At 38.0% G+C, this 72089-nt stretch overlaps 1 protein-coding gene across 1 annotated transcript; it reads right to left on the bottom strand.

Annotated features, from left to right (window-relative positions):
* Positions 1-19667: 19667 nt before the first annotated feature.
* Positions 19668-52118, bottom strand: LOC114645907 (alpha-1,3-mannosyl-glycoprotein 4-beta-N-acetylglucosaminyltransferase C-like). The gene is made up of 4 exons (XM_028793822.2): positions 52038-52118; positions 50376-50524; positions 31510-31624; positions 19668-21591 (listed from the first exon to the last, which is right to left on the bottom strand). The coding sequence occupies exons 2-4, from the start codon at positions 50508-50510 to the stop codon at positions 20960-20962; spliced, it is 882 nt and encodes a 293-aa protein (XP_028649655.1). The 5' UTR covers positions 50511-50524; positions 52038-52118; the 3' UTR covers positions 19668-20959.
* Between the last annotated feature and the right edge of the window lie 19971 nt (positions 52119-72089).

A 72089-nucleotide genomic window follows, 5' to 3' on the forward strand; every position in this document is an offset into this window, starting at 1 on the left:
TGTCCTCCTTCACATTGGCAATATATTTGGGTCAGTCCCAATTGGCCATTCAGTTTCTCTTTGTGAAGAATATGCAGACATAAAGAGAGTCATTGAGTTGTTGCAATATCACCAACATAATTGGGTCATCTGTGTTGACCTTAAAATGGTATGCTTCCTTCTTGGTCAGCAACGCGGATACACCAAGTCTCCCTGTTATCTATGCATGTGGGACAGCAGAGCTCGTGATAGGCATTGGGTGGAAAGGAATTGGCCTCCAAGATCAGCCCTAAAACCAGGTGATCCAAACATTCTACATGAGCCACTTGTTGATAGAAAGAATATTATATTCCCACCTCTGCACATGAAACTGGGTCTGATGAAGCAGTTCGCTAAAGCTTTGCCAACTGAAGGAGACTGTTTCAAGTACCTCATTTTGGCATTTCCTAGCCTGTCATTTGAAAAAATAAAGGCCGGTGTGTTTGATGGTCCACAGATTCAGCAGCTCATCAAAGATGAACATTTCATCAGGACAATGTCAGAAGTCGAAAAGAATGCTTGGTTATCACTCAAAACCATTGTCAAGGACTTTCCTGGAAAGACACGAGCAAATAATTACACAGAAATGGTCCAGAAACTCTTGGAGAGCTACAAAATGCTTGGTTGCAATATGAGCATTAAGGTGCATTTTCTGCCTAGCCATCTTTCTAACTTCCTGGAAAACCATGGTGCAGTCAGTGATGAGCAAGGTGAACGATTCCACCAAGATTTGAAGGTCATGGAAGGACGGTATCAGGGTAGATGGGATGTACATATGATGGCTGACTATTGTTGGAGCTTCCGGCGGGACAGTCCTAACACTGAACACTCCAGGAAAAGCTATAAGTGCAAATTTTTACCTTAACCGCTTACCTGATTCATTTTCAAATGTTTTACTGTAAGAAAAATGTCATAAAGTAACAATAAATCCTTTGTATGAACAAAGAAATTTAAATAAACAGTACATTCAAGTTATTATTTCATTATTTTTTCATTGTATGTAAAATTTGTATGTTTTTTGACAAAAATGGAGGGTACCCTGTATCGTAAAAACTGGATGTGATAGCAAAAAAACTGGGGTCATTTCTGGATTCACCACCCAAAAATTAGTAAAAAAACAAGTGTAAGATCTAACTCAACAAAAAATGTGTTCCCCAGTGAAAGACCGGCAGTTTGATGCTGTCCAAGTGCAGTAGTTAATGCTTTAGTTTTTGCTTCATTTATAGACCTGGATCTAGATATATATCCATGCATTATAAGCTGGCACTGAGTTTGCTGATTAAATATTAGGTATTAACAGCTGCATGTTTTGCTCTTAATAAATACACCAATGTTGTTTTACCTCTGTAATATTTAAATTTGCCAGCATTAAGTTTACAAATATTGACATTATTGTTGTTTGAGCCATTTGGCGGAGTTTTAAATTGAAAGCAATTATCATAAACTTTTTCTTTCTCAACCACTGTTAACAGACTAGTCTAGGTAGCAACTGGTGGGAAACAATACATGCGGTAAATGTAATTAAGGAAAATGAATACATTAACACTTTAAGTTTGACAGTCCTAACTTTAATAAACAATACTGTATATACCAGATGGTTGTAGGTTCAAATTCTAACTTTCCTTAAACATAGAAATACTATCAACGGTGATCTGAAAGTTCTTTAGAAATGCATACAATTTGCATATTTGTAATCATTCAGGAAGAATATTTTGGGTTCATCTGTATTTGCATTTATTTTCTTGATGGACCATTAGAGACTTACAGCTGGTAGCTTCAACATCCAAATGAGTGTGTTATTGACTTTTTAATGGTTTTGTAGCTCAAGACACACACAGTCAGAAAGACAAAGGAAAGAAGGTCATGAACAAGCAACACACAACACTGAGCCAACTCTCAGAATAGCTTTTCTGCAACAGTTCTGAAGACTTGATGCTAAGAGTTCATTCTGGTGACTTATCATGTGTTTAATAACATGCAGTGCCATTTTGAGGATCAGAACATATCCATTAAAAGCCTAGGTGCTATTTCTTAATAACTGGAAGGATTTCCTTGTCAGCAAACTGTCCTCTATTCAAATATGAATGGCCTTGGGCCACAAAGCTTGTTCTTCAAAACTCTATCCCTATTCTTTTAAGCATGCCCTTTGTTTTGTGATTTATTTATATTATATTTAACAAATCATTATTGCATATGTTTGTACAATCATTTACCCATGGTGATTTACAATATCATAACACATTACAGACATTGGCACCCAGTGAAATGGCAGTGGAGACCAAAGCTTACAGTCTAATAGTCTTGTTATTGTTCCATACTAACTATTGACTTAAAAAAACATTTCTGTCAGGTTTTGCAAATCATTTATTGTGGTCAGGCACATGGCGAATCGGGGCTTGGGGTACAGTGATTGTTACCTGAATTGACCCAGTGGAGGAACTTGTCAGTTGAATTACATAGCACAGCATAGTCACAGCCTCATACTAACAGTTGATCTGATAAGCAGTTCTGAGAAGCTCTAACAGATGATTTTTCCCAGGATTTCTGCATTCAAATATTCTTCTGTTACATTGCAATAAATATAAGACACCCACTTACCTCTATAAATTTATTTCGAAATACTTTTGTTATTTTTGCCTCTAACCATCAAATTAAAAGCCAGTTTATAAAGCAAACATTTTAACAATTAGCTCAATACTTTACTAAATTGATCTCTGTGTAGTTTACATGCTGTAATTCTCCAGTGTATGAGTTTGTTATTCTTTATCTGTCCTCAGTATTACATTAATTGGAAATGAAGATAGTGCAGCCTTTGATTTGCAATTTGCTGCTGATGTGTTTATTGGAAGTGATCTGTTTATTTGGAATCTACCCATCAGATTTTTTTTGCATAATAATTTTCTGTTAAGCACAGTTTTCTTGTCTTTTTGTTAGGTGCAAATTTCTAAAGTTTCCTCAAAATAAATAGTATTAGAATGCTTAACCAATTTTAGGTTTTCAAAAATTTTGTTTTTGGCTACAGTATGAAACTCAAGGTATATTTCCACTGCTAGCTGAAATTTATTTTTAATGTGTTCATAGTAAAATGAGGTTTTTGACTGTGGTACAATAAAAACAAACACAAAACACATACATAGAATGCAACATACTGTATACAGTATGAGCACCTCCAATTTTATTATAAAATTTCTCTTAGATATTTATTTTTGGTGTTTTGGAGCTTTCAGGTTTCCATTCATTTCCCCCCAAAACAAAATGTGACTCAGATATGTTTGCATTTCATTAAAAGAGCACAGTAATTAATAAGCTACTTTTTAGATAAACCTTGATTACTTTGTAGGATCCTAGCCCAGTGCATGATTATACAAAGGCAGAAAACAGTTGCTAATGATAGATAGATAGATAGATAGATAGATAGATAGATAGATAGATAGATAGATAGATAGATAGATAGATAGATAGATAGATAGATAGATAGATAGATAGATAGATAGATGTTCTTTGTTTGTCCCCAAGGAGAAATTAGAACTTTAGGATCAATGACATAATGATTTAAATGAACAATAATAAGTAGGTGAAACTGAAACAGGTCCAGAAGTGTGGAGGACAATAAGACTAACCATGATGAGCAAAGCAGCAAGACACAAGGGGTCAGTTTCAGTGGGCTCTGAGCTGGGACTGATCCCGTGCTGGTCTGATCTTAGTACATATTTCACAGGTGGCGCAGTGGTAGTGCTGCTGCTTTGCAGTAAGGAGACTGTGGAAGATTGTGGGTTCACTTCCCGGTTCCTCCCTGTGTGGATAGCGCTTTGAGTACTGAGAAAAGCGCTATATAAATGTAATGAATTATTATTATTATTATATTTTTGGTAAAAAGGCTAACTTTGGGGATTAGTGCTATTGCAATGTGCCCAAGAATTGTGGACATGCAGCGGACAAAGACCAAAACCAAGTGCATTTGCAGTGGACTTCTTGGAGTTGGAGAAAGGGAACAGAGTTGAGTACTAACTTAGACCATTTTCATGAGAAGGTTTAATGGACTTTGTTTGGTGTGTAATGTTACAAAATAAATACATGCATTAGACAGACTATTAAAAAAATGAAAAAAGCACAAATATGCCATTAAAATATTTTATATTTATATTTGGACTGAAGTTTAGTGTGATACTGAATTAAATAATAATTATCTCAATGCTACAGAAAATGTCAAGCGATGCATAGAAATATTTATACTTCATTGTATAAGAAATAGAAAAATACAGATCAAAATATATTTAACCATTATTCTTCAGCAAAAAAACACAGATTTGGTGTCTCTATTTAAGAAACCATTTAGCTGCCAGTTCAGAAAGTGCTCATTAAAAGATGCTGTCAGCTTCTTACATGCGGTATTCCTTCAGATTCTGGTGGTGGTATCTTTTCCAGTGTTCTCCAGATATAATATAAGATCTCTCATAATATGCATTATATAGTGCCTGTGCTCTACTGTGAGGTTTGTGCAATATGAATATTGAATGCTGTTTCACCTCTAACTAGGAATTTTATATACTTTGACAACTCTTGGGTCAATTCGGTTATTAGTAAAACCTGGGTGCATAATGAATAACACATATCAGCTCCTCTGCATTTCCTACTTGCCTGAAGAAGGTGCCTGAGTTGCCTCTAAAGCTTGCATATTGTAATCTTTTTAGTTAGCCAATAAAAGGTGTCATTTTGCTTGGCTTTTCTCTACTTAATTGAGAAAATGAATTATAGCATTACTAGATTACTAGAACACCACAGGCTCCTGAGTGTCACATGCATATATTTACTCTCTATGATCATCACATATACAGATTTCAGCTAGCAGTCACTTGTACATTAGATTAACTAGTGGTGAGATAATGAACAAGTAACCATGTACATATAATGCATGGACGAGTGTGAAGTCCTGCTGAAAAATGCTGGTACTATTGAGGGAGGGTGAGACGTTAGACATTTAATAGCAATAGCTGCAACACATCTACTTTTAGCTAGGAGTGAAATTTCCTGGGCATAATCTACAGGTCAGTTGGTGACAGAAAATGAAATCTGAAGTGATTCTGACTTTCCAGTCTGGAGCTTGGGGTGGGACGGATTATTTTGGCAGGGGTGATATCAACATCGTAAAATCCTGTTGCAGCTACAGCTGAGTAATATTGCCTAGTACTAATATAAATAAACATGACTGCTGTAAGCTGTCCTAATAATATGAGAGAATTAATCAAAAGCACTTACATATTTACTTTAAGAAAGATAAAATGATACGTCTTGGCTTGAGTGATGCAAGTAAATACAAAGAGGGTGGATGATGATTTATGGGGAGGTGAATTTGATACAACACCCACATTACTTTTTTCTTATATATTGCAAGGTGCACACTTAGGTCACAATGATGGTAGGTGTGTATCCACCCATGAGTTGCAGAGAGACAATTATGCTTCACATACAATTCTATGTTTAACTGTCATTGTTATTACTTTCTTTTTTTTCTTAAAAATTTTGTTAAAATCATATAACATTCTATACAAATAACTCAAGTTTTACAAAAAAAAAGGTTCAAAACAACCCCCACCCCTGAGAAAGAAAGCTAGGCCAGCAGTGTAAAACTTTAAGCTAGTAAAAATAAGTGAATAGATAAATTAATAAATGAATATAGAAAAATGGACTAAAAGAGGGGAGGGAACCTGCTACCTCCATTTAAATGTTTATTCTAATATGCTATTGATTAGATCCTGCCAGGTTTTGAAAAAGTTTTGTGCAGATCCTCTAAGTGTGAATTTGATTTTTTCCAGTTTCAAATAGTATATAACATCAGTTACCCACTGACTTAAAATAGGTGAGTTAGGATTCTTCCAGTTGAGCAAGATAAGTCTACGTGCCAATAGTATAGTAAAAGCAATTACAATTTGTTTGTCCTTCTTCACTTTGAGCCGAGCTGGAAGTACCCCAAACACAGCTGTTAATGGATTAGAAGGCTATCTGAAAGGCATTTAAAGATTTTGGTCCAAAATTATGTTAATTTGGTGCAGGCCCAAAACATGTGGCCCAGTGAGGCGGGAACTTGATTGCAGCGTTCGCAGGTTGGATCTTGCCCTGGAAACATTTTGGACAGTTTTAAACGAGACAGATGGGCTTGATATATCATTTTGAGTTGAATAATTCTATGCTTTGTGCATATGGAGCTTGAGTGAATTCTGTGCATTGCTACTTTCTACTCCTTTTCTGAGATGTTGAGTGAGAGATCTTTTTCCCACTGCACTCTTGGATGTTTGAAATGGAGGGACTGTAAAAAGGTTTTATATATTACGGAGATGCTGTCTGAGTCCTCAAGACTGATCAATATTTTTTTCGGCATAGAGGTAGATGGGAGATGAGGAAAATTGGGCAAGTTCTGTTTAACAAAGTTTCTAAATTGAAGGTAGTGAAAGAAATGTGTTCCTGGAAAGTTAAATTTAGAGTGTAATTGTTCATAAGATGCAAAGACGTTATCTATGTACAGATCTCTAAGTGATTTAATCCTGAATGTTTTCCAACATTAAAAACTGCATACGTTTGAGAGGGTGGACAAAGGTGGTTCTCATGCAGAGGTGCCACAGATAAAAGCTTCTCTATCTTAAAATACTTCCTACATTGGTTCCATATTCTGAGTGAGTGAAGCACAATTGGGTTGTTAGTATATTGGCAATAACTTGTGTTAATTGGGGTGCAAAGCAAGGAATATAAAGAAGTACTGCAGGATTTTATTTCTATTGTGGACCAAGCCTGTGTATATTCATCTATTTGTGTCCATGTCCATGTTTTTATAGTTTGTATATTTGCTATCCAGTAATAAAATTGAAAGTTAGGTAGAGTCATGCAGCCTTGCACCTTAGGTCTTTGTAGGGTTTCCCTTTGGATATGTGGATGTTTTGAATTCCAAATAATTGAGGTTATGGTTGAATCTAATTTCTTAAAAAAAGATCTATTAATGTATATTGGAATGTTTTGAAATAGAAAGAGAAGCTTAGGAAGGATATTCATCTTAACAATGTTAATTCTTCTAGCTAAAGTGTGGCGAAGCATTGAACATCTATGCAAGTCTTGCTTAATTTTTTTATACAGACGGCAAAATTTTGTTGATAAAGAGCTTTATGTTTACTTGTGATATTTATCCCTAGGTATTTAAACTGATCTGCACTGATAAAAGGGAAGGTGTCCAAACTAATATTGTATGCTTGAGAATTCACTGGGAAGAGCACACTTTTATTCAAATTGATTCTGAGACCAGAAATCTTTTGAAACTCTATTAGTGCTGTTAGGACCGCAGGCATAGTATTTTGTGGATATGATATATACAGTACCATGTCATCTGCATATAGAAAAACTTTCTGTTCCAGTCCTTCTCTGATAATCCCCTTTATCTTTTATACTGTATTTTGACAGCGAATTGCCAATGGCTCAATGGCGATTGCAAAAAGCAGTGGCGACAAGGGGCATCCTTGACTGGCACCATGTTCTAGTTTAAAGTATTCTGAACTAATGATGTTAATACATACTGTATATACTGAATCTTCTGGATTGGTATACAGTAGTTTAATCAATGCACAAATGTTCGGGCCAAACCCAAATTTCTCCAGTGTAGTGAAGAGGTAGTTCCATTTGACCATATCAAATGCTTATTCTGCATCCAACGATAATAATATCTCCGGGGTGTTTGACTTTGTGGGTAAATATATCACATTAAACTGGCATCGAAGATTGGAAGCTATGTGTTTTCCTTTAGTAAATCCAGTTTGGTCTTGTGATATTACCGAAGGCAGCACTTTCTCCAACCTTCTAGCTAGGACTTTGGAGAGTATTTTAACATCATTATTCAGAAGTGAAATTGGTCTATATGATTCACACTGTAATAAGTCCTTATTTTGTTAAGGAAAGAAAGTAATTAATGCTTGGTGAAAAGTTTGAAGTTTGAATGTTGGTAATAGAAGGGGAGGTAGCTGAGTTGAAAATTTCTTATAAAATTTGGCAGTGAAGTCATTGGGTCCTGTTGCTTTCCCACTCTGAAGTGAGCTTATAGCATCTAGTAATTTTGATAGTGCTAAAGGTTTATCGAATTCCTCTGCAATAAGAGTATCTATTTGTGGTATCTGTAATGCATCCAAAATGCATTAGATTGTGTCTTGTCTTCTTTAAACTCAGTAGAATATAAGGATTTATAATAGTGTCTAAATGTGTGCATTATATTTTTATGGTCAATGATTTTTTCTTCATTTGTGTTTGTGATTGCTGGGATTGCATTGAGAACTTCTTGCTTGTGGATTTGTTCAGCTAAGATCTTATTAGCTTTCTCTCCATGTTCATAATAATGATGTATTGATTTAAATAGGAGTTGTTCAGTTTCTTTAGTTGTTAAGAGGTCTGAATGCAGAGCCTGGCTTTTCCTATGAAGTGCCTCACTTCGACACCTGGCACGTTCTTGGTCTATTCTAGTAATTTCGCTGATTAGTTCTTACACATTCTTGGTTTCCAATTTATTTCTGTGGGAAAGATATGAGATAATCTGTCCTCTTAAGAAGGCCTATAGGGTTTCCCAGAGTATTCTGGCAGAAACCTCTAAGGATGTATTTGTCTTTAAAAAAATATTGATTTGCATGTATATAAATTCTGTACAGTTCTTGTCTGCTAATAAAAGTGGATTAAGACGCCATCTGCAAAATGAGTATGTAGAGTATAATGATTTTAGCTTCAAAATCAAAGGGGCATGGTCAGAAATAACAATAGCGTTGTACTTACAAGATTTAATCATAGGCAAGAAATTGTTATCTACAAAGAAATAATCAACTCTTGAGTAGCAATAATGCACTGGTGAGTAGAAGGAATATGCTTCTGAGTTTGGGTTTAGAAATCTCCAGGGGTCTGATAAGTTGTGGTCAGTTACAAACTGTGTAATTGTCTTTGCAGTGTTAGATGTCATTGCCCCTGTGGCCGGAGACCTATCTAGGTCTGGATTTAAAACACAATTAAAGTCCCCAACTATTATAATTTTATGAGTGTTCACATTGGGAATGGATGCAAATACATTTTGCATGCATTCCCTATCATCGACATTGGGTGCATAAATATTTATCAAAATCACTTTACAGTTATATAAATTACCTATGACAATCACTTATCTCCCTTCAGGATCCGACACTACTGATACTATAAATGAGACTGTTCTATGTATAAGAATTCCCACACCTCTAGTTTTCTTTGTAAAGCTGGAATGGAACATTTGTCAGGTCCAGTCTTTGTGCAGCCAAAACTGATCCTGTAAGTGGGAATCCTTTAAAAATACAATTTTAGCATTTAGACCTGTTAGGTGAGAAAATACTTTCTCTTTAATTCGTGATTCAGGCCTTTAACATTCCAACTCATAAAGTTAACTGTCTGATCTTGGAGACATTGCTTCTAAACTTTTGTTGTCATTTTGTAGTCTTAACTGAAAATAAGACAGCTTGACCTTATTTCCAATTTTCCCAGGAGTTATTGCCATGAAGCCTTTTGTTATGTTGGCACTTATAATTATGAGGATTAAAAGGATATATTAGAGATAGCTTGCTGTCTCTCTCTCCCCCCCTAGTCCCCTCACCCTCCCATTTTGCCTCCCAACTTGAGGCTGGACCACACTTCACAAAGTCCCAGTACTCTGACATACCTAGAGACAGAGCATGTCTAAAACAAAACAAGCCCCCCAGCAACGGCATATGAGGAATAAAATTGAGATATCTATTGCCAATACAGTCCAATTACTATTAGCATAAAATATAATCATCAACCATCTTGAGATAGTAAGATAATAAACCCAGGGAATGGTGTTAAAAAGTGGACCTGGATAATAGCAATAACAATAAACCACGGGTATTATGTTAAACAGTCTCCTTTAAAAAAAAAGGATTAATTTCTTCCACACATACATACATATGCGCATTTAATTGTAATTAAAGTTTAAACAAAAAGTGGCCGAGAAGGGAAAAGGATGTGTAATTACAGTACCAGTATCTTTGCAAGCGGATCAAACAGCCGGCGAAATCTTCTTTGCCATGCCATGACAGGATGCAACTCACGGATCATATTTCAAAAAAGTGTCGAGATCAGTTTTCTTAACTCTTTTTCTGCTTTGTCTGTAGAGTTAAAGATGTAATGTTTGTCTTGAATATCCACTTTCAGTTTGGCAGGGTACAAGAGACTGTATCTGATCTCAGCTTTTTGTAAGGTCTGTTTAATGTTGTAAAATGCGGCACGTTTAGCAGCTGTTAAGGGTGAGAAATCCGGTAACATACAAATATGGTTATTTTCAAATATAATCTCTTGTTTCTGTCTGAGAAGTGACATTACGTGCAATTTAAATTGTAACTTTTTGAAGCACACGATAAGACTTCTAGGTTTAGAGGAATTTGATCCCCGTGTGCGGTAAGCTGCTGCTATCTCGGTGTCTGATTTAAAGTCCTCTCCAATTATTTTATATACTAGTTCAGCTACAAATTTCACAGGGTTTGGACTTTCACGATTCTCTGGGAGACCTACAATTCTAATATTATTCCTTCTGCATCCGTCTTCCAGTGCAGCAAGTCTGTCTCAGAGTTTTTTGCATTCAGAATTTGCAGCCGTCGTTTTTTATGTCTGCAGTAGATATTAGATGTTTGTCTGTTTCAATATGAGCCATGAATATTTTCTTAACGTCTTCCAACTGAGCGCCAAGTGCTCTCAGTTTTTTCTCAAACTTAGACGCATTTTCCTGAATTTGTTCCTCAGTTTTTTCCAGCATACCTTTAAAGGCTGCCTCAAAGCGATTATATACACGTTTCTCTAGGTCTTTATTATCCTGCAGCTCCTGCCACAGCGTCTCGTTTGTCTTGAGCATAAGCATTTATTTATTTCTTTATATCTTTCTTGAGCTCCTTTATGTCTTTAGCGGTGGCCGTGGCCATTGCAGCGATCATTACCTTCAGTTCGGACAGATCGTTTCGGCTCTTTGTGCTCCGCAGCTGAAATGACAAGCCCTGTTACAGCTGATGCTCCCAGCTCACGAGGAGTAGATAAAAACGCGGAAGGCCAGGCCATTTCCAGTTTCAATGGATCTTCTGGAATCAACAAGCTATCTTGACCTGCATCACTTGAACACTCTCTCCCAGTTTCGCTCTCAACTGGAGACGATGCAGTGGACGGGGGTCCTGGGAAATCTGTGCTTTCGCCTGTCTGTCCCAGGTCAGTCCCTGTAAGGCCTTGAGTTTGGACTTGGACTTGATACCTGTCTAGGCTTGGGTGTAGCTTTGGGTTTCTTTTCACTTTCTTTCTGAGCTCCTTTCTTTCTGCTCATGTTTATATATAATTGCAAAAACTGTAACAGAACCTCCTCGAGTTGGGTAAATACAGGATACCTTGAGATAATAAAAAATAAGAGAAAAAATAACACCGCTGCTAAAGGCGTTCCACTTCGGATGTTCATCTCCTGTAACGGATGAGACCAACTGATCCGTCATTGTTATTACTTTCTATTTAATTTCCATAGATTTCAGGGCCTTTTCAGGCACTCAACATGAATAATATTTACAATAAATGACAGGGACACTCATTTGATTTTATGTAGCTTAACAATTGCAAATATTTTTATTACATTTACATGAGGACATACTTTTTCCTTGTGCTCTATCCCTTTAAATCAAGAGGAATATGCAGCTGTAGGTCGTTAAATGAGACAGGCAGAGATGTTACTTGCCAAAGTTCCATTGTTAATGGCCAATCAAACAGCCAGTTGAGTAAATTGAGGATAAACACAAAACAACAGCAAAAACAACAACAAGACTAGCTGCATAATAGTTCAATTGTGTATTGATCTGGTTCCGCTATTCACTTTCAACTCATTTTTCACTTAGACCAGGGGATTGCCTTCTCTGACCATACTAAGCAGTCTGGTCTTGATCCACCCCTAATATGGTATATCTCAGGTACACTGCAACTGACCTAAGGTGATTATCCTGAATCAGTGAGATCGGAGCGCCTGAGGAAGATAGGTGTTACAAAATGTGTTGTCTAAATATGACTTTATTAAATGCTAGAGCATTAACCAACAAGACATTGAAACATGGCTTAGCTCTGTAGGTGCGGCTGTTTTAATCGAACCTGCGCCTCCAAATTACAGCTTTGCTCATGTGGATCGCCAAGGTAAGAAAGGCGGCGGTTTACCAAACATTTACTTGAGCCGGTTAAAGTGTAAAGATGTCAGTTTTGGTAAATTCAAGTCCTTTGAGTATCTTGCATTTGTTATTCATGTTATTCATGGAGTTTCTCAGTTTCTAGTATTATCTGTGTATAGACCTCCTAAATACAATGCGTCTTTCTTTGAGGAATTCTCAGACTTGGTGTCAGTTGTAATTATGAACTATGACACGTTCCTAATAACTGGTGACTTTAACTTTCATATCGATAATCAGTGTGACCCTAAAGTAAAAGAATTCATGAACCTCCTGGACTCTTTTGATTTGAGCCAGCACATTAGTCAGCCTACACACAAAGCAGGTCATACGTTAGACTTAGTAATTACTAAAGGACTAAAAGATGATGTGAAGCAGATCATTGATATTGGTATATCAGACCATTTTCTCTTACAATTTAATATACAGATAATGATGGAAAATATTCACGAGAAGCATATTGTTAAAAACGCTTCTTTGATTCATTAGCATCTTCAAAATTTACAAACATTCTAAGCAACCAGTCTGTTTGTAGTGCTTACTACAATAGTGAGAATAATGTAAATAAAGGTGGAAAATTTTAATATTAAGGTGAGAGCTGCTGCTGACATAGTCGCACCTGAAAAATCTTCTAGCATTGTTATACCATGGAAGACCCAAAGTGTGTCTGATCTTAGAAGACAATCCGGGGAGCTGAGCGTAAATGGAGAAAACGAAACTGATTGTCCACTATGAAATATTGAATTTAAAAATAACAGAATAAAACAACATCGTCTGTCTTGAGAGGTGGTGTTATTTCTCTAGAATTATAAATAACAATGCTAGTAATCCCAGTCTTATTTTCTACAATTGATGGTCTACTAAACCCAGGTCACTCAATGGAATGCCTCCAAAAAACTTCCAGTGAAACTTGTGAGGCATTTGCTGTATTTTTTAATCAAAAAATTAATGATAGTAGAAATAATATAGTACATCTCCCCAGTACTGATCCTCTTAAACCCTGGTACTCCATTATAAACAAATTAAATTCTTTCACCAGGATAGATTTACCTGATTTATATAAAATAATTTCTCAACTGAGACCCTCCACCTGTGTCCATGACCCAATACCAACAAGTTTTTTCAAAGAAGTATCGGACATGACCTATTTTATTAATTTTAGACTTATTTCCAACCTGCCTTTTTAAGTAAAATTCTAGAGAAGGCAGTCATTATGCAGCTAAATGACCACCTCAATAAACATGCTATTCTTGATAAGTTTCAGTCGGGTTTCAGAACAAATCACAGCACAGAAACTGCACTCGTTAAAGTAGTAAATGACTTGCGGGTAAATGCAGAGGCCATTTATCCGTTTTCATCCTCTTAGATCTGAGTGCCGCATTTGATACCATTGATCACAATATTCTTAGAAATCGCCTTAGTCAATTAGGTGGGCTTCTCTGGAAGTGTCTTAAATTGGTTTGAATTCTACCTGGCAGGTAGAAAATTCTTTGTTAGTTGTGGTAATTATACTTCAAAGACAAAACGTGAGCTACCATAGCTATGCTGATGACACACAACTGTATTTATCAATAGCGCCTGACGACCCTGACTCTCTTGATTCACTGACACAATGTCTTACTTGTGTTTCTGAATGGATGAGTAGTAATTGGATAAGTAGTAGAAAACAGAAATTTTAGTGATTGGCAATAATGGATATAATGAGGTTATTGGAAATAAACTTGATGCATTAGGATTAAAAGTCAGGACGGAGATAAAGAATTTAGGGGTAACTATTGACTCTGACCTGAATTTTAAATCACATATTAATCAAATTACTAGGACAGCATTTTTTCACTTAAGAAATATAGCAAAAGTTAGACCTCTTATAACATTGCAAGCTGCTGAGAAATTAGTTCACACTTTTGTTTTCAGTCGACTAGATTACTGTAACGCACTCCTCTCAGGACTACCCAAAAAAGACATAAATCGATTGCAATTAGGGCAGAATGCAGCTGCCAGAACCTTAACTAGGAAAAGAAAATCCGAGCACATCTCTCCAGTTTTGATGTCACTACAATGGTTAGCTGTGTCATTTAGAATTCACTTTAAAATACTGCTTATGGTTTATAAAGCCTTAAATAATCTCGCTCCATTTTATATTTTGAAATGTCTTACACCTTACACTCCAAATCGTAACCTTAGATCTTCAAATGAGTGTCTGCTTAGAATTCCAAGAGCTAAACTTAAAAGGAGTGGTGAGGCGGCCTTCTGCTGTTATGCACCCAAAATCTGGAATAGCCTGCCAATAGGAATTTGCCAGGCTAATACAGTGGAGCACTTTAAAAAACTGCTGAAAACACATTACTTTAACATGGCATTCTCGTAGCTTCATCGTAATTTAATCCTGATGCTCTGTATATTCAATTAATTATCATTATTATACATGGTGGCTCCAAAATTCGTACTAACCCCTCCTTTCTCTTCTGTTCTTTTTCCAGTTTTCTGTGGTGGCGGTTTGCGCCACAACCACCTAATCAAAGCACCATGATGTCCCTACATTGATGGACTTCTGAAGGCCAGAAGTCCAAATGACCGTCATCATCAAGTTCTTCCAAGAGAACCCTGAATACAATGAGGACTGATTGAGGTCATTTATGTTAGGTAGAATGCCTAGAGGGGGCTAGGTGGTCTCATGGCCTTGGAACCCCTGCAGATTTTATTTTTTTCTTCAGCCATCTGGAGTTTTTTTTTTTGTTTTTTTCTGTCCTCCCTGGCCATCAGACCTTACTTTTATTCTATGTTAATTAGTCTTCCCTTATTTTAATTCTTATTTATTTTGTGTTTTTTTCTCTTTCTTCATCATGTAAATCACTTTGAGCTGCATTATTTGTATGAAAATGTGCTATATAAATAAATGTTGTTGTTGTTGTCGTCTAAGGTTTTTCAAGCTTATCTGAAGAAGCACAAGGAATTGGACAAGACTGAGGACCAGAAACCCAGTGGTCAGCCATGGAAGCTGAGGCAGTAAATGAAAGAGACAACAAACCGATGTCCCTTAGAAATCAGAAGATGTCCAACACTGTTATCAATCCTATTGTCTGCCCTGATTTCACAGAAATTACCGGAACCTAAGTACACCCCTCTATAGTTTGAACGCGTCTTGTTAGAAGTTGTCTTGATGGATGAGCTGCTGCTCAAAACCCATTTTTCTGAAGTGGAAACAAAGCCAAGAGCTTGACCTACGTACTAAATCCAAGACTTGAGTACTGAACAATGGTGGAAAGTTCTCTTGAGTGATGAGTCAAAAATTTACATTTTTATTTCAAACAGGAGACAGTTTGTACATAGAAGAAATAGAATGAACTAGATGGATGAGGGAATAAAGCCAACAGTAATCACAGCCAAGATTCCTTGCATGTCTGATTTGTATTCTTCCAATTGGAAGTGATCTGGTCAGAATTAATGGAATTCTCCATGTTGTGAAATATAAACAGATTCTCTTCTGTCATGCAATACCATCAGAGGTATCTGATCTCTCACAACTTCACCCTGCAAAAGGACAATGACCCCAAACACTGGGACAAGGTCATAAAGAACTATCTTCAATTAAAGAAGACCAAGGAGCTCTGCAATAATAATAATAATTCTTTGCATTTATATAGCGCTTTTTTCTCTACTCAAAGCGCTCAGCAATTGCAGGTTAAGGGCCATGCTCAAGGGCCCAACAGAGCAGAGTCCCTATTGGCATTTACGGGATTTGAACCAGCAACTTTCTGATTGCCAGTGCAGATCCCTAGCCTTAGAGCCACCACTCCACCTAGATGGTGTGGCCTGCACAGAACCCTGATCCCAACATCATCAAGGCTAAATGAGGCTACCTTATTACTTTTGAGAGCATCTTTGCTTTACAATATTTTTGTACATACGGCCACGACTTTACACAGTAATGTAAATAATTATATACAATAAAGAGTATATATAAAAGAACATATTCTGTATTTGTTATTATATATATGATAAGAATACATACAGTATTTGTTGCTATGACTGGTTATTTAAGTCTACTGTTGTGTACATAGTACAATCACATTCTTAATGTACTTTCATGTCTCTTCATAATAATAAAAATAATACAATACCAACAATATACACAAAAAATATTTTAAAACTACGGATGGACAAATGTATTTTTTTAATTTTCTGATTGTGGTGGTGGTCATAACAGCCATATAGATGCCTTTTAATGAGAACAGATTAGAAGTCACCTTTGGGCAAGATAAGAAAAATAACGAGCTGCTCTTATCACGGTGCTGCTCATTTTGTGCCACTAGGTCAGATAATATATAGTAGTAGTGGAAAATTGGATTTAACTTACTCTTGATCATCATTTCAAAGTGTATAACCAACATCTCAGATATTGATCATGTTTTGCTTCAACTATTGTTTGCCTGGATTAGACTGAGGAGTTGCCAAGAGGGTTGCTATGCAAAAACACATGCAATATTTATGACAGTAAGTCTTCTGCTGTAAGAGTTGCACTTTGCTTAACAGACTGCATCTCCTTGTTCATTCAACAAGATGCATTGCTGATGGAGTCATGCACATTCACAAAACTGTGCTAAAACATATTTGCCTATAAGAGCAGCAACTAAATGAAATGAGTAAAAAAAACAGGCTTATTGAGTTAAGAAGTTAGAGGGAGATACCTATTGCAGTCTGTATATCACTAAAATTACTGCAGCTAATAATAATAATGATAATAATTTCATACTGTTATTTACTTACAAAGGCCCAACACCCCTCTGAGGGCATGGGCCACCAGCAGCAGCTTGCTAAAGTCCTCTGTTCTAGTCCAGTCTTTCAAGTTGTCCCAGATGAAGCCCATTTTTATGGTGTCACCTTCAAGGTTGTTTTCTCAGGTGATCCTTGGCTGACCTCTCTTTCACTTTCCCTGAGGAAACTTTAGCACTTGACCTAAGCCATTTTATTTCCCTATAACTTCAACATTAATGTATCTCTCAGGATAAGTTTCCAGATTTTGTAGTCTATTGATAGTCTGTTGTAGAAAGTATCCTTGATTTCTTCATTGCTGTTGACATTTGGCACATATGACTGTATGACATTCATCTTGATATTTTCTTTTTGGTTCTAAAGAATGCTTATGCTGTGTGGGACCATAGGTCTCCCATCTTTAATGTCCTCTGTGCTGCTAATGATATCATAAGTGCCACCCTATGTGTGTGTAGAGAATTGTGTTGTTAATGCCCTGAATAAAGCAGTTCATCTGTCATTCCCTGTCGCTGCCCAAACTGTGTCCATCTTGTCTCTCTGATGTTGAGCAGGCCGAGCTTGTTGTTTTTCATTTTGTATTTTCTTTGCACTTTCATTCATGGTCTTTATATTCCAAGTTACACTGTTGATGGCCCTGAATGACAGAAGGTTGATCAGTTCTATGGTTCATTATCCTTCCACTTTCTCTCATGGTCTTTGTGATGAATGGTCTGCGGTGAAGGGTGAGTTTTTAACTAAATAATCACACTAAAAGTGCAGGCTCGAAATGGGGGTGGGTGTGTGTGCAAGAGGGTGCCACTCCAGGGTTGGTTGTGATAGCTTGGCCGATCATGCACACAAACGTGCAAAAGTGAGTGGAGTGAACAGGTGCCAGATTCATGCCTCGGAGTGTGTGAAGGTTTGCACCTGCTCCCAATCAGGCTAATTAGGCAAGATAAAAGGAGCCTGCATGGGACAAGAGGGAAAATGGAAAAAGAACAGAGAAGTAAAAGAAAAGAGAGCATAGGTTAAAGGATAGAGAGAAGAGCAGGAGCGAGGAAGAGAGGCAATACAGAATAGAAGGAAGCAGGAGGACAGGATAGTGGGCCCTGGGAGCATGTGGCTGGTGCTCAAGAGGGGGCTGAGGTTTGCTTCTGTAGAGCAGCCAGGGAGCAGGAACAACCACCAAGTACTTCAAGAGGTCTTCTCAGCAAGGCCCGGAACGGCAGCAGCAGTCGGAGGAAGTGGCACTTGAAGGCCTCTCCTGTGGAGGTCGATGGACTGGAAGCAGAGGCCCAAACAGATCGGGGTGGGGGGTTGTCTGCGCGTACTGGTTGACATCTCTCCATGCTGCAAGACAGGGTAAGCCAGGGAGATGTCTGTTTTAGAAGCATGCACCTGAGCTCGTGAGTTTTTACAGGACAGATTCCTGTCGATATTTAACCGCGATTCTATGGATTATTTATGGATTAATTTATTGGCTTGTTTTAATCTCCACAATCAGTAGCTTTTACTGGATTATTTATTTCTTTATTGAAGACTGAATCACTGCACTATTTTCACTCTGTTTTGAATTACTTTTAAATAAAAGCACTTGAACACTTATGCTCCTACCTGTTGCTGCATGTGTGTGTCCTCATGTGCCTGGTTCGTGATTATCGACGGTTCAGGTTCAAGAGGTTCCCAGACGGAATGGGGAGCGTGAAGCCGACTGGGACCATCACAGTATTCACATTCCATATTCAAAAGTTGATTGTCCTAGGTGATAGAAGGTTGATCGGTCCTGTGGTGAAAGTGCATGACTTTATATATTCTATGTGAAGGTTCTGCTTCTCCTTTGAATGTGGTCTTTATGCCTCTGTTGATGTTTCTATAGCACTGGTTTTTCTTTTTTCTGTTTGTTTTTATGAGATTTGATTACTAGATGGTTTGGGATTGTCCATGACATCATATTCTATGTTTACACTAAACTGTACATCTGTAAATTACAAATGCAAAATACTGTACCTTTTACAACTTATAGTTTTCATATTATACACTCTTTTATATTGCCCTCAAGAGGTAGTCATGAAGCATAATGCTACCACCATTAAACAATCCAAAGCTGAGCCATAGTAAGCCCTTGTTACTTGACATGGACATCCATCTTATTCTCAAATTTGAAGGCCATTTCAAGTGTATTTTATAATATCTTAATTTTTATAAACATGGACACACAAACACACAGGCACCATCTTAGAGTTCTTTAATTTGAGCATCATATACAATAAATATGTGTTTTAAAATAATCTATAAAAAATATATCTCCAAAATATATACAGTGTGAATGTGTTTGAAAAGCAATCATCATTGCTCAACCTGCAATAATAAAAGGCATCTTCCATTTTAGTGACACTTTACCATGATTCTTATGCAATTGTTTAAAATGACAGAACTCCAACTGACACAGTAAGTTGCTTAAAATATTTTCCCAACCCTCAACACCATAATACAAGTGGAAAATTCACTGTGCATACTAAAACAATGTACACAACAAAATGAACAAAGATAGATAGATAGATAGATAGATAGATAGATAGATAGATAGATAGATAGATAGATAGATAGATAGATAGATAGATAGATAGATAGATAGATACTTTATTAATATCAAGGGGAAATTCACATACTCCAGCAGCAGCTGAAAAGGCTGCCACTCTCGGCGGTGCCTGAGTCATATGATGACAAAGGCACAAGTTTCTCAGAAAACTGCCAGATAGTGCCAAATTATTGTAAAAGACAAATTATACTTAATTTTAAATAAATGACACACTGCCATTTTTCTATTATATTCATAGTTTCCATGGATCATTTACTTGCCCTTTTTTAGTCCTTTATACTCAGTCACATTGTTTTGGACTTGCTGGCAGGACCAATGAATAATTCAAAAGTTTAACAAAAACTGCATAAAATCATTTATTGCATACCAAAATACCACATTACAATGTTTTCCATTGCTTTCTTGAATGTCCTGAGTTAATTATGTACCATATCTGCTAAATGAGAGGGGTGTTTCAACTTTCAAATGACTCCACTTTACACCTTTTGTATTTTGTAATTTGGCAGCCCGATATAATTTCTTTATCAACTACATAAAATCTGAAAGTGTAAGATCTGCCCTTTAAAATGACACATAGGCCATAGGTCTTCCATAATGAATATGTATTCTTATTTGAAAACAGTAAAAGCAAAAAAAGAAAAATCTGTTTTTTGAGTTGCTTCAAAACAGTTAAAACCAGGCACATTTGTAGATATTTTATAACAGTTTTTTCTGGGTGTTCCTGACAAATTCGCTGACATTTTTATAGTGTTTTGAAGCTTATTCCAACACATATGGAAATAAGAATAACATTCAAAGTGCAATGTTCGGTAAAAATTTTATTGAATTGTGCAGCTTATTCTACTGTAACATACTGTAACATGTACAACATTACTGATTCTCTATCTGTAAAAAGTCTGATGGAGATATGTCTGATCTTTATTTTGAAGGGTAGAACATGAATACTGAGTGAAGGATGATAAGGTTCTAGCCAGTTAAATCAAAGTAGCAGAAAACAGACAAAAATGAGGCTGCATTTAAAGGGTTAAGGACTTTACTGCAATACTGTTGATATTGTAACAAAACAAATCATTCTCCAAAGTGCTTACCCAATTCTGGGTCACTGGGAGCCAAAGCTCATTCTTGGAGCATTGTGCACGAGACAGCAAACAGCCCTGGACAGGCCATCAGTCCCACAGTGCATATTTCAGAATGTGGTAGGGAAAGGTGACATTCTTGGAGGATAACCTAGACAGACACAGGGAGAATAAAGCAAACTCCACGTAGCAACAACCAGTTATGATCTTCAAACCCAGGATCCTTGGAGTGGCAATGCTGTCTATTGCATTACCGGCATTGCTATTGTGTCTTTTAAAAATTACCAAAATACTTGAGGTATAGCAATTATATCCTTTTGTTGAACTCTAGTCTTCTGAAACTGAAGTAACAAGTCTGGAAGTGACATCTTGTCATAAAACAGCAACAGGAATCGTGCCAGCTGTGAACAGTCATAGTTGTGATAAAGTTTTCCAACTTGGCCAGGATAAGTAAGGTGAAGAGAAACCCACTGACCTTTATTCATTTTTGCAATATGTGCTTTCACTCTATTGAAGCAGTTCTTCATACACCTAAGGTTGTCTTCTAGAATGATCACATATTTAGAAAGGTTTGAGATAAAATTTATTAGGAAAGCAAAATCCACATTTTCTTGGACACTGGGGAGACTGTTTTCTTGGTCTTTGTTGAAATCCACTTGTTTAAGGGGAGGGTATGCACTCTTAGCTGCCTGAATGGTAACTAGTCTGCCAGCAGCAATGTGAATGCTGAAGTAGGTCTTAATTTTTTCTTCTATGCTCAAAACCCAAGCATAGTCAGCATCAGCTAAGTAGATTATTACAAGAATTTCATCCAGATTTATAGGACTTGATTCATCAAAGATGGATTGAATGATTGCTAAAGAATTTGCTTTATCCTTATTTTTCTTGACTCGTATTCCTACTGCAAAGCATTCTGTAATTGAAAAAATATATATATATTTAAAATATTATTTTAACTGTTGGTTAATTTTTTTGTGTGACAGCTGTAACAATTACATTGACCATAATGTCTGCTAATCCGTTAAATTGATAATTACCTTCAAATTTTACTTATTTACCTTTAAAAATAAAGGCAATCCACTCAACCGTACAGGTTTCTACTTCTTACAGTCAGGTCCTTAGTATTTGGACAGTAAGTCAGTTTTCATAATTTTGGCTCTATATACTACCACAATGGATTTGAAGCAAAGCGATCAAGATGTGATTGAAGTATAGGCTGTCAGCTTTAATTCAAGGGGTTTAACAAAAATATTGAATGAGCTGTTTAGAAAAGACGACATTTTTAAACATGGCCCCCTTATTTTCAGGGGCTCAAAATATTTAGACAAACTAACATAATCCTAAATATAATGATGATTTTTGGTTGAATATCCTTTGCAATCAATGACTGCCTGTAGTTTGGAACCCATGGTCATCACCAAGTGCTGGGTTTGCACCGAAGTGATTCTTTGCCAGGCCTTTACTGCAGCTGTCTTCAGTTGCTGCTTGTTCGTTGGACTTTCTGACATCCATTTTGCATTCAGCAGGTGAAATGCATGTCTAATTGGGACGAGGTCAGTGGATTGACTTGGCCATTAAAGAATATTCCACTTCTTTGCTTTGAAAGGCACTTGGTTTGTTTTCACAGTATGTTTTGGCTCATTGTCCATCTGTACGGTGAAGCATTGTCCTATCAGTTTTGCAGCATTTGGCTGAATCTGAGCAGATAGTGTAGCCCTGTACATTTCAGAATTAATCCTGCTACTTCTGCGAGCAGTTATACTGTATCATCAATAAACACTAGCGACTGACTTCCATTCACAGCTGTGCATGATCATGACATAAAACTGCTTCCAACATGTTTCATAGAAGATGTGGTATTCATTGGATCATGAGCCATTTATCCTCTTCTCCACCCTCTTCTCTTTCCAACATTCTGGTATGTATTGATCTTAGCTTCCTCTGTCCAAACACAATTGTTCCACAACTGGACAGGCTTTTAAAAAATGTTTAATCTGTCCTTCCTCTGTTTGAGGTTTACCAATGATTGCATCTTGTGGTAAACCCTCTGTCTTTACGCTCATGAACTCTTTTCTTGACTCTTGACTGTAGACTTTGGCAATGATAAGCCTATTTCCTGGAGATTGTTCTTGGTTTGACTAAATGTCATGAAGGAGTTCTTCTTAATCAAGGACAGAATTTTGCACTCATCCAGCACAGTTTGGTTTTCCAGGCCTTCTGGTGTTGCTGAGCTCACCAGTGTGTTCCTTCTCTTTAAGAATGTACCAAATGTTAGTTTGACTACTCCTTGTGTTTCTGGTGTCTCTCTAAAGGGTTTGTTTTGTTTTCTTAGCCTAATAGATAGATAGATAGATAGATAGATAGATAGATAGATAGATAGATAGATAGATAGATAGATAGATAGATAGATAGATAGATAGATAGATAGATAGATAGATAGATAGATAGATACTTTATTAATCCCCAAGGGGAAATTCACATACTCCAACAGCAGCATACTGATAAAAAACAATATTAATTAAAGAGTGATAAAAACACAGTGCAAGTTAAAAAGTGCAAGATGGAGAGTGAGAGGCAGTTATAACAGTCAATAACTTTGTATAATGTTACCGTTTACCCCCCCAGGTGGTATTGAAGAGTCGCATAGTGTGGGGGAGGAATGATCTCCTAAGTTTGTCAGTGGAGCAGGACATTGACAGCAGTCTGTCGCTGAAGCTCCTCCTCTGTCTGGAGATGATACTGTTCAGTGGATGCAGTGGATTCTTCATGATTGACAGGAGCCTGCTCAGTGCCCGCCACTCTGCAACAGATGTCAAACTGTCCAGCTCCATGCCTAAAATAGAGCCTGCCTTCCTCACCAGTTTGCCAGGCGTGAGGCGTCCTTCTTCTTTATGCTGCCTCCCCAGCACACCACCGTGTAGAAGAGGGCGCTCACCGCAACCGTCTGATAGAATATCTGCAGCATCTTATTGCAGATGTTGAAAGACGCCAGCCTTCTAAGGAAGTATAGTCGGCTCTGTCCTCTCTTGCACAGAGCATCAGTGCAGTGGCAGTCCAGTCCAGTTTATCATCCAGCTGCACTCCCAGGTATTTATAGGTCTGTACCCCCTGCACACAGTCACCTCTGATAATCACAGGGTCCGTGAGAGGTCTGGGCCTCCTAAAATCCACCACCAGCTCTTTGGTTTTGCTGGTGTTCAGGTGTAGGTGGTTTGAGTCGCACCATTTAACAAAGTCCTTGATTAGGTTTCTATTCTCCTCCTGCTCACTCTTGATGCAGCCCACGATAGCAGTGTCATCAGTGAACTTTTGCACGTGGCAGGACTCTGAGTTGTATTGGAAGTCCGATATATATAGGCTGAACAGGACCGGAGAAAGTACAGTCCCCTGCGGTGCTCCTGTGCTGCTGACCACAATGTCAGACCTGTAGTTCCCGAGACACACATAGTAAGGTCTGTCTGTAAGATAGTTCACGATCCATGCCACCAGGTATTAATCTACTCCCATCTCTGTCAGCTTGTCCCTAAGGAGCAGAGGTTGGATGGTGTTGAAGGTGCTAGAGAAGTCCAGAAACACAATTCTTACAGCACCACTGCCTCTGTCCAAGTGTGAGAGGGATTGGTGTAGCATGTAGATGATGGCATCCTCTGCTCCCACCTTCTCCTGGTATGCGAACTGCAGAGGGTTGAGGGCGTGGCGGACCTGTGGCCTCAGGTGGTGAAGCAGCAGTGGCTCCATGGTCCTCATCACATGTGACATCAGGGCGACAGGCCTGAAGTCATTCAGCTCACTAGGACGTGATACCTTTGGGACCGGGGTGATGCAATATGTTTTCCAAAGCCTCGGGACTCTCCCCTGTTCCAGGCTCAGGTTGAAGATGCACTGTAGAGGACTCCCTAGCTCCAATGCACAGGCCTTCAACAGTCATGGCGATACTCCATCTGGACCCACTGCTTTGCTGGCATGAAGTCTCCTCAGCTCTCTGTTTACCTGGGCTGTTGTCATTGTGGGTGGGGGAAAACTCTCTCCTATGCTGGTATCAGCAGAAGGATGGGTGGAGGATGCAGTACTCTGAGGTAAGAGTGAGAGTGGGTTAGGGTGGTCAAACCTGCTAAAAAAGTTGTTCATCAGGTTTGCTTTCTCCCTGTCTCTCTCGATGGAGGCACCCCGATTCAAGCTGCAGCCAGTGATGATCTTCATCCCATCCCACATTTCCTTCATGCTGTTATTCTGCATCTTTTGCTCCAGCTTTCTCACTGTACTGCTCCTTCACCGCCCTGAGCTGGACTCAGAGTTCCTTCTGCACGCACTTGAGCTCATGCATATCACTGCCTTTGGACAGTTTTTACTTACATGGGCAGCTCTGCGCACCTCATATTGAGAGTTCACGGTGACAGCTTCCAAATGCAAATTCCACACTTGGCATCAATTACAGACCTTTTACTTGCTTCATAGTTAATGAAATAATGAGGGAACGACTCCAATCTGTCTATGGAACAGCTTGTCAGTCAAATGTCCAAATACTTTTGAGCCCTTGGAAAGGGCAGGGCTATGCAGAAAAATGGCTACCATTCCTAAAAACCTTATACGATATTTTTGGTAAACCCCTTAAATGAAAGCTGAAAGTCTATACTTCAATCATGTATTGATTTTTTTCTTTTAAAATCCATTGTGGTGGTGTGCAGAGCTAGATTTTAAATTAATTGCAAGCTGTAAATAAAATGTATGGACTTGTTGGAAGTACAGTAGTGAACAAAATAGCATTCTGCATTGTGAGAAAGAAGTAAACCTTGGATGGAAGTTTTATGAGTTCATTGCCAAACATAACATCTAATTTATGGGCAGATTTGGCAAAACAAAGAGTTAAGCCCAATAAGTTCAAAGCTGAGAGTATCTTGTTACTCTTTGCAGGATTTCATCCTAGGAAAATAAATACTATTTTTTCATGATTAAGGACATGTAGATACACAATGGTTCTTTTTATAAATTGAAATAATTAATGGCAAAACAGGAGACTCATCATTAGATTGGATTAAGAATTAGAGATGAATGTCTTATTTAAACAAGTGAAAGTGGACACAATGTTTACAAACATGATTTCCTAAAGAAAAGGAGGCCATATTTGATTTAAGGCAGCAAACTTAAACTTTTGGCTTTATGCTTGCTTAGAGGTTCTGAGAAACGGAAAACTAAAAATACGGATGTTGTTTCCTGTTTATTAGGTGAAGAGGCTCACAGACTTATCAATCTCTTAGACATCCTCACAATGGCTTGCCTTTTTCCTCCTAGTAAACATTTGCCACTACACCCCTGACTCTAGCTACAATTCCTTCTGTGTTGCCATATACCTTTCATTGGAATAATTCACTGTCAAGACCATCCCTGCTTTTTTAAACAATTACATAGTTAGGCCTAAATCTAGCAATACCACACTGTTATGTTCAAAATCACTCCCACTACCACAGTGATTCTTGCTCTCTTTAGGAGGTCTTCTGTGAAACTTTAGGCTGTACAACATAATCCTGCTGGTGTTCTTCACCTTGACAAACCTCTTGCCAGCCTGATATAGTAGAACCTCTGGTCATGAACGTTTTCAAACACGTACATATTGGGTTACGATCAAAAAGTTTGCCAAAATTTTGCATCTGTTCCTGACCACACGCTCTGGTGGTGAACACAAACACTGGCGGCCAGTTTCCCTACGCGCGTTTGTACGTGCCAATGATTTCTCATTCTCCATTTCCCATTTTCTTTTGTTTGCATATACAGTGCCTAACAAAGCAGCTGATGTTGCAAAAGGAGTTACAATGTTAACCAAGCAGAGGCTTCAAGTGCTGGAAGAGGTGGAAAAACTGTTGCTAGTGTGGTTGAACGAGAAGCAACTTGCAGGGGATAGCGTAAGCAACGCGATCATATGCAAGAAAGCCAGGAAGATTCATGGAGATTTGTTGAAAAAAAATCCTTCTTCGAGGTGAGGAATTTAAAGCCAGTAGAGGATGGTTTGAAAAGTTTCGCAAGGGAAGTTACATTTAATTTTTTTTCCCTGTGCTTAAAACTGATAAAGAAAGTGTTTACAGTGAATGGCTTGTAAGGGTCTAGCACGTATTCTTACAATGTTAGTTTTTTCTGTTGTTTAAGGTTTTCTCAGTGTTATTAATGTTTTTACATTTAGTTTATTATTACACTGTGCATTCTATGATTTAATTAACTATTTTTGTGCTTAAAGAATATATATTTACATACAGTTCGTACGGTCCGGAACGGATTAATTGTATTTACATTCAATCTTATGGGGAAATTATGTACCAAATCAGGTCGCGTCCAGAGTTTTGGAACGAATTACGATCGTGACTAGCGTTACCACTGTATATCTTTTTAGTATTTATTGTCTGGATGCTACATTCACTACTTAAGTTTTTAATTAAGTTTTTTTATTCTATCAATGGGTCATAGGGTGCCGGGGCCTCATTTGTAAAGCTTTGCATGGATTTGAGCGTAAAAAAAAAAAAACAGGAAACTGCGTAAGCCAATAAAAAAATCACATTTTTAAAACCTTGTGTATGCACATTTCTACACAATATGCCATTTATAATTCACAGTCACCTTGTAACTATAGGTATGGGAACACACCTTGACCACTGCCCTGAAACATCCATATATGGAGCATGCTATTCAACCTCATGAATATGCAATCACAATGCTGCAGAACTTCTTTGACTGGTAGAGCAGCTCCCTCCTGAGCCGCCGCCGACTGCATTCAAGATTATCTTACTGGGCTCTGCAAGTGACAGCGTAAGATCATGTGTGGTATTAAAGTGCCTCATCTCTTTGCTCTGGGGGTCCAGGAAAGGTGTAAGGCAGCATCATGCAAGAAGGTAGCCACTACCACCTGGCACAAGAAATGATGTGATTGCAATTACAATGAATAATACAGGCCATACGAAACACTGAGGGTTCAGCCAGTTACGTTGCCAACAAGCCAGCCACCTCTTATGTTACCATCATGTGCCCTTGTGTGCAGCAAAGTGCTTGGATTACATTAGGAAAACTATACCTTTTTTCAAATTGCCTTTCTATGTTGTGTCACACACGTGTGTTTAGGAGACAGCTAAAGGGCTTAAATACAGGTAGTTCCATGCCAGACCGGGGGGGGGGGCGGAGTACACTAATTTTCCCTCTCGATCTTTTGCAGACCATTCTAGGGAAATCCCACCCGGCTCTGGAGCAGCCACTGACGTCACTTCTGGTTCCAGTCGGGATGACATCACTTCCGCTACTGGCCTTTAAAGCTGCCATCTTGCTACCTGGAAGTCAGTTCTGTTTTGGACTCGGTTGAATGAACATGTCTCTGTTTTTTGATAGCTTTTGCAGCCATAATCGATTAAATGGGTGGCTGCCCCAAACCTTCTCGATGTCTTTTGGTCGTTTTTCTGGCAGTTGGCACAAACTTTTTTTTTTTTTTTGCATGTAGACCCACATCATATGAAAACTGGGTATAGCCCCTAACAGGCTGGCTAATGGCTTCTAGTACAGCAGGCATGATGGAGAAAAGTTTGGATCAGATACTGCTGATCTGTTGGCCAGTTCCCTGAGAAATGACCATTATTAGCCAATATAAACTGACAAAAAGAAAACAAAAATTCCAGGAGCAAATACATAGTGTTGGCTTGCTTAACATGGAACTAAAATACATTCTGTGCATCATATTCATTGTTTCTTAGATGAAATATATTTGATATATCAATTAACTTTTTAATAATGGCTCAGTGATATAATTTACTATACATGGGAAAGTTGTTGTGTACCTGGTTTGGCTGCATTTCCCTACTTTACAAAGGGTGTTGTCTTTTCCCAATCTCTCCCAAAGTGGATCAGAGTTGCCTTAAATTTTCACACATTCTCACATCAATTGTTTTATTTACAAATCCTGAATATGCACATTTCGAGCCTGTTTTTGTGTGTATGCAAGTGTTACAAATGAGGCCCTTGGAGTCTATCTCAGGAGCATCAAGCACAGGACAGAATTCAAATCTGAACAGGGCAACAATTCAATGCTATCAACTTTCCCTAAGAAAACCTGTATTGACAAAGGGAGAATATGCAAATTCTACACAGACAGTGCGCTAACTGTGAAGAAACAGTGCTCACCATTGTTCTATCAACCATGCTACCTTTATCTTTACATTCATATATTAAAATTTTTTTTAACATAATTAATCTAATTTAATATTTTAAATAGTTTAATTTTCCATAGTATAGCAGTTTATAAGACATTAAGACACACTATGGAAAAGGCAGAGCAGCCTTTACCAGACTTCAGCCCTTCTGGCTTTCAATCATTTAGTTATATAACAGGATGAAATGTTACCAAAGCATTGTTCTTTCTGTTCTCTTATATGGCTCAGAATGTTGGTGTATCACCCAATATGATACAAACAAAATCTCATGTTTTCATAACAATTGCCTGAGAAGATTCATGAAAATCCACTGACCAGTGGAGACTCTGCAGTATCACCAAATTGGAAAACCTGATGAACATACTGAAGAAACAACAATTGAGGTGGCTAGGACATGTGTGGCACATGACATCTGAATACCCAACAAAGGTAACAATGACTTGGGCTCCGAAAGGAAAAAGAAAATGAGGAAGACAGAGAAAGACATGGAGATCCACCATGAATGAACAGCTGAAGATGGCCAGATTCACCTGGAGAACTACACTGAAGACAGCCCAAGACAAAGAGCAATGGCAGTGTTATGTGCAAGCCTTACATGCCACTAGACAAAAACAAGATAAGTTAATTCACACCATCATATTTTTGCTATTAAAATCTATTTTTAAAAGTATATTAAACAATGTTATGCATGCAAGTATGATGTCTTATAGAGAGCAGACATAAGGCAGTCCAGCCTGAAGGCAACTAATGTAATCCCTGCTCCACCTAAGCTCCATTCCTTTAGGATTTTGGATCTTAAAGTCCAGGAAGCGGATGTTAGCCTTGACCAGGTGCTGCGCAGGATTCATTGTTAGCCAGAAAGACACATACAATTGGGTACCTCTGGAAATGGATTACTCTTGGCAAACCATCAATAAATGGGGATTTCCAAGTGGGACTCCATTCCTCTTTAAAAATTGTGTTCTCTTTTACACCAACTGTTAATTTTTTATTTATTCAGTTCTGGGTTGTGGTGGATAAGGGACCATTCTGCTGGCACCAGCCAAAAAGGAAGAAACTACCCCTAGATGGGATTCCAGTCCATTGTGAGGTACACTCAATATTCACTCATACTGGGCCAATTTCACCACATGACATAATACACACATCTTTGGATATGTGAGGAAAACTGAAGTTAAAATTTCCCTGAGATAAAACTGAGCAAACACATAGAGAACATGTCAGCTACTCACAGAGAGTAAATGAGACTACATTTAAACCTCATCACATATGAAACAACAGTATTAATGACTGAGCCCTATATTAACCATAATTTATAATAACAGGCACTACTTCTAAATCATATATACCAGGTGCAGGGAGTTATCAGTCTTTCCAAAGCAGGGCACATTCTAACACTCACCACTCATACAGGGCCCATTTATATAGTCACCAGTCAGACCAAATACACATATGGGAGAGAAGCTGTAGTTTCTGGAGAAGACCCATACAAGCAGTAACCGGATTGAGTATACAAATATATTTATATGATGCCCTTTAATAGAATAGTTATTAACTTTAATAGTTAATAGAAGTTAGTCTTTGAATATTACAGCAAACACCCAAAAAATTAAAAGTGACATGCATACTTTTAAAATATAAATACTTTTAGAAAAAATGTCTTTTCCATTCACTGGAAAAAAAGTTTTCTTTCCCTGTGAAAGCTTTAAAGGGTATAAAGGAAGTTTAGATAAAAAGTAGCAGCTCACTGCCTTTGATTATTTAAGGTTGAGTCATCTATGATTACAGTTCTGTATGAATCCTATAAAATAAGAAATAAATGCTTTAGCTCCCTCTCTTTTGGGATAATGGCAAGTAGGCCATTATTTCACACTCTTTTCTGTAAAATCTGAAACAAAAGGACGCTGTTAGACTATAGCTTCTCTTTCTCCTTGTTGCAGTGATGAATTCATTATATCTCTTAAAGCAGTCATTATCTGATGTACAGTGAAGCCCAGTATTGCTTCAAGTAAAAACAAATGTTGTTTTCAACATCTGCCAATTTGTTTTTTTTATTTAGTAATTGATGCCAAGCATTCCTTGCTAATGCAGTATCACTTTCAGTTCCTAAGCACAGGCTCATATTTTGTAATGAGTCTATCCTTTCCAAATTTCATTTTGTACAATTATTTTAATGCTTAAATGACATTCCTTTGTTTCTTGAGCATGCTTTTGTGTAATGATTTGACATGCAATGAATATAAAGTCTAATTGGTAAAAGCAGTTAATTTTTCACAATTACAATTAATATTACAAGAAAACAGTAATTAATTGAAACCTATTGAAATGGAAACCCGATTTAGTAAGAGCATATAAAGCAAGTTATGATTTTTTTGCTCAGTTATCCATTTTGTGAATGAATTGACAAGTTGTGCTGTAAACATTATAAGCAGACTCACAAAATGTGTTAGTCATTGTGATGTAAAATCCTTTAAATATTTGTCTAAACACCAAATGTAAAACCTGACACATTTCACATTAGAATGAAAATGATAATATACAAATATGACCTACTTATCTTAACAGTGTCCAATTTGCATTGCCAGCACAAGCAGTGAGTATGAACACCTCATTATAAATTAGTACTTCTGAAAAGAATCGGTAAGGATACTTACTTTTGGTTAAAAATGATGACCCCACCAGGTACCGATAAGGAACTTGCAATGGAAGATAAATTGCCTCCTTTAAGAATGATGTCTGATCCTGCCATTTTCTATAAAAATCTGTTATCTGAAAAAAAAATCATTTTTGAACTGGTGCTTCTATTTGCTGCTGTTAAAACAAATGTATTCCCATGTTTACCTTGTATTGTAGTATATACATCATTATAAGTATTCTTGAAGAGTCTACTGGAAAAATAAAACTATTAAAACAAACTGATTAAATGGGGTTTTGCTCTTCTTCTTCTTTTTTGACCTCATGAGGTGATTCTAGTGTGATTTGTTACATTTTAGGATATTAAACAGCCTTTCTGATATCCAAAATGATTTGCATATATACTGTAGTATATAAAACTAACTATTAAAATAACCAACACCTATCCATTTTTTAAATAAATAAATTCAGTCATGCATTTTGTATCCCAATTATCCGAGCAACCCAGAGTGCAGCCTTAGACCTGATACTAATTTATCACAGTATACAGAGAATTATATGTTTCTCAATGATATACCTTCATCCACTTCTTTACCTTGATCACTTGTTTTTGTTTTTTTTTTCACCTATGGATTACCCTTTTCTCTTAAACCAGCTAGGAGGTACAATTTCTTGAATGAATTAATTTTTTTGCATTAGAGGTATAAAATTGTAAAAGCCTCTTAAACTACATAAAATTCCTTTAATATTTAAAAATTAATTAAGAAATCAAATATATATATATAAGCAGAAAACAAGCAGGAGTTGAGAGGAAACAAAATTGGCAAGCCTGAAAGCATGCAACACTAATATAAACAGGAATGCAACAAAACAATATCTTTAAATGAAAGACAGAAATCAAGAAACCAAAAATCATAACAAAATTAAAAATAGAAAGCCAAAGAACAAAAGATAAGCTCAGTTCTGAAGGAGCATTATGTGGGCTGCTTGGTCTTAAAAGGCACTGTGGGTGGTTCCCCAGCTCCACACAAAAAATACAAGGAAAATAATTTTAAGTATTAAATGCAACAAAACTGACATCATACTGACATTACATCTAATGTAATCATTAATAAACCAAATTTTCATCGATACATCGACCATATAAAAGAAAACAAAAATATATGTGTGAAAGTAGGATATTTAGGGTGAAGGTTTCTCTGGTGGGACGGAGGTAGGGAGGAAGGCATATTTAAATAAGTGAATGGGTGAGCCCATTGGACTGAGGATGTTGAGATTCTGGCACCAAAAAAGCAAAAATAAATGAGGCCTTCATACATACAGAAAACAGGACATAATCCTCAGGGGAGCCTGACCATATGGCTAAGGCATATAAAGCCCCTAACAAAGTAAATAGAAATGTCCCAAATTATATCAAGAATTTTAAAAAAAAGTCTTACCATTGAGAGCAAAAGTGTAAAATTCTGGCTATAGGATAATTGCATGATAAGTTTCTTTATGCAAGAGGGTTTTATTTAACAAAAGCCAAAAAATGGAGACAGACAGCAAAAAAGAGTCACCCAAAAGGCAAGTCCTAATCCCCAAACCAAAGTCAAAATCCAGGGGTAATGCAAAAATTACAAACCAGAATATCAGAGAAAAAGCAATACTTAAAGAAATCAACTGCAAGGTTCAATACACTTACAGTATGTACAATAATACATTAAACATATCTAAAAAATAATAAATGAAGAAAACAATATTAATTGCAACTATTGCAACAAATGAACAGTACTGATACATGAAGAAAAAGAAAAGGAAAATCAATATAAACTTAAGCTAGGAAAGGAACCCAAGCCAAAATATAACAGTAGAATGCACTGTACAACCTGTACAAACAGGCCCAGAGTGATTTTCTTTTTTCTTTTTTTTATACAGTATTGTGCCTCCTTTAGTCCATTGTGTTCTATCTGGATTTATACCATCCTTGTCTTTATGTTTTCATTTGTTTTCTTTTTTACATGTTTTGCCTGCATGATGTTTTGAGTGTCATTAAGAAGAGCCCCTTGAGTCACAATATATGTAGTAAGTACTACACATTTATATTGACTAACAGAATGCTTTACTTTAGGAGAGTTGTCTTAAATAATAACCAGCATACAATGAACACAAATCAATACATATGACTAGCACAAAATTCATTTGGATAAATTTGCTAAAGAAAAGAGGCCCTTCAGCCTAACCTGCCTTTTCAGTCTCTACTTGTGGTGTTCTAAGGTGGCTAAAAACAGGGTGTTGTCCTAGAAAGAACAATTCAAAAGAATCAGGAAAGTAAGATAGCAAATGTAGCATAGCAAATGACAGGGAAACACATGGCGAAAAAAACAAAGTAGCAAAGAAAAGATTTGCCTTAAAATAGACAGGTCTCTCCTTAAAAGTACAGTTATCAGAAAGCAATGAGCAGAGCCCAGAGGATTTGAGCAAAGACAGATTTGAGACCTAGCAAAAACTTCATAACCAAGAGGTCAAAAATAACTCCCAACCAACACCAAAACCAAAAATTCCAAAACTCAGTCATTTTATTAAACGCTTAAAAACAGGAGATTGAAAGCACAAGGCAAACACAGAAAAAGAAATGTGACAAGTTTTTAAGGAAATCCAAAAATGTTGGCGTCAACTAATCAGTGGCAGATGTTACACATTTGTGATGCCCCCTGCTTTTGAACCCCTGCATGGATTAAGCTGTGGGTATCTTGTAGTCCATGACTGACTGAAAACCAGTAGTCAGTGAGAGACACCAACAAAGTTTAAGGTGCAAAATTCAACATTATGCACTTATACAAAACACAGTTAAATAGCAATGAGTAGTAATTACCTGCAGTTGAATTCAGGAAAGACTGAGGTACTAATTGTTGCTCCTCCTGTTCTTCATTCTGAGATTAGCTTAAAATGATCTTCTGTCTCTCCTGTTATTAAGGCGAGTTTACGTAACCTGGGGGTTATTTTTAACCTTGCTTGATGCATATGTAAGAACAGTCAACCGCTTGTGTTTCTTTCATTTAAGAAATCTTTCTAAACTAAGAAATGCTGTTTCAAAGTCAGAATTGGAGATGCTTGTTCATTTTTTTATTTCCTCATGACTTGATTTCTGTAATGCTCTCTTTACGGGTTTGAGCAAGTCCTCTCTCTCACATCTTCAGTTAGTCCAGAATGCAGCTGCCAGGCTCCTAACTCGCGCTAGTCGGAGTGGTCATATCACTCCCATTCTGCACACACTGCACTGGCTCCCAGTGTTTTATAGAATTCATTTTAAAGTTTTCGTACTTACTTTCAGAGCTTTCCATGGACAAGCTCCTGAGTACCTAACCAGTCTGTTCCAATGCTATACAGCTTGTCGGACTCTTAGATCTGGGCATCAGGGCCTTCTAGTTGTCCCACGGACTCGGCTAAAAACCCGTGGAGATTGTGCCTTTCAGTCTGTGGCACCGAGACTATGGAATAGCCTGCCTTGTGGTCTGCATGCAGCTGAGTCTGTTGATTCTTTTAAGAAATAACTGAAAACATTTCTTTTTAAACAGGCTTTTAATCAGTGCAGAGTAATTCCTGTTTGTTTATTTATTATTTTTATTGGTTTTGCTTATGCTTTGTTTTAACTGTTGTATTTGTATTGTATTTGCTGTTCAGTACTCTGTGACCTTGTGCCTGTGAAGGGCACTATATAAATAAGCTACTAAGCAACTAATTAACTAAATGACCAGAAACCTCTGCAAAAGGAGTAAAGAAGATGGTGGTGCCCTATAGAATACCAGTAAAAATAATAGAAAAAACCTTTTTTCACCTGTCTCCAATGTAGTATTATCTTCTGCACTAATGGTAACTTATACTGTTCTCTTTGTGAAGAAATACTTTTAAACACTGACCATTATTTTAACTGTGCAACTATGTTGTTTTGAAGAATTCACATTAAACTAATAGCTGGTATCACTACCACTACAATTTCTCTTATGATTTTAAATGCTTCTATACTATCAATCCTCAATTGCTTAGTTTGAAAAAAAATTCAGCTTTTCAGTCATTCTCAGTCATAGCCTATGAATGGTGGTCCTGGTCTCAGTCTGTTAATTATTCTTTGTACTTTGTATTGCAATTATGTATTTATTCTGGAATAAGCTTCAACAAGTACATTTTACAGCTTGAGTAAGACCCCCTTTGGTGTGTACTCAACAGAATGTGATGTGTAGCCCAATATTAGTCGTCTTAGTTGGTTCTGTTCAATGTCTGGATATTGACTGCTAAGTTTAGCTCTTTCAAGTCTGAGACCTCTTTTGTGTGTCTACTATAATGCTTCCTATCTGTTAAAGCTTATGTATGCAGTATTCTTAATACATTTTTTATGCTATGTATCTGACTAAGTTTGAATTTTATCATAGTCCTCATGTCATTTTTTTTGCTATTAAATGCAAAAAATTACATAATTAGCATATTCTTATCTAGATCTTTGATATAAAAAGATCAGGCACTGAACCCTGTGAGCGCCATTTTAAAATTAGCTAATTACAAAAACATTTGTTGTACCAACTTGTACTCCTTGCATTTATACCTATTTCATATCTTTTGAATTTTCACTTCTTTTTTTACAAAATCTCAGTTTACTACCTCATCAAAATCTTTATAAAAGTTGAGATACATCATAGAGTATGCATCCTTCAAATGATATTTGTTGCTTCCTTTTCAAATTCTAGGATGGTTGTGAAATATGTTGTTTCTGTCTAAACCTAAGGTGACTTTTCACTAATAAACCAGTAGTTGATTATCTGCCTCAGATAGGGAAAAAGGCAGAGTGAGGTGATTTGTAAAGGACCAAAAGATGGGAGCGGCAGATAATGCGGTCAAAAAGACAAAGCAAAGGTAACAAATAAATGGAGTCAAAATGGAACTAAAACGACTAACCGGAAACATAACCAAAATCAAAGTCATAGTAAACAAGCAAAAAGTGATTTAGTCCTGAAAAACATTCAAACAAACTGACATGATATTCAGCTTTCTGCTATCATGTGATGACAATGAGATTGTGTTGCTATGCAAACAAAATGGCTGCCGGTAAAAATATGTGTTTCATATTGTGGCAAAACAAAATGGGGGGCAAAAAATAATAATAAATGATAGAACTGATTTCAGATAACAAAATTAACAATAATAATGTATTACAACAGTCTCAGAACTAATCTTCTTATATAATATGCTACTGTGGCTGTCCGTTTGTCTGTCCAGGATTTTAAATCACCTGTAGCTCGCAAACCGTTTGACCTATTGACCTGAAATTTGGTACACATATACTACGTGACGTCTAATATCCATGTTCGGGGTGATGATTGACCTCCAAGGTTTTCCTCTTTTTAGAATCAACTCTCGGCAGTGGCCAGCAGGGCAGCCGTGCAGTGCATGCGTACGGGCGCCATTCTCATTCCCTTCGCCGTCACTTCCCCATCCTCTTTATATCTTAAATCATTCTTGAGGCAGATTGAAGACTTAAGTGCCAGCTTAAGTGAAATATTAAAGAAAACTTACTACGTAATTGCAACACAAACACTAACTTAATCAGTTTTAACGTGAAAAGATGCTGACAAAAGAAGAGAAGAAGCAGGCCGCTAGTGTGGAGAAAAGAAGAGCTGCTCGGGAAGCAGCAAGCGCATCAACCTCTGAGCAAACAAATGCTAAATGTACAGAGAAAGAGGATGAAAACTAGGAATGCTCAAGTCACATGTATTCACTGCACACTATCGTGCAGTGCGCCATTACTGGTATTTCTTTAAAACACTGGAGTAAATCATTACATTGATATACGGAATTTTTCCAGATTTTCTCCGTAATAATAATTTTCACTAATTATCCTGTGATACATGTTTGAATGTAATTTTTCATGCAAAAAAATAGATACATTGAATAAGTTACTAAACAATACAGTGGACAGTACCATTTTGATGACCTTCAAACTTTGACTTCATATTTTTTTTTGAAAGTTGGGATTTCCTAGTTTGTTTAGGCTTTATGCGTAAACTCTTGTTAAGCTATTATTTTAGAAAACGTCTGGTATGAATACATCACTCATTCAAAATCATGACAAGAAAAATCATGTGCAGTATCATAATGCTAAAAGCAATTATTTTGGCATTTATTTCAAAGATCGTTTCAATTAAACTAAATTATGCTAATGATTCCACTATACGCATGGTATGTCAGCTAAGCAAAAGCATCTGCCAACACTGAGAAATTTTAGAACAAGACCAAATTGCATTGGCTACAAATAAGAAGGAGTTCTAGATGAAAATGAATCAAAGTAAGAAAATCTCTAAAGTAAGATCTGACACAAAAGAAAGCATTAGCAATACATCAGTATTTTGTCTTTAGGACAGAGAATATTGGTCAGATATTGTGTGCAGTTTGCTTTTCCGTTGAGGCCTCAAGTTGAGGCAAGATGACAAATTTGTTCCACCATTTAAAACAGCACCACACACCACTACATGATGAATGTTTGGCAAAATGGTCATTTGAAAAATTATCTCCTAAACCCAGCAAGTAAGCCAACATCAATCTTTGATGTGTTTCTGGGTGCAAAGCTTTATAAGACAAGTTTCTCTAGGTCCAAAGAAATAAATTAATGACGCCATCAGCTTCTATATCACACACAGTTCATCACACTGAAATTCTTGTGAAGGTACACAGGCCAGACAGGCCACCACACCAGACAAGTACTTTACAAATATAACATTGTTCTTTTAGGAGGTAATCACTTCAGCACTGCCCTGGAGTAATTTATCAGCCATCATGCAATACTAGTCTCTTGAATCCCATCTGAACCTAAAAGTCTCTTCACTGTTTGATATGCAGTAAAGAAAAGATAAAGCATGCAAAAGAAATTAAAATACATTATGTATCAAATAATGTCACAATCTCATTTAAGTTTTAGTCTGTATGAAACAAATCTAGAGAATGTTTCCTTTATTTTCAAAAACAAGACAAGAAATGAATAGCACACTGGTGCAGAGGTTAGTGCCGCCACTTTATTAAGTTTGCAGTGGGGAGTTCGCAGATTGTCCTGGGCTGTTTCCTGCTTTGCATCAAGTGCTGCCAGGATGGGCTCCAGTCCCTCGTAACCCGAAAATGGATTAAGGGAGCTTGAGAATGTTATTTTATACAATCAGCATAACCCACTTGCTTTTCTAGAGTTGCCTTCCAATATATGTACTGTACTCCAAGTACAATGAAATCATGACATGGGTAGAAAGTGGTACAGTCAACACAGCTACTGGAGTGGTAAAGAGATGCTCTACGTTTTGCTGGTATTTATATTTTCATTCTAACAATTATTATTTGATCTAGCTAGCTAGATAGGTATGACAGTCTATTTGAGATTACAGTGATTCAGGAGTTTAGTACAATAAAAGATCAGCCCCTTAAAATTATGGAACTTCTTTTCATTAATTTGTTGGACAGATTGTGTTCCTTCATCTGATGCCCACTACCTCAGGAAACCACATATTGATTTTAACTGGTCCCTCTTGAGTTTTCTGTATCCCAGATCACTTCTGTAGGGAAGAATAATTGAGTGATTTAATTGTTTTCATTGCATTTGGCATTTTGATAAGGTTTCCAGTTTATTCTGCTTATTTTTCCCTGTTGATGGGGATTGCCAGCCTTTAGGCTTATATCAAGGTAACTGAAGCACATTTTTTGTAACAAACAGAATAATACAATTTGTTGATTACACAATGTAAGGATTATAGAAATCAGAAAACTGCTTATGCATATATTAACATTAAAAAGGGCATGCAAGATGGACAAACATATAACACAGAAGAGGCTGTTCTAGGTTATTTAGAGGTTTTCATTTAGTATTTGTCTCTTGGAATTTGAGTGTGATGTCACCCTCATCTCACTTTTCCTTTAATGCAGTTGTTGTTAAACTTTTTATCTCGTGACCCCATTTTGCATTTTTTGTATCTTCGAGACTCATGATAGCAGCCAATAGTCACCCCTGCCTTTGATTCCCTGTCTGAGAATTACAGATGCAGGTCATAGCGGAACAAGAACTTTCCCATTTTCCTTTCCCATTCAGCACAATTGTGAATCAGGACTCTTCACAACCCAAATTCAGACAACACACGACCCAAATTGGGTCACGACCCATTGTTTCAGAACCTATACTCTAATGCAGTGCCATAATTGAAACAGGGCTAGACCGTTAGTTTGTCACTCAAGGGTCTTTTATCTTCGAATTAGTTAAAAGCTAGTAAAAACTGAGATGTTTATCTGCCCAAATTATTCATGACCTTGTCACATGTGTTTACTATCTACTTGGTGTTCTAATGTATCTTTGCACAGGTACAGCAGTTTTATAATACCAGGCCTTCAAAAGAGATGTCCAATACTCTCTTGAAAACATTGACTTGTGATAGAGTCCACTCTTCATTTTTACCATAGTCTTTTGTTCATGTTCATGATGTGGCATAATCTTCCTCACCTCAATCTGAGCATTAGCCCCTTTGCATTGTCCTCTGCAAGCTCATGGGTACTCTAGATAAAATTCCATTCTTGAAGTAAGGCTTCTTCTCTGAAATTATTCCAGTCTCTAGGACACAGCAAAACCTTTGAAGAATCCTGTCCCCTAAGCAGCATCATTCTCACACGGGAGTTTAGAGGGATTTTAAAATGCTGAGCTCTATGACCTTTAAATACTGTAGAATAGATTTCATGCCCAGAAACAATGGGTGAGCTTCCTTGTTCCAAAGAGAATGAAGACATGCATGCATGTAGTTTTTAGAAGAAGATACATCCTGTGTTCCTGGATCAGAGTCCCTTTCCAACTAAAGGCCCATGCCTGCATATACTGTACATGCAAGAGTATTTCCACCAGAGCAAGTAAGACTTCAGCCTATGGTGACAGGTGTTATGTTAGGCCGTTTTCTTTAAGTTATTCTGTATTTATTTACAGTTTTCTTTGGCCATTTTCTTCTTTTCCTGTGGTTTTGAAACCTGTGGAACTTAGTTTCACTTTCATTTTTTACTTTTGTTTTGGAGCGGCACGGTGGCGCAGTGGTAGCGCTGCGGCCTCGCAGTAAGGAGACCTGGGTTCGCTTCCTGGATCTTCCCTGCATGGAGTTTGCCTGTTCTCCCTGTGTCTGTGTGGGTTTCCTCTGGGTGCTCCGGTTTCCTCCCACAGTCTAAAGACATGCAGGTTAGGTATATTGGCGATCCTAAATTGTCCCGTGTGTGTGTGTGTGTGTCCTACGGTGGGCTTGTGCCCTGCCTGGGATTTGTTCCTGCCTTGCGCCATGTGTTGGCAGACCCTGTGTTAGGATATAGCGGGTTGGAAAATGACTGACTGACTTTTGTTTTGATTTGAGGTTTATTATTTTACAATCATATTTTGTATTTACTGTGATGCCATCTTAGTTTTCCTATGGGCACTGTCATTTTGTGCACTTTTTCCTATGACTATGGACCCCTGCTTGTCATAAGGTAAGGATTTCATCTCCTGGTTCTTTTTCAACTTTTGTCTGTGGAAGAACAACAGGTTTAAGATGTATGCCATTTCAAGCACATTTTTTGTCTTCTAAAGTAAAAGGAAAAAGTGCTTGAAACTGTTAAACTAGAACATCCTGACTACACTTGTGCCAGCACAAGCTAAGTTAGAAAATGAGATCGTATATAACATTTAACTTTGTGCTTTGCTCTCTGCTAACAGTTTACATATGAGAAGTCTTATTTCTTATACTTAGGACTTTCAACATATTTAACTAATTTGGGTTATCAAGTAATACCTAATTCAGCATTGTGTTTCTGGAGTATACTGTTTATCTAAAACTAATTGGTGAAGTTTAAATATATATTCAAATGTACTTTGTAAATGAAGCCGTCTTCCATAATGTTTTGAGCAAGGCATGTGACGGCTCGTCCTGTAGGTGTAAGTAAAGGACAGCCATGTTTGAGTTTCAAATATAATGATGGCACAAGACTCTTCTTGCAACAGTGAAGAGGTGTAGTTCCTCTTTGATTATTAGAGAAATGAAGAAAGCAAGCTGACCGAAGGTTTTGTAACATTAGAGCTACAAAACAACTTAGCCACACAGTGCCACATTCTCCTAGAATGCAGAAGGGGGAATGGCAGCTGGCCTTCTGCATCTCTGTCAGTTCTGTGGATTTAGCAGGGAATGCCTTGTATGCCTTTGAAAGCAAAGCAATATATGCAATGCCCACTTTGTCATACACACTACAATCCTTTAATGTAGTAATAGAACCACAATATAACATTTCTTTCTTTTTGGGCAGTGATGATGTACTCCATCATTTACAGTGCATCCGGAAAGTATTCACAGCACATCACTTTTTCCACATTTTGTTATGTTACAGCCTTATTCCAAAATGGATTTTTTTTTCCTCAGACTTCTGCACACAACACCCCATAATGACAACGTGAAAAAAGTTTACTTGAGGTTTTTGCAAATTTATTAAAAATAAAAAAACTGAGAAATCCTATGTACATAAGTATTCACAGCCTTTGCTCAATACTTTGTCGATGCACCTTTGGCAGCAATTACAGCCTCAAGTCTTGTTGAATATGATGCCACAAGCTTGGCATGCCTATCCTTGGCCAGTTTCGCCCATTCCTCTTTGCAGCACCTCTCAAGCTCCATCAGGTTGGATGGGAAGCGTCGGTGCACAGCCATTTTAAGATCTCTCCAGAGATGTTCAATCGGATTCAAGTCTGGGCTCTGGCTGGGCCACTCAAGGACATTCATAGAGTTGTCCTGAAGCCACTCCTTTGATATCTTGGCTGTGTGCTTAGGGTTGTTGTCCTGCTGAAAGATGAACTGTCGCCCCAGTCTGAGGTCAAGAGCGCTCTGGAGCAGGTTTTCATCCAGGATGTCTCTGTACATTGCTGCAGTCATTTTTCCCTTTATTCTGACTAGTCTCCCAGTTCCTGCTGCTGAAAAACATTCCCACAGCATGATGCTGCCACCACCATGCTTCACTGTAGGGATGGTGCCTGGTTTCCTCCAAACATGACGCCTGGCATTCCCACCAAAGAGTTCAATCTTTGTCTCATCAGACCAGAGAATTTTCTTTCTCGTGGTCTGAGAGTCCTTCAGGTGCCTTTTGGCAAACTCCAGGTGGGCTGCCATGTGCCTTTTACTAAGGAGTGGCTTCCGTCTGGCCACTCTACCAACAGGCCTGATTGGTGGATTGCTGCAGAGATGGTTGTCCTTCTGGAAGGTTCTCCTCTCTATACAGAGGACCTCTGGAGTTCTGACAGAGTGACCATCGGGTTCTTGGTCACCTCCCTGACTAAGGCCCTTCTCCCCCGATCGCTCAGTTTAGATGGCTGGCCAGCTCTAGGAAGAGTCCTGGTGGTTTCGAACTTCTTCCACTTACGGATGATGGAGGCCACTGTGCTCATTGGGACCTTCAAAGCAGCACAAATTTTTCTGTAACCTTCCCCAGATATGTGCCTCGAGACAATCCTGTCTCGGAGGTGTACAGACAATTGCTTTGACTTCATGCTTGGTTTGTGCTCTGACATGAACTGTCAACTGTGGGACCTTATATAGACAGGTGTGTGCCTTTCCAAATCATGTCCGGTCAACTGAATTTACCACAGGTGGACTCCAATTAAGCTGCAGAAACATCTCAAGGATAATCAGGGGAAACAGGATGCCCCTGAGCTCAATTTCGAGCTTCACAGCAAAGGCTGTGCATACTTATGTACATGTGCTTTCTCAATTTTTTTATTTTTAATAAATTTGCAAAAACCTCAAGTAAACGTTTTTCACATTGTCATTATGGGGTGCTGTGTGTAGAATTCTGAGGAAGAAAATGAATTTAATCCATTTTGGAATAAGGCTGTAACATAACAAAATGTGAAAAAAGTGATGCGCTGTGAATACTTTCCGGATGCACCGTATAGCGTAGTTTTATTTTAGACATTGACATGAGTTAATTTTGGAAATCTACCTTGCTTTTCTATGAACCTTGTTGTTGAGAACTACTTGGTGTCACAATCTAATAGCCATGCTTAAGAAGGAAGAAAGTTACAGTATCAGTGTGAATTTATTCATCCATTTTTTTATCTTCTTCTTTAAGTCAGGGCTGACGGAAACCTAAGTTTGTTTCAGCACCAACAGAGACAAGCTAATAACTTGCCCTTATCAAAGTAGTTTTTTCAGATCAGCAGAAACTTCAAACTTATTTTCACAATGCCAAAGATTATGGTAATGTCCTTTCACATCGAAAATATATAGTAAAGAAGAGAGATGATCTTTACACAGTGACAGATGGCAAACAGTTGCTTTTTCCTGCAACAGTACATGAATTTCCTCCTGGAGCTGTCAACTGCCAGGTTTAATGGAACACCCAATAAATCTCTCTCTGTGACAGTAATGGAATTTGTTAGAGGTTAATTCTCTTTATTGTTGTTGTTCTATTTCACCCTAAATACACAGTGCAGTTATGTTTGTGGATGACCTTAAGTAATTGTGATCATTTTGAAAGTTTCTGTATATTACACATACTTGAAAAGGTCTACGGACCAAATGAAATAAATTTTACCAGAACAAAAAACATGTAGTGGTAGGGTGAACATTTACTACTCCCTGGAAAATGACCACAGGATAAATATGTTAGTGTTAGGGCATAAGGGAAATGTTTATTATTTGGGCACACTTTAAGATCCTTAGTCATAGTCGAGGGCCTTTAGCATTACAGCGCTGGATAGCCAGGGTCTTATATCACAGGTGTACCTAATGCTTTATGTACTCTTTTTACAGAAGGTTCAAATTTACTGTACTGTCATACATCAAATAATTTATTAATTGTACAACATGCTTCCTCCAGGGTAAATGGGTGGCACATTGGTTAGCATAGTCATTACATGAATCCAGGATTTTGGGTTTGAATAATGCACATGATCACTATATTTCTGGAGTTTACATGTTTCCACCATGTCTGCTTGAATTATTTTCTACATATTCTTGTTTTACTCACTATTTGTAAACACATGTACCTGAGGTTAATAGACAATTCTGCACTGGTGTGTGTTTCCCTGAAAACACTGATTATATCGTGCTCTGGTTGGTTTGTATTTATTGTGTAGCTCTTCCCTGAATGAATCCTGTTTATTACAATGTCTCATTCCATGACTGGTCACCCTTCTTAGAAAAAAAAACATATTCCAACACAGCAGGCATAGGAGAGTTGCTTTCTATGGAGCTTGTTGCGTTGCTTACCTGTATGCATCTAAATTGTGTTTTGTGCGATTTTTAAAAATCGTGGACAAGTGACTACTCACATTGCATGATAGAGTCACCAGTCATTTATGTGCTCATACTGCACCAGCACTTTCAGTGCAACTGACGTGCCACAGCATGAATGTTTAGACTATTCACGTGCAATTCATAATCATTGCAGCTGATGCACAATAAATTTAAGGAAATTAGATGGCAACATCAGAAAATTGGCTTATAAGGCTGCTCACACTACAAGGCAGAAGGCTGAAATTTCTGACATTACAGGAATTCTGATCGTGCAGCAGCCCAATTGTCAGAGTCAATCAGGAATCCCATCATAGTGCTCGTGAAACAATGGCCAATAAAGCTAAACTTTGGGATGATTCAGAAAATCAATCGGTGACTAAAAATAGGGTTACAATTGTTTCAAAATTGCATGGTTTACCCAGTTTAAGATGTCTATGCTGTGCATCTGCCCAGTATAGACAGACGATTATGCAACTCAAAACAATGTGAAAATGCCAGTGTGGAAAGAGATCATTTTCATTTAAAACACCTTTTTTAAATGAAAACATACTAGTAGTGTAGAAGTAGCCTTTCAGATATCTTTTTATACCATTATTTTTCTCTTACTGTCAAATTACCTTTTTAGTTGTTGCTCTCTTGGTCTCATAAGCTACACAGTTTGAACTATGGTTACATATGTCCATCCATCCATCCATTTCCCAACCCGCCGAATCCGAACACAGGGTCACGGGGGTCTGCAGGGCTCAAGGCAGGAACCAATCCCGGGCAAGAATACCAAAGTTGCCATTTGCTAGGTAATTTTTTTTATCCAATTACTCATTCATTTAGAGCCTCTGGTGCATTTCAAATTTGTACTTACACTTTTTATTTTTTTCTGTATTGTGTGTAGCAAACTTTTGAATTTACTTTATTGCTTCTACAACCCGCGTAAATCTGGAGTGAAAGTAATGGTTTTACATTTCTTAGAATCTTTCTAACAATGTGAAACTTGCTATATTGTAATATTGCTATATTGTAATAGTCAAGTGATCATAATATAATAAATTGAGACAGGTTGGCCCTCTTAATGTTATGTTGACATAAGTTAAAGCCAATGCTCCTGAGTACCACCAATTTTGTTTTTATAGTTCAGATAAGGGTAATAATCAATGCTTATCAACATTCCTTTCTAAAATTGTGTTTTTAATAGTATAATAAAGTTAATTATTGACACCACTAGGTGTGGGAAAGTTACTGTTATAACCCAAATGTCCTCACTAAGGTGTAGCTTCTCTCCCATTTGTAGCACCCTCATGGTGAAATTCTCCCTTATGTATATGGCTGACCCACCTTTTCACACTTGTCTGTCTTTTCTTAAATAATGAATATTCACTTATGCTCATTTTCATCTCCAGAATCCGACCAGGTTCCTGGTAATGTTTTCTGTAGTAATCTTGTACAGTTATATACAACTCTAATTTATCTATACTATTTTTAATATTCCTATCATTAACAAAATCATTTAGCTCATTATTAATTCTATTGCAACTTATTCCCTGCTGGTAAGTAATTTCAATATGTAATTTCTTCATTTTGTTTCTTTTCAATCCTGTTCTCAAACAGTCTTTGCATACCCCATCTTGATAAATCGATGTTTCTCCCATTCACATGTAGAGAGTCTTGGAGGTACAGGTACAATTTGTTCCCGAGTACCACAGATACCTCATAAACTCAAGCCACTCTACACTGCACCAAAATGTAATTTTCATTTTGAAAAATGTGAACTTCTCTGTTCCATCTGGACTGGATTACCTTGTTTTTGAAATTGCCTTCTTTAAACTATCATTTGTTCCAGCATGGACAATGGCAAATGGACAAACCCAGTTCTGGCCAAAAGTTTATCCATATGGAAAAGGAGATTGCCTACTTGTATATTGTCAAGAGAACACGCTGTATGAGACTACCTCCTTGTCACCTACTGTATGTAAATCTACAACTCCATCACCATAATAATAGAGATCCTTGACTACCGTGCCAGAGGTTTACTGTCCAGGCCCACCAGGTGCTCAGACACTTTTAACATCTGAGCTGAAGCCCCTGCTTGCTGACAACATCTAAGACGTGGCGCATTTGTCATGTGAAATTGTCATATCTGGATGAGTTCTTTGAAAAGCTCAGGTTTAAGAGGTCCTAATATTGAAGTGCTGAATGTGTTGGCCTCTATCCTTAGTATAGTCCTCCAGACACGTTTCTGTGAATCCCAGTATCGATACCTCTAGTTTTTTTAGATAAACTGTTTTACATCCCCTTTTTTAGATTGGTTGCAAAGATGCCATCATTGAACTTACCTCCAGCAACACTGAAGTTGATAAAGAAGGCTCAGTAAAATATGGATGATTTGGTCCCTTTTTTTTAAAACACACCTTAGGCTGATCTACAGCTAAAAATTGATATATGACTTACTTTACTGTTATTTAAATTTACCTGAACATCCACTAATTATGTCTATGTGTAAGCTTCTCTCTGTCATGAGTTGAATTTTACTTTTAACTGCCACCATTGCAGATTTAACTTCTGATGTGATTGAGCTTAACCACATTCTGTTTCTGAATGTGTTATTCCAGTGTGATCAATCACTTTACCTGAATGAGCATAAAATAACTTACTTACTTACTTACTACCCCATTTTAAACATTTTAAGCAAGTCCCATTCTGTTGCATACTTATGCATGGTATGTCAATGGATTGCTAAAATTTTAGCGCTTTCCTTGAGTAAATTATTATACCTAATCATACAGCAATACTTACCTAACTAACGCATTACTTCTACCAGCATAAATCACAAGTGAATGTTCACATTAATGAAAATTGCAAATACAATAAACATATTTGTAGAGTTATGTGATTTTATTATTTTTCTTTAACGTGTTAAGTGATATTATCTTATATATATATAAACATCTACTCGTAAAAGTGTGTGTGTCTGTCTGTCCGGCCTGGAAATGCGAGGCTACAGCATGAAGCTCAAAGAAAGCGACTCTGTTGACAAAGTGAAACTGCCACCGCTAACACACAAACAAGGCAAGCACATCAACAATGAAGGCGATCACGTTGGCAAAAAGAAACCGCAGAAAAAAGAGAACCTCGCTTAGTCGCTAATGCACAACCGATGTGATTGATTGATTGAAGTGCCAGGATCCATGGTTTCTAGGAGCCCAGGCTTTTTACAGCACAAGCTTACACAGCTAGTAGACAATAAGTTTATGATGTTTAAACTATAAGGGCACTTTTTTTTAGTTGACCTTTTAATTTCTGTAATAGTAGTCTGCTTTAAACACAGAAAAAGGAAGTGTTAGTAGAGACAGCAAAAATGAGACTTGCAAAAGGACAGTCTAAGACAAAGAAAGATTAGAACCTTAAATGGTAAAATAACCATTGGATATCTTCATGATGAACACATCTTGTGAACATGTGCTGATATGGCTTGTCAAAATGAAATTGGGACAGAGAGAGGCTAGGGGTGTTCACCATGGCACATACAAGCTTTATAGTCGGCAGCTTAAAGTGAAAGCATTGAATTGACGAGAGAGAAGGAATACAGAAGAAGGAGGAGAAGCAAGAAGAAAGCCATCAAGGAGGCACACATCGTGAGACTAGCAATATACAGTAAACTATAAGACACAAAGCCACACACATTGGGTATGTTAGCCAGCACTGTCTATGACATCTCCTGAAATATGTATTTTGTTTTTTGGCACATTAAGAATATTTAAGAATGTTAAAGACTATAATGATTAAATAAGGGCGGCACGGTGGCGCAGTGGGTAGTGCTGCTGCCTCGCAGTTGGGAGACCTGGGGACCTGGGTTCGCTTCCCGGGTCCTCCCTGCGTGGAGTTTGCATGTTCTCCCCGTGTCTGCGTGGGTTTCCTCCGGGCGCTCCGGTTTCCTCCCACAGTCCAAAGACATGCAGGTTAGGTGGATTGGTGATTCTAAATTGGCCCTAGTGTGTGCTTGGTGTGTTTGTGTGTGTCCTGTGGTGGGTTGGCACCCTGCCCGGGATTGGTTCCTGCCTTGTGCCCTGTGTTGGCTGGGATTGGCTCCAGCAGAGTCCCGTGACCCTGTGTTTGGATTCAGCGGGTTGGAAAATGGATAGATGGATGGATGATTAAATAAAAGTTTAACACCTGCTCCCCTTGTTTGACTTGCTGCCCGATATTGCCGTCTGGGCTACAGAGAAAAGAGGACACATAGCAGTCAGTTCTGGATGTAGTTTGTATCTGTAGTCCCAGCAGCAAGTGCATTGTGACTGCAGGAATGTCTCTCCTTCCGGACTAGTTGAGATAATAAGACAAGAAGAGCAGAGGTGGAGGACGTATGTGTGAGTCTGCGAAACAAAGAATCTGGGCATGGAAATAAAAGTATCTGTGTTTTAGGAGAAGGTAACTCCAAAACCCTTCCATGATAGAAAAATAAAACAAAAGTGTTTTTATCAGATTGTATGTGTTGCTGTTCTTCCATTTGGATGGAGTTATGATTTGCACTTTGACAAAACTAAACTGAATTGAATTGAATTTGAAGGCAGCAGGATAATAAAAACAAAGCAAGACAGATAAGTACTTAAAAAGCACATAACCCCTAATGATTTAACAGCTGTCTGAAACAGAATGATCTCACATTCATAAAAATAATGATCATCACAATACCAAATACATGTCCCCACCTATGTAGAATATGTACTTCTCCTTCTCATTAGCTCCCTGTTGAGTGGGAAGCTACTTGTAAAGAAGATGGACATACTGTGAGTGGAGTAAATTAAAAGAATTGAAAGATGTATTGTTCATCAAGAGAATAACAGCCAAATAAAAAGAAAATAAAGACCTAAAGGAAAACAAGACCAGTACCAGGAAAACTAGCTTAAGTAGATATGTATAAATGCAGGAAAACAAACCAAAATCCAAAATGTTTAAACAAATGGAAATATCTCTGTCTAAAATTGTGATTGAAAATTGAACTTAAAGGTCAAAACACAGAAATTTAGGAACAGGGACAGCTCTACTTACTTCATTCTGTAACTGCATTTACAGAAAACCCTTAATCCTATTATATGTTACTTAATGTAGTGGCGGACAAAATTAAAAACACATCCAAAAGAAATTTGTTGTCTGACCATTTTAATTCCTATTCATTAATCTAATTTGGATGGTGTGCCTTACATGTTATACGTGTTATGTAAAGGGAAATTTCCTGTACAGTATGTCTTTAAATTTTAACACAAACCTTAAACTTTATGAAAGATATTCCAGTTAGAAATTGATTTTTGGTAGTTTTCCTCTACACAAACCTGTAATGATTTCTTCTCCTCCTCCCCCTTAACAATTCCCTGTGGCAAACAGGACTTTTATTTGTTCTTAAATTTTTTACATTAGCTTTTGAAAATCAATATCTCTTATATTGAAGAAAGAAAAAAATACATCATAACAGCCTTGGCTTAAACAATATCGAGAAATTTAGAGCCTAAAATGTGTGTATATAGTTAATATTACAGGTATGCCCTACTAACCATACCTGTAAAATTAATTGAAATTATTATTTATTAATTTATTAATTATTTACATACCTGTTCATCCTGTAAGAATTTGCAGTCCACGTCTTGGTCAGGAAGATAGTGCCATTTTAGCAGTGCAAAAAATATTATGATCAAAAGAATCAGGAAAACATTGCGATGACAGTGATACTGATATAGACCTGTCATTGTCCTTTCCTCTCCTGTGAATAAATGAATAAATGTATAAATAAATAACAAGGCTTGTATTAAAAAAAAAAAAAAAAAAGCAAGCTAAATCAACTGATGGCAGATACTTAGAGCCCGTCACCTTGGCAGGGGCACATAGATGTACAAGAGTAGACAATCTATAATAGATAAATGTAAGTTGAAGGGGCAGCATGCTAATGTGGCTGATAAATAAATGCCTATGCTAAAGCTGGATGAATTCCTCCCAGTTGGCTAATGTAAATGTTATTTTATCTAACAGTATTAATACAGTAATCCCTCGCTATATCGCGCTTCGCCTTTCGCGGCTTCACTCCATCGTGGATTTTATATGTAAGCATATTTAAATATATATCGCAGATTTTTTGCTGGTTCGCAGATTTCTGCGGACAATGGGTCTTTTAATTTCTGGTACATGCTTCCTCAGTTGGTTTGCCCAGTTGATTTCATACAAGGGACGCTATTGGTGGATGGCTGAGAAGCTACCCAACTTACATTTCTCTCTCTCTCTTGCGCTGACTCTCTCTGATCCTGACGTAGGGGGTGTGAGCAGGGGGGCTGTTCGCACACCTAGACTATACGGACGCTCGTCTAAAAATGCTGAAAGATTATCTTCACGTTGCTACCTTCTGTCTGCAGCTGCTTCATGAAGCGACATGCTGCACGGTGCTTCGCATACTTAAAAGCTCAAAGGGCACGTATTGATTTTTCTCTGTCTCTCTCTCTCTCTCTCTCCCTGCTCCTGACGGAGGGGGTGTGAGTTGCCGCCTTCAACAGCTTTGTACCGGTGGTGCTTCGCATACTTAAAAGCCAAATAGCCCTATTGATTTGTTTGCTTCACTCCTTTGAAGAGGAAGATATGTTTGCATTTTTTTAATTGTGAGACAGAACTGTCATCTCTGTCTTGTTATGGAGCACAGTTTAAACTTTTGAAAAAGAGACAAATGTTTGTTTGCAGTGTTTGAATAACGTTCCTGTCTCTCTACAACCTCCTGTGTTTCTGCGCAAATCTGTGACCCAAGCATGACAATATAAAAATAACCATATAAACATATGGTTTCTACTTCGTGGATTTTCTTATTTCGCGGGTGGCTCTGGAACGCAACCCCCGCGATGGAGGAGGGATTACTGTATATGAATGTAGGCAATACTAAGCACTAAGTTGTGAAATCTGAGTTTCTTTTTTCAATTATTGGGTTGGACTTATTATTACCAACTAATTTAATTTTCCCTTTTTTCACCAGACTGACTTGGCCTTCATCTACATGGTTGGTTTTCTTCCTCTCAGTTGAGGAATGCTGCCTCACTCATTGCTGATGCTAAATCATCGGGGTGTGTTATCACATCTAAACTGATAAAAATTACATTGTAGATTGTGTCACAATAAGAGACTCCAGACATCACAAGAAGGTTTGGGGCAGCCACCCGCATTTTGTAGTCCAGGCTGCAAAAGTTATGAAAATAGCACAGGGTAGTTTACACTACTGAGTCCAAGACAGAACTGATCACCAGAGGAAGGGGAGTGGCTTTTATGGAGAGTAGACCGGAAGTGATGTTGCCCGTGGGGCGGGGGCTGGACGTGATGTTGTCCTCGGGGCTACGACTGGAAGTATCTTCCTCTGGACTTCGGCACCTGGTGGGATTTCCCGGGAAAGGTCTGTAGGGAACAGAGGAAGAGAGTCAGTGCAGCCCTCCGCCCCCTGGTTGGACAAGTTGTTATGATTAAATAAGCCCTTCAGCTGCCTCCCACTCCCACGTGTGTGACAATTGTTACTGCTGCCAAAATAGTTTGTGCGACTTGATATTGGATACAGATGGTATAAAAATAAATAGAATAGAGGAACACAGTTAAACATATGTATACAGCAGCTCTGTTACACATATGCAGCCAAGTGCTATAAATTTAGAATCTGCAGTGTCCCACTGTCCCTGAATTTATTCTAAATTTAAATAGAATGCTACATTCACTTATGTACAATTGCTGATACCAAAGAATAGTCAATCAAAATCGAAAAAAAATGTCTTAAGCAGGATTCAGCTATCACTTTCCAAAAAGCTTTAAACACATGTCCATATATTTGTCTATGGGTGTAATTTATCTGGAACCAGACTGATTCTGGCTTTTCTGTGTGTCATGGATAAAGAGTCCAATTTTACATAATGATTTTTAATTCTTATGGAAATTCAAAAACACACACCCTGCCTAAAACAGTCACACTTAATATATATACTGTACCATACTAAAACACAAGAATACTCTAGATTAAAAAAACTGAATAATCAAGAGAAGAAAATGTTTATAACTAAAATATCACTGTTCCTACAAGTCAAAGCAAAGAAGTTACTGATGGAAAATTAAGGGTTGGAAATTCAAAATGGGAATAACAATTTTTGCTACAAGACACCTTTAATGGGACGCCAGAGGATATTTTAGAAATCCAAAGTCACCTGATACCTCTATGACAATATGATGTCATAGATTTTACCTTGTTTGTATGCCAAAGCCACCAGATCACCTGAAATTGTAAAACAGTCATTATAGTGTACCTCTTCTGTCATTGTACTGCCAGATGATGGCATATAGCAGGCCACTTGGGCAGAAGTGAAGGACTTGGAAATGAATAACTTATATGAGTCAGTAAACCATAGTTATTTGATTTAATTTTTTTTTTGTCTTTAATATCTATTTGTTACAGCCTTGTTGTTCATCATTAGTAACATTTATTTTCTGGGAGTGTGATGTTTTTTGAGGAAGATATTAATATTATTGTCATTATTGTATAAGTGTGTCACAAAGCCATTTAGGTAGCATATTGCAATGTTGCCAATTATGGTTGCTAGGAATTATTTCCCTAGAGACATTACATGAAAGTTCTTCTATAATTCTTGGCATAACACCTCAGTCCGATGTCCAAGATATTGGTTTTTATTCTGAAACAACCATAGTCTAGAGTGCTTTGTGTCTGATATTCTGGTTACGATTCTTAAGTTTGCTTCTTCATTTAATTTTTGGTCTTAGGATTTTGGTTTTAGATACACATTCAAGCTTCTTGGAAAGACCTGAGGCAATTCCTGTTTTTGACTACACTCACTGATAGATCTCTGGGTTTTGTTTTTTTAAAGAATAAACCTTTGGCACTTAGTAAAGTATTTTATTTTCATCCATTTGAAAACATGTTCATCTCCTGGTAAACTCTGTGGCACCATACCAAATATAAGGACTGGCTAGAAATACTTAGCTGATGAGACAACCTTGGGTTGCAGTTCAACCAAGTTGTTTATGAACTCCTGTGACTGACACAACAATGACGTCTAAATAACAATCAATGGTCAATACCAAAAGGACTAAAGATCCTTTTACCAAAACTACAGAACTACAATTAGCTTGTTGATGTTGATCACCTACAAAGAGTTGAAAGAAGGCCATTTGGAAAAAAGTGTATTTTTTCTTATCTCAACAGGATTGTGCAGAAAGTAAGACTGAGCTCAGTGAAGAACAAGCACAGCCAGCTTTGTTATTTCAAGGTGGTTGAGTTGTCCTTCCCATGTTAGCAGGCCTCTTTTTTGGTCAATTCCAGACTTTATAATTTTTCTTGGCTTCTAATAATTTTTCTCTCTAGTCTTTTGGAATATTTTCCATATTTTTGAATGTTCAGATTTTTAATATTTAATTGTTTCCATTACAAATTTGTGATGTAGCCTGATAAAAATGGATGATTGTTTGTTTTCAGTTTACTGCAATGTCATTACCAGTGCCATCATTTTCTGTATGTATGCGACTGTGGGTCACTAGTCGACAAACTCCAGAAGTAGAATTGAGTTACATTGTTAGGGTGACAGTTATATGCCAGTGACTTAGTACATTCCATGTCTAAGTTTGACTATTCTAATTGCAATTTAAAGTGTTTCAGATTTCTGATTTTTGTCAACAAACTTACACTCTGTGTTTTGAGTTTCATTTGATAATATTTTGGATTTATACATGTGTTTGGTTTTATTTTCCTCATTCTGGTTACGCTCATTTCACAAACTTCATTTCTTCTTGTTAATATTGTGCCCTTGCAGCCTGCCTTTTTTCACCTCTTGGTAGAACGCTTTTCCTCCAATATACACAATATTTTTAGAATCTTTTACTGTCCTTCAATGCAAACTTAACCAATCAGGTAAAAGTATGTGATGTTTTTTACTTGGTCACACCCTAAAGCTAGATCCAATCCACATATAATTGTTATAGTCACATTTCAAGACTTCAGTGATATTTCAAATCCTCAGTATTGTAACTGTTATCATAAGAGAAAAGCGTCCACTGTCATACACTTTTGAAACTCTCAACCATTGTACTACATTCTAATATGTTCACAAATTATAGCATTGCAAAGACACTAACCGTAACAGAATGGTTTCACTAAGGAAAACAGCAAGCAGTTTTTAAGTACATTATATCAAATCAAATGCACAAAATTGTCACAGCATGATGCTAATTATACAATTCTCATCATAAAGCCATTTACCGTGCAATTCACACTTATGTTCAAACATGAATATGTCAAGATAAACTTCCTGCTCCGGATGATAAAAATGTTATTAATTTGAATTTAGTCTTGAAGTCTTAATAGAATTATATAAATAGAGAAAGAAAAGGTCTGACACAGAAAAAAACAAAATGTTATTATTAGTTGGACTTACTTCAACTAAAAACTAGGTTTTGGAAATAAGTCCTTTTATTTAAGTATGGAAAGAGCCTTAAAACAAAAGCTGTAGAACACTTTGGCCTCCATAAACCAACATTTCTCCACCAGGGGCTAAGTGATCTTCTCTTCTTTGTAACCTGGTGCTTATTGCAATGGACATTTCTATGTGTGTTTATCTGGCAAAGGTTAGGTCAGTCCACAAAATGTTACTATTTGTGTACACTGTAGCATGCTAGCCTTCTCATTAGAATGATATCTTCATTAGTTTTGGAACTGAATAATTTCCAACACATTAATGTAATTATACAGATGAATGTTCAGTACTATTTATTAAATGTTTTTCTACAGATTATTAGAAAAGGTGACATATTGCAGGAGACTGGGGTTCACATACTATGTGGAGTTTGCATTTTCCTCTCCATGTCTTCTCTCTCTGAGTTATCCACACAGTTTAAACACATACTGCTTAGGTGGATTGGTTTTGTTAAATTGGCCGTGTGTGCTTGCTTACCCTGTGATGGACTGACGCCCTGCCTGGGGATTGCTCCTACCTTGTACCCTAAGTTGTTAGGATATGCTCCAGCTTCTAAACGTTGTTTAGGTGAAGATGATAAGAATTTAAATCTTTAACAAATCTGCTTGACATTCCACTTAGCTCACAGGCAGAAACAGTCACAGCTTTCTCGGGGTTTGGTAGGTTTGCCTGATTATGCTACTTATTCAGCACATAGTTCACTGATTAAGGAAGTTAAATTAAACTTGTTAAACTTGTCTTTACACATGCAGAGCTACTTTTGTTTAATGGAAAGGAATTTCTGTCAGCTTGAAGCCTACCAGTTCAATCATTTTTGTTTCCAAACAAGCAGAATGTGTTACAGTAGGGAATTTCTCATGCTGCCAACGCTCAGAATTGAAGATTGGCCTACCTACTGTTCTAATCAAATAGCACAAGGAATATTTTCACACGGACAAGGAGATTTTTACTCAAAAATGGAGGAATGAAAGGTGCATACCACTTTGTCCAGTAATTCTGGCTAACCTGTTGTTGTTAAAAACAACAGACATTTTACATGCCAGATGATAGATATGTCAGTATAAATGCCAAGGAGATGTCAATTTGCATACCAGTTTACATGTTACTTCCCTAGGGACGTCCTCAAATATCTGCATGTGTAATTTACACTCAGTGACCACTTTGTTAGGTACCCCTATTTCATGCTGGTCAGAACCCCATCTTGTTTTCAGAAGATCCTGAAATGTCCAAACATTCAACAAATAGTTCAACAAAGTTTTGCAAGCTATCTGAATAGCATCACACACCTATTACAGATTTTTAGGCCACAGATTTATGCTGATGATCTCCTGTTACACTCAATCTAAAAGGTGCTGCTTTGAAATTATATCTAAGGCCTGTGCTGACCATAACAGTGGACTGAAGTCACTGTCATATTTGTCGATCCATCTTGATGGTAAATACCTTTTTACATTGCATAATATCAGAAAAATTCTTAATATCAGCAAATATCATAGCAAATATCAGCAAAAATTCTATAGATTTCAAATGGCAACCAATGGGTATTTGGGAAGTGTAATAATATATGACATGAAAACATTTCATACACCATTACTCTACCACCTCAACCCTGTACTGTTGACAGATGACAGGCCGTGCCATGCAGCAGCCTTTTTACAGAAGCTCTCTCTCTTCTCTCTTTTTTTGTTATAAACTTTTTTTGTTATTAATTATCAATGATAAGATTTGGCCACTGGATTGTTACTATAAGTTACTATGCACTGTATATATATTTTTAATGGATTTTTAAATTGAGAATATGCTGCTGTTTCCACTGACCTGAACTTTGTCTCGTCTTGATTGCCTTTCGAGCGAATTATGAACTTGAGAGATGTCACCAAACTAACTGGGAATCTGAATGCTAACTTATGTCCACAACATCTTGGAGTGTAAGAGACTTTGAGGAATTTATTAAATATTCTTGTACTCAGCTGGTATTTGCATTGCAATCACTACCGCCAAAGGAACTATCTCACACTGTATCAGAGGAACTGCTTGCCCGGAGATGTCAGAGGAATCCATAGTTGAATGTAGAGGAATGCTCGAGAGGGTTAGAAGCTCCGAGTGTGAACAACATATTGCCGCTATCATCAAGGAGACTCAGCAAAGTCATTTTTGTTGTATTACTGCAGGAATCCAGGATTATAACCATTATTTCATAATGGTCTAGTTATTGCCTAATTCCAGGAAATGCAGAGTGGTTATTCTCCTAGCGTACAACCTGAAGAAATATAGAGTGTGACAATTAATTTCCAAAATGAACCTGTAAAAAATGTGTGCTTATCTGTGCACTAGTGAAGACTGTTGTCTTCAAAGTATTCTCTTTCTGCAGCTATGAATTTAGTTAAACAATGTTGCCACTGTTGGAAACATACCTGGAGCTCTGTTTTTGGAATACCCTTGAGTTCCTTTGTCACACTATGCTTAAAGCTATAAATGTCTGGCAATGCTATATTGCCATTCTGGGAATTAAATTGTCACACCTCGTACCTGGCACATGCTTAGATAACTATGGTAGGTTCTTCTATATACTGTAGGTAATGGCTTGAAGGAAAATAGCATTATCTTGTGTTTAAGCACATTTTGCATGGGAAAGATGCTATATAACTGAAATGTATTATTATTATTATTATTATTATTAATACAAGGGACGTTCAAAAAGTTTCTGCACTTTCGTATTTTCGTTAGAAACAGTGAAGGCGGGAGGAGTAGTAATTGGACTTTAAAAAGTTGCCACGATGCTGGGAAAATTGCATCGCAAAAGAAGGTAACTATGTAGAAAAGTGATCTAATTTGTTTTTGATATTTTTACTAAATTGAGTTAAAAAAAAGTGTGGAAACTTTTTGAACATCCCTCGTATTATTATTGTTATTATTATTTTTATTTTACTAATTTTACTATTAATTATTTTTATTATTCATTATTCATATTTATTATTTGAGCTCAGTCCTCTTTCCTTCCCCATTACACTAGTGTTTGTATTGCTTTAATGATGTTCTCTTTTCCTCCATGGCTATGTTGAGGTATTTTGACATTATTGACATCTCCAGTCTTGGAACATTACAATAACTGAACTCCAGGTTTTCTCTTCTTTTTCTGTCTCTAAATTGCCATATTTGTTGATATTGTGTTCAATTCCTGATAAGGCATCATCTAGGTCCTAAACAGTACTTTCAGTCTGGAAGTGTGATCTATCTTCCTTCGTCACCATCTTATGGAAAGCTTTCTTTAGTAAGACCACTTTATCCTATAAAACCTGAACTAACAGCATACTCTGTTTTAATTTGCATACTATCTACACAGTACTTTGCTCCACATAGGCCCTGTGCTATGCACCTGGCTTCTGATCCCAAATTTCATCTGTGTCTCTTAAAGTACTCCGACACATTTATTGAAATATTTTTTGATTGCTTCTGCTTTCTGATGTGCTGTTTCTGACTTTCTGTCTTCCATTGTCTCCATTAACATTACTTTCTTGCCTCTCATATCCCTTCTCTTGGATGTCTTTAAGTTCTCACCTTTAGCCAACATAAGCTATTTTCTCTGTGTATGAATGCTGATAAATTTAGGCTTGTCTCACCTTGGAAATCCACCGAGTCTTTCCTTGCTTTACTTTGTAGAACATATCTTTCTTTAATTCAGTTTTGCCTGAACTTTCCACAGCACAGATCAAGATTATCCAGCTCTAGTTTAGATAAGTGGCAGTTTGAGGAGGAAAGCCTGGATGTCTCCATCCATGGCCAGCAACTTCAGCAACTGAACAGCAGGATCTGACCTCCCTGACTGAATTCCATTGCTGTTAGTCTGCACCAGTGTAGGGCCACAGGTGAGGACCACCAAGCAATACTATTGTGGACAGCTTGGTAGTGTCCTGAACTACTTTGAGGAAATGGATCGCGAGATGAAAATAGACAAAAGAATCAAGGAAAAATTATTGTCATAAGACACACAGGGGTCAAACCAGTGAATCAAAGAGACAAAACCAGAAGATCAAAGAAACTCTACATGGCTTAAGGAGAGAGTCAAATGTCAAATCCAAAAAGGAAGAGAACCGGGCTCAAAGTTTAAACAATACAACCAAACTAAAATGAAAAGGAAATCATAACTATCTAAATAATTCAGCACCAAACTAACTAGAAAAGCCTTCTTTTAGCATCTCTTCAAATCAATAAGGATGCTGAAGAAACCAGATGTGGCCATTTTGCAGAAGATGCCTGATTATGTCACATACTACATATGAAAGCAAAAGGACCCCAGTAATCAATACGATGACATCCAGAAATTAAAGCATTCTTTGAAAAAGTCATCCAAAACATGACAGTAAAAAATAAGAACACTTACTATATTAAGAAATATTACAAAACATTCATCAAAATTCACAACAGCATAAGCCAAATCCAATTATAGATAGATAGATAGATAGATAGATAGATAGATAGATAGATAGATAGATAGATAGATAGATAGATAGATAGATAGATAGATACTTTATTAATCCCAAGGGGAAATTCACAATTTAATAAAAATTCACATTCACAAAAATATTGTGAAAACTACAAAGGGTGGTGAGGGCAGCACAGAATTATTCAAGCACCAAGCTCCCTTCTGCTCCAAACATATGCTCCAAACATATATAACACATGATTTCTTACGAAGATAAACAGTATTATTTATGATGCCATGTATCCTGTACAGGGATATCACCCTCAAACCAGTAGATTGAGAGATCCACAGGTAATACAGTTAGGCCCATAAATATTTGGACAGAGACAACTTTTTTCTAATTTTGGTTCTGTACATTACCACAATGAATTTTAAATGAAACAGATGCAATTGAAGTGCAGACTTTCAGCTTTAATTCAGTGGGGTGAACAAAACGATTGCATAAAAATGTGAGGCAACTAAAGCATTTTTTGAACACAATCCCTTCATTTCAGGGGCTCAAAAGTAATTGGACAATTGACTCAAAGGCTATTTCATGGGCAGGTGTGGGCAAGTCCGTCGTTATGTCATTATCAGTTAAGCAGATAAAAGGCCTGGAGTTGATTTGAGGTGTGGTGCTTGCATGTGGAAGATTTTGTAGATTTTTGAATTAAAGCTGAAAGTGTGCACTTCAACTGCATCTGAGTTGTTTCATTTAAAATTCATTGTGGTAATGTACAGAACCAAAATTACAAAAACGTTGTCTCTGTCCAAATATTTATGGACCTAACTGTATAAGTCAACAGCAACTTATACAGACAAATGCAGGATTGTTTCTTATATTTCTTTTTGTTGATCTATTATCTCGAATCTGTGGGAGAACTACAAGTAAAAATTTCATTGCACAATGTGCACTTGACAATTAACTTCAACTTCCAAAGGATTATTTTCTTCATGAGTACTTTTAAACTGTTTATCTTTTCCTGTTCTACATTATCAATTATTTATTTCCCGTATTTATATTAATGGGAATTTTAATAAGCATGAATTTGTTTATATTGTAGTAAATGGGAGTGATTCCTGCTCTTTTTTCTTGACATGTGTGTTTATCTAAAAAAATGTAATAAGCCTGTGTAATTTATTGTTATCAACTCCAGTAAGTCTGTGCTGTGTTTCTAAGACCAAATATATGGAAATATTTCTCAGGAATCTTTCCTCTAAACTCAACTCAGATTTGAATTTTGTGTGTATTAGTGTAAATGGAATGCAGAGATCAAGCAAAAAGACAATTTAGTTACCTTGAAAGCTTGCATATTGTAATATTTTTAGTTGGCCAATGAAAGGTGTCATTTTGCTTGATTTCTCATTAAATCCAGAATGGCTAACACAGTACAACACCCTAGTACTTCTGGGAATTAATAAAAGTATACCAAAATTAAAAAAAATATATATATATATATATGGGCGGCACGGTGGCGCAGTGGGTAGCGCTGCTGCCTCGCAGTTGGGAGACCTGGGGACCCGGGTTCACTTCCCGGGTCCTCCCTGCGTGGAGTTTGCATGTTCTCCCCGTGTCTGCGTGGGTTTCCTCCGGGCGCTCCGGTTTCCTCCCACAGTCCAAAGACATGCAGGTTAGGTGGATTGGCAATTCTAAATTGGCCCTAGTGTGTGCTTGGTGCGTGGGTGTGTTTGTGTGTGTCCTGCGGTGGGTTGGCACCCTGCCCGGGATTGGTTCCTGACTTGTGCCCTGTGTTGGCTGGGATTGGCTCCAGCAGACCCTCATGACCCTGTGTTCGGATTCAGCGGGTTGGAAAATGGATGGATGGATGGATATATATAATAACAATATATAATAATATATAATATATATAATATATATATAACCGCCCCCTGATAAGGGCGGTTCGGTCCCTGTACAACCGGTGTCAGAGCTTGGTCCGCATTGCCGGCAGTAAGTCGAACCCGTTTCCAGTGAGAGTTGGACTCCGCCAGGGCTGCCCTTTGTCACCGATTCTGTTCATAACTTTTATGGACAGAATTTCTAGGCGCAGCCAGGGTGTTGAGGGGGTCCGGTTTGGTGGACTCAGGGTTGGGTCACTGCTTTTTGCAGATGATGTTGTCCTGTTTGCTTCATCAGGCCGTGATCTTCAGCTCTCTCTGGATCGGTTCACAGCTGAGTGTGAAGCGGCTGGGATGGGAATCAGCACCTCCAAATCCGAGACCATGGTCCTCAGCCGGAAAAGGGTGGAGTGCCCTCTCAGGGTTGGGAGCGAGATCCTGCCTCAAGTGGAGGAGTTCAAGTATCTCGGGGTCTTGTTCACGAGTGAGGGAAGAATGGAGTGTGAGATCGACAGGCGGATCGATGCGGCGTCCACAGTAATGCGGGCTCTGCATCGGTCTGTCGTGGTGAAAAAGGAGCTGAGCCATAAGGCAAAGCTCTCAATTTACCGGTCGATCTATGTTCCTACCCTCACCTATGGTCATGAGCTATGGGTAGTGACCAAAAGAACAAGATCGCGAATACAAGCGGCTGAAATGAGTTTCCTCCGCAGGGTGTCTGGGCTCTCCCTTAAAGATAGGGTGAGAAGCTCAGTCATCCGGGAGGGGCTCAGAGTAGAGCCGCTGCTCCTCCGCATCGAGAGGAGTCAGATGAGGTGGCTCGGGCATCTGATCAGGATGCCTCCTGGACGCCTCCCTGGGGAGGTGTTCCGGGCACGTCCAACCGGGAGGAGGCCCCGGGGAAGACCCAGGACACGCTAGAGGGACTATGTCTCCCGGCTGGCCTGGGAACGCCTCGGGATTCTCCTGGAAGAGCTAGAAGAAGTGGCCGGGGAGAGGGAAGTCTGGGCATCTCTGCTCAAGCTGCTGCCCCCGCAACCCGACCTCGGATAAGCGGAAGAGAATGGATGGATGGATGGATATATATATATATGTGTGTATATATATATATATATATATATATATATATATATATATGTATATATATATATATATATATATATATATATATATATATATGTATATATATATATATATATATATATATTTAGGCACTGACCTAGCCTTATAAGGAGTCCATTGCAGTGTGTGTTTGTTTTTTTTAAATGAAGACAGTGAAGCAGCGCAGACCCCATGAGTGTAGGTGTGTGAGAGAAAAGCTGTGTAGCTGCAGAGATTGTTGATGAGGAATTTGCTAATTGTGTTTAACGTGCTTGCAAGCTGTTATCACAGCTGTTCCTCATCAGAGCTCCTTGGTTTGCTTGGTGCACCTGTTTTCACTGGAGATGAGATGGGAGCGAGAGTAAAGGAAGAAAGAATGTAAGAAAGAGAAAACTGGGAAAGAGAAAGAAAACTGGTGAAGTGCTTGATAAGGAAGCTTTGTATGCAGGGAAGTCGTGTAGGGGAGCGAGGGAACAGTGCTTTCAGAGGAGATCAACTATACTGAGCGGATGGAACATAACAGATTGTGGGCTCCCAGGGATCCTGCAGACGCCATTGAGGATGTATAGAAGACAGAGTTAGGTGCAGTATTGGTCCCAACAGACTCTGAAAGATGGTGGTTGGGACAAGAGCCATAAAATGGTTGACTGCTTAGCTGAGTAGACCTGTGTTGGTGAGCTGGGTCTGAGAATGTTCATGGTTTTAACTATTTATGGATGGATTATTTATTGATAGCTTTATCTTCCTCACAAGCACTGTTGTTATAGAATTATTTATTGACTTAAGTTTATTAAGAGAAGCACCGCACTTTGTCTATAATAAAATGCACAAAGCACTTGTGAATCACCTATCTTTTGTTGCTAGAGTATTATTATTCACCCTAGTCCATCTCAGTCTATGACGTAGGTTCAAGGAATAAATACCAGCTGTGGGCAACTTTGGCCAGACATACATCTGGGGTCCACTGAAGATGAATTTGCCTTAAATGTGAATGGGAAGAATTAGATAGTTCACAGAGTATGAAGTTTGTAAAACAATCCAATGGTTCATGAAGGTGAAGCTCAAAATAGCTCTGCTACAAAGAGCACTGCTGCTCTTGTTAACATGGTCCATATGATAGTAACACTGTGGTTAAGATGGATTTATGGTTTATGGCTGAAAGGTCTAGCAAATGACTGCAGTTAAACATGTAAATGTGTGCCATGTGTACAGAGAACACATTACATGTGTTAAAAATACCATAAGCTCTTGCAAGGAGAAAAAAAAATTCTGTTAGATCAGACTGTACTTGAGCATTTGAAGAAAGCAAGGACAACACTTGGACAGGATGCCTGCCTATCTCAAGGTTAACACACACACTCGCTAGAGCCAATTTAGCAACACTGATTCATGTAACCTGAATGTCTTTGCACTGTGGAAGGAACTTGTAGCACACGTTTTGCCTAAACAGAGACAGAGGGTCGTAAAATGAAAATGACCAGAAGATGTGTAAAGCAAAATTTTGGTCAAGGTCAAAAATGGGAATGGAAAAACCTTTAATTGGAGCCTAATACAGATTTAAAAAGCAAATGGAGAATCGAGGCCAGGAATTCTGAAGAAAGGTTTTATTTTATCGGTAAGGAAAGGGCTAATATTTGTCAACCCTGGATACTCTGGAATCAATGAGGAAAAACTTTATACCTTCATCTGCTTGACATTGCTATCTTGGGAAATTCTGGGATGGGTTTCATGGCAACAGCCTGAACAATGTTCGATGCCTGTGGTGAAAACAATATGGTGTTGCTTTAGAACATAACCAAAACTTCAAGTTTGTCAGGAAGCAAAAACACAAAAACAAAACGCAGATTCTGATACGTGACAGTTCTAACTAATTTTCAAAATGAGCTCAAAAATGTATAAATACTGCAGATCATGATAACAATACAGTAGGAGTAATGTGACGTTTAAACAATTGGCAGTTATTTTTAATAAAATATGTACTCTATAATGTGTACTCAAGCTAAATAGCAAGCCATCACACCCACTAAAAAGAAGGTGAAAATACCAAAGAAACAACCACAGGCAATGCAGATTTCTGTAGTCAATACACCAGAAGCAGTAAATTTGCCTAATGGCACTGATATCACTTCAGCAGGACCGGATACAAACAATGAAACAGCACAGCATTCTGTAGCTGCATGTCCAAATTAATAAGTAAAGTAGCGTGATATTACTGTTTAATTGTAAATGACAAACATGCCATATACAGTTGCATCAAATTAACACATTAGTGCTAATTACCTGTACATATTGTTGCCCATGTATGAATAAGGTCTGGAAAGCTCAGGTAAGCCCGTTAATTCTGTTCCAAGGCAAGAGGGGACTCCCTGTCTTTGCAGCACCAAGCAGTCCCCTGGAGTGGAGGCCTAGCCCAAAAATGAGTTATCCAAACCCCACCCCTTCCGACAGACAGACAAAAGTGACATCTTTGGACCGCGGAACGCAAAGGAAACAGAGCTCCCTGGTACCAGTGTTTATGAAACAGTGCAACGGCACCTTCTTATTTTGTTAGTTCTGTGCATTACCCTGCTTTGGCACCCCAACATTGGCACTCCTGTCCCATAATTTGTTCATCTACCTTCATTTTAATTCACTTTTAAGAACTTCTTGTTAAGAATTGGTAGCTAATAGCTATCCATGTGCACTGCCAGCATTTATTTCAAAATAGTTTTTAAAAGTTATAAAAATAGAAAAAGGGCACTGAAGAGCTTAGGGGTTCTAATCCATATCGTATCAACTGACAGGTTCTTTAAACAAAAGAATTTTTTAAATTAAGAAAATGCCTGTAGTGACAGACTACACTAACTGAAGCTCCAGGATCCAGGATTTTACAGCCCTAGCATAAAGGCAGAGGGATGGCTGCTCTTTTGGTCTTCTTTTTAAATCTCAGGACATGACTGCAAACACTGAGAGGCAGCTGCACTGAGCTACACTGCTGCTGACATTATTTAAGTAAGATTCTTTAAAAGAGCTCAGCTGTGTGTCTTACAATACATAAGCAACTAATCAATATGTATATTCAAGAACTGACATGCTCCTACATGTTACTAAAAATGTTTTACTTTGCTTGATGAAACCCTTTAAAAATTCCTATAATATTTTGAAAGAGTAGAAATTATAATGTGGAAAACTATCTGCATATATAGTATATCATTAGAAGAATTTTTTAAAACATTAGGCAGCATTATGTAGCACTTTAGCATGACAAGTATTGATATCTCCTTTTAAAATACACTGCAGAGAGGCATTTTAGTCTACAGGGAACTCTCTTAACCATGTTTCTGTTTTATGCTGTTATTTGAAACAGATTTTAAAAAATTCTTTCATAAATAATTGTCCTTACCTGTATAATCTTTCAGGCCTGGCTACACACATGTAGTCCAAAATGTAGCTGTAGCACTAGAGAAAAATAGTTTTACACTGAAGTAGGAAGGCCCAGAATGTGATGAACTGGTTTTTCAAGTCACTATCCCATCTGTTTATCTCCCTTCAAAATAAGGCGTGACAGAATGACTCACACATTTCTGATGAGTTTATTTATGTGTGTGGATCTTTTATGGGGATTTATAGACCAGTAGATTTTTAATTCAAATTTTAATTGTGTGTTTTTCATATTACTTTGAATAAGCAGGGGCATTTGAAATTTTATATAGTTACTGTTTATATATACACAAAGAATATAAAATATAAATAGATAGTGTGAAATTTGCCTGGACACCACCAGTCGGAAACCACGTTTTTATAAAAGCCATACATTTATTCTCCATAAATAAACACAGGTCCACAGTCCCAAACAATACACACAATGCACACAGCAATAATCACCACAATTCAGTCCTTTCTCTCAGTCTTTTACCGCCTTTCTCTTCCTGGGAGCTTCGTCCTGCTCTCACTCCCAACTCTGGCTCCCAGACATCCCGCCCGGATGTGTTCCAGGTGGCTGGTGACGACCTTCCGGCAGCACTTCCTGGTGTGGCGGAAGTGCTGCCCTTTGCACCGGAAGCACTCCGGGCGTCCCTGGCAGGTTCATCCGCCATCTTGCCTGGTGTGGTGGAAGTAACAGTTCTAAGTGTCCCACAAGGCTTGAGGCGCACCCTGGCGGTGGCCACGGGTCCAAACAGGCCAGAACCCCTTTGTTCCTCTCCTGTGGTCCACTCCTAATCTAGGGCGGTTGCCCCCTTGTAACCCGGATGCTATTCCTGTCCTTTTCCGGTCCCTCCAGGCATCCCGGGCAGGTAAGAACCCCAGCAGTCTGCCACAATAGATATCGGGATACTATATATATTGTCACAAAAAACAGACGCAAGAGTCATAAAAAGGTTTGGGGCAGCCACCCGTATAATATTCCCTTGCTGTTAATGGGTAAATTGCTAGCACTGATGTGCTCAGAATGGAGTCCAAAACAGAACTGATTAGGTTAGTTAAATACAGCAGCTTTAAAGGCCAGAAAAGGAAGTGAAGTCATCAAGATTGGAAGCGGAAGGGTCCTCTTCCATAGGTTTGGACTCGGATGTGAAGTCATCATAAGGGCCGGCACAGGAAGTCTCTTCGGTCATGGGTTCTTCACCGGAAGTGAAGTCATCCAAGGATTCGGAAGTGATGTCATTAGGGCCACGCAGAATTTCCCGTGAATGGTCTGCAGGAAAGTGAAACAAAAGGTCAGTGCACTCCGCCACCCCCTGGTCTGGCGTGGAATTACTCTCATTTGGACCCTTTAGCTGCCTCCCATGCGTACGTGTGTGGCAATAGACATATTTATATATATAAATATATATTAGGGTGGTCCACAAACCAATGCAGACAGATGATGTTTGTAGAATCATTTCCCCACAAGGCTTATTTTTGTCCATTTGGCATAGCTTGTTTACCTGTGAAGCATTTAGAGGTCACTCCATTCTGAATATTTAATTTGTATTGTTACTACATACGTACTCTTGCACAGGGTTCCAAACTGGATAAATGATTACTCTCTCTCTCTCTCTCTATATATATATATATATATATATAAATATATATATATCCTCTTTAATACAATCCCTGTGTGCGTCCAGGTGTCCGTGTGTGTGTCCTCTGGTGAAGTGCGCATGTGCGGGGCACGGTGCGATGCGCGATATTACTGTCAGAGAAAGTTACAGGCGTTTTATGGAAATACAAACCAGTATTACTGCGAGAGGAAATTAAAGGTACACAATACAGTGACTCATATTATAGCCACATACAAGCCAGTATTACTGTCAGAGGAGATTAAAGGCATATTACCAACGCGCACACCTGTATTACCACCAGAGAAAATTAAAAGTATATTATGGATGTACAAGACAGTATTACTGTCACAGAAAATTAAAGACACACAATACACGGCGGCAGCCCACGAAGAACGGTCAGTTCAGCAAGTAAACATCAACAAAAGAAAGGCTGAAAGAAAGAAAAATACGACCAACAAAAAGAATGAGGTCAAAGTCCCTTGCCATTTAATATAGACTGTTTGTACTAATGTTTATGCACTACTGTTCTAGTGCCCGTTATTGTAACGGGCTAAATGACTAGTATATATATATATATATATATATATAATATATGTATAAAATCCAACGTCTGTCTGTCTGTATGTCTGTCCGCTTTTCACGAGAGAACTACGTAACGGATTTAGATCAGGTTTTTTTCTATAATTTGCTTGAACATTCCAGCTGATTTTGTGACTTCTCTCTTGCTAAGTATCATAGTTTGTTTGCAGAAACGATATATTCACACTAATCTGAGACAGAGGCTGTCGGTCGAGGAGAGGGGGAAGCACAACGCTGGAGTGGGGAGCTGGGCGGGGTCCTCCTCACTCACGTGCCAGCCTCCGTTCAAATCGGTCTACCTCTGGCCACGTTTTGGAGCTAGCGATACCTGTTTGTTTATTGATTTTTAAAGTTTGTACTGTTTCACTACTATGCGGGCAGAGCCGCAGGGAACAGCTAGTAAATAATAAAAAAGAAAAAAACAAAGAACATTCTAGTATTAAGGTGGAGTTCCCAGAATATTCTAGTAGTTAGTGGAAGAACTTTGCAGAACATTTTTGTATTAAGTATGAGTTTCAACAACATTCTCATACTAACGGCTTGTTTATACTTCACACTCAGAATGTGTATGTACACGCATCACGGCTGCCACGTGTTCCCAGCATTCATTTGACGCATCCTCTGAGCAGGTTCTCAGAAATTAACGCAACACGTGCGCGAGTTGCTGTACCATCAAAAAGTCAGGGGGCGCAGTGTGATAAAAGTCAGAATGTGAAGTCAGAGTCTCTGTTTACTATCCACATGTGACAGAAAGCCGCTATACGGATCCTAGTAGGTTCGATGTGCGCGCTTCGATGTTTGATGAATGGTTCGATGTGGTGAAGCAAAATGCAAATGTATAGATGCATTCATGGTGCTTTTATATTCAAGCGTTGCATATTCCCGATTGTAATGACATGATACATTTTAATAATCTCACATACCATCTTTTGTGCTGTCTTTTTTTTCTGAGGCTTTCTCCTGACCTGACAGCAGCGGCAAACAGCAATAGATCGCCACACTGAACACATTAAATGTATGATATTCCAACTCTCTGCACATTTAGAATCCTTAGATTTATACTTGATATCACTTTCATGATGAAATGCATTGAAGTATGCATGTTACATTTTACAGATAAATCATTAATTTTGTTTAAATAATGAACACTGTTAATAATTACACACATATTGGTGACGCAGTTGTGGAGCATTAGCGCTGCTGTCTTGCAGGGAGTCATGCCGCTGATATTCCCTGCCTGGAGTTTACATGTTTTCCTGCTTGGTTTCCACAGTGTGCTCCGGTTTCCTTCCAAAGATATGCAGATTTGGCTGACGCTAGTGTATGTGAGTGCTTGTGTTCACCTTGCGATGAGCTGATGCCTCGTCCAGGGATTGTTTCTGCCTCGTGCCCAGTGCTAGCTGGAATGGACACATTCCTGGATTGATGGATTTAATCATTAAACATCTTTTTCAGAGATATTGTGGTAAGGTGTCATCGGAATGTAATGGGTGTTCCAGGCAATTCACAACACAGTGAAGCCGAACCTGCTCTCACTGTGATAATATCTTGTACTGCCACCTGGTGGATTCCTCCAGATTTACGTAAAGTAGCAGGAGCATCCCCTGGAGCATGTGTCACATCACATGAAGTATAAACCTGGCCTAAGTAGAGAAAGAGAGAGAGAGGGCTTGGGAGAATATGCTGACAAAGTGCATTGCTGCACCCACCATACGACAAACCATCTCAATTATCCCAGATTTGGACCTGAGTGCAGCCAAGCAATGGGGTGACACCTCAGCACCACACTAGTTTGAATGAAGTGGAACAGTGTGAGGTTTTTTACAGTGGAAACAAAGGTCCTTGAATGTCTTAAGCTGACAAAAGAATCTGAACAGCTGAAGTTGGAGGATCTGGTAACAGAAAGAGCAACATCTTTCTTTGATGTCCTTATGGAAAAGGCAAAGAAAGGTCTCAGTCCTTTCTCAAGAGACCACCAGAACAATGGACAGATGATCCAAACATTAGCAAATTTTGTGAACTGCCAGCATGCATAACAGTAGTGAATGACGCGGCTGAAAGAGTAAGTAAGAAGTCTTTTTAAAATGTACAATGACAATCTAACAAAGAACAACTGTAGCTTTTGGGTGTACACCATAGCAAAATTTTTACAACTTTATCAAAGGCAGGGCTAATGTTGTAGACCTACAAGTATGGAACAGTTGTCTGCTGTTTAGTTTAGATGACATAAAAACTGCCAAATGGAGTCACCACTAAATATTGCTTATTTATTTAAAATTTTGTGTGTTTGTTATAAATATGATGAAGAATAAAGTTAGCGTTGTAGAGAACTTGAATCTGTTTTTTTTGGACGCCCACTCTCCCACTCTCTCCATATATATATATATATATATATATATATATATATGCATATGGAGAGAGAGAGATAGAGACAGAGAGTCAGAATCAGAATATATTTATTGTCATTGTAACAAATACAACAAAATTCGGTGCAGTCCCTACGGTATCACAGAAGTATTAAAATATATATATATATAAATAAATAAATATAATGTATGTATATATAATATATATATATATAAATAAATAAATATAATTACAAAAGAATAGGAAAGGATAAGATAAGAAATGAGGTAGAACACAGACATTCAACATAAAACTTTATTGCACATGAAACACTATTGCACAAGATGTCATCTATTGCATTGTAATCAGCAAGTTCCATAGAGGTGACTAGGAGGCATTCAGTGTTCTAATACCATTTGGGTGGAAACTGCTATTCAGTCTATTAGTCTTTGTTTTGATGCTCCTATATCTTTTGCCTGATGGCAACAGTTGGAACATGTCATGAGTGGAGTGTGAGGAGTGTGTTCCGCTTTCCTGAGGCAGCGAGAGCTGTGCAGTTCATCCAGAGAGGGTAAAGAACAGCCGATGATCTGCTCCGCAGTCTTTATGATCCACTGAAGTGTTTTCCTCTGCGCTGTTATGCAGCTGGAAAACCACACGCAGAGGCAGTAGCACAGGATACTCTCGATAGAGCAACGATAGAAGGACACCAGCAGTTTTTAGGGGATGTTATTTTTCCTGAGGACTGTCAGGAAATAAAGTCTCTCCTGAGCTTTCTTCGCCAGCTCTACTGTGTTCACACCACAGGACAGGTCTTCCATGATGTGGACTCCCAGGAAGGAGAAGTCTGACACCCTCTCCACACAGTCCCCTCTGATGTAGAGTGGTTTGATGTCCGTTTTCTTTTTCCTGAAGTCCACAACAACCTCCTTGGTCTTAATTGTGTTCAGGAGCAGGTTGGTGTCAGTGCACCATGCTGTCAGCTGCTCCACTTCGCCCCTGAAGGCGGACTCAGCCTCCCCAGAAATGAGCCCCACCACAGTGGTGTTATCTGCAAATTTGACGATGGTGTTGCTGTGGTGGGCGGGGGCGCAGTCATATGTGTACAGCGTGAAGAGCAGGAGACTCAGCACACAGCCCTAAGGAGAGCCGGTGCTGATGCTGATGGTCAAGGAGATGTGAGGGCCCACCCTAACCCTTTGTGTGCAGTCTGTCATGAAGTCTTTAATCCATATACAGGTCGAATACGGGAGTCCCAGGGCTAGCAGCTTGCACACTAATCCGTGAGGGAGGATTGTGTTAAAAGCAGAGCTAAAATCAATAAAGAGGAGATGTGCGTAGCTCCCCTGGTGCTCCAGGTGGGACAGGGTAGCATGTAGAAGAGCAGCAACAGCGTCCTCAGTAGACCTGTTAGCCCTGTAAGCAAAAGAGTGGTGGTCTAGTCAAAAATCAACTGAGTTTAGTAAGCTGTACCAGCAGAGAAAT

This window comes from Erpetoichthys calabaricus, chromosome 2 (assembly GCF_900747795.2).
Source record: "Erpetoichthys calabaricus chromosome 2, fErpCal1.3, whole genome shotgun sequence".
Taxonomy (NCBI): domain Eukaryota; kingdom Metazoa; phylum Chordata; class Cladistia; order Polypteriformes; family Polypteridae; genus Erpetoichthys; species Erpetoichthys calabaricus.

Excerpts from the sequence above, each read along its gene's own strand:
- LOC114645907 (XM_028793822.2), bottom strand. The coding sequence starts at position 50,510 with ATGACAGGTCTATATCAGTATCACTGTCATCGCAATGTTTTCCTGATT. Across the intron at positions 31,625-50,375 it reads AATTCTTACAGGATGAACAG|ATAACAGATTTTTATAGAAA; the intron begins GTATGTAAATAA and ends TTTTTTTTTCAG. Across the intron at positions 21,592-31,509 it reads GTCATCATTTTTAACCAAAA|AATGCTTTGCAGTAGGAATA; the intron begins GTAAGTATCCTT and ends TTTCAATTACAG.